Raw genomic sequence first — 72,089 nt, forward strand, 5'->3', positions numbered from 1 at the left:
TCAACTCAATTAAGAATATGCCAATATTGTTGCGATTTCTTCTTCATTTCATGCTTCTAAGTTATATATTTATGCAACCTAATATATCATTTACGTTAAGTGATTATTCATTATAAATTATTTAGTCCGTTTAGCGCATCTACCTAATTTTATGATTAGTTTCTGGGAAGACTCTATCATACATTTGCAGAAGAAAATAGAAGACTGTTTTAGTACCTCGTGTTATAAAACTCTAATCTCGAAAAAGTATTTTTGGTTGTTTCCCTAAAAATATTTACAAAATTTTCAATCCCAAAGCCATTTCAGGGAGAATTTTAGTCAAGGAGAAATTTAGTATTGTTTTTGGAAAAGTTGAATGCAACTAAAAGAAATTCTTCCCATTTGCTCAAAAGATTCCAACACCAAATATGTGTGAATTTACAGAACTAAAGATTTGGAAATAATTAAATTTCACTTCACTTTTCTAGGACCATATATGAGTGAATTCACAAAACCTGAGATTTGGATTCTGGAAACACTTTTAAGGATCTACTTTGCTTGTTTAAGGACAATGTTCAGTTTATAAATAGTGATACAAGAATCCTTGTATACATGCCTGACACAGTTCTTTGGTCACAGCTAATGAAACTGAACTCCATAAATACATAACAAACAAGGTAGAATGTAAGAGAGCATCTACTTTTCAACATATACTTTGACAAAAATAAACATCTATACAGTCATATAAATTGTCACCACACCAAAGAAGTTATTAAAAACCAAAATAAAAATAGGAACATGCTTGTATTGTTATGGTTACTCTAACAAAATGTTAAATAGGATCAATATGTTAATATGGAAAATAATGTAGCTGATTATGATTTATTGAGCCCAAGGGGTTAGCACAACCAAATGTCATTAATGTTACTGGGTATTTGGCTAGTTCTGTGCTAGCAGGTACCCTGTCTGAAATCCCTTGGGTGAGGTGCACTAGTCAATTCCAATGGGTTTACCAGGGATGAGATCCATGAATGTCAAGAAACATCCATTGGGATTCCCCAGAGAGTTTTTCTTGGAAAGAATAAAAATAAGATTTCCTAAAGAGAAATTTTGAGATGCATACAGTGTACACCCAATAAAATCAACTCTATAGAGACAAACCATAAAAGAAGGAAAAATACATATGCTTTTACCTATGTTTCCTCATTTTCCCTCATGCCCTGTGAAAAGTGAAAATATGCTACTCTTAAACTTAAAAGAAAGGATGAAAAAAATAGTGAATTTTGAACGAGTCCTCCTTGTGTGGAAAAATACTAAAAGTGGGGTAGAAATGCAACAAGGTTAGAAATGAAACATACCTAGGCACCATTAATGGATTGAAGAGGTAAAGCCTTAACTCACAACTCTCTTCAATCTCGTTTTCCCTCCCGCCCTGTGAAAAGTGAAAATATGATACTGGTAAACTTAAAATCAAGGATGAAAAAAATAGTGAATTTTGAACGAGAAATATGAGGTGTGTGTACTCCTCCCCGTGTGGAAGAAGACTAAAAGTGGGGTGTAAATGCAACGAGGTTAGAAATGAAACATACCTAGGTGCCATTAATGGATTGACGATCCAATGGTGGGGGGTCTGAGGTGTGTGTACTCCTCACTATGTGGAAGAAGACTACAAGTGGGGTGGAAATGCAGTGAGGTTAGAAATGAAACATACATGGGCGCCATTAATGGATTGAAATCCCAACGGTGGGGTTCGATATCAGTTTTCTACTGGTAAAACCTTAATTCACAACACTCTTCTTCCCGCCCTCCCTATGAAAAGTGAAAATATGCTACTCTTAAACTTAAAAGAAAGGATGAAAAAATAGTGATTTTTGAACCAGTCCTCATTGTGTGGAAGAAGACTAAAAGTGGGGTGGAAATGCAACGAGGTTAGAAATGAAACATACATGGGCACCATTAATGGATTGAAGATCCAATGGTGGGATTCAATATTAGTCTGCTACTGGTAAAACCTTAATTCACAACACTCTTCTTCCCTCCCTCCCTGTGAAAAGTGAAAATATGCTACTCTTAAACTTAAAAGAAAGGATGAAAAAACAGTGATTTTTGAACCAGTCCTCGTTGTGTGGAAGAAGACTAAAAGTGGGGTGGAAATGCGGCGAGGTTAAAAATGAAACATACATGGGCGCCATTAATGTATTGAAGATCCAATGGTGGGGTTCGATATGGGCACCATTAATGGATTGAAGATCCAATGGTGGGGTTTGATATTAGTCTACTACTGGTAAAAACTTAATTCACAACTCTCTTCAATATTGTTTTCCCTCCCGCCCTATGACAAGTGAAAATATGCTACTCGTAAACTTAAAAGAAAGGATGAAAAAAATAGGAATTTTGATCAAGAGATCTGAGGTGTCCTCACTATGTGGAAGAAGACTAAAAGTGGGGTGTAAATGTAGTGAGGTTAGAAATGAAACATACATTGGCGCCATTAACGGATTGAGGATCTAATGGTGGGGTTCGATATCAATCCGCTACTGGTAAAACCTTAATTCGCAACTCTCTTCAATCTTGTTTTCCCTCCCGCCCTGTGAAAAGTGAAAATATGCTACTAGTTTTCTCTCCCTCTGCCTTATGAAAAGTGAAAATTTAATTCACAACTGTCTTCAATCTCTTTTTCCCTCCCGCTTTGTGAAAAATAAAAATATCTACTAGTTTTCCCTCCGCCGTATTAAAAGTGAAAATATACTACTTGTTTTAGAAAGTAAATGAAGATTGGAATTAGGAGTGCTTTGTTACATCAAAATTAAGGCTGATTTTTTTCAAAAATGTTAAAATTTCTCTCCCTAAAAAACAATAAATACAATATTTATAGAGTATAGAGTAGATGTGTAGGTGTAATCTAAGTATGTAAACTATTCTAAATATGGGATTAGTTAAAGATAATAGTAATAATAATAATAAAATTCAAAAGTATGGGGATGAGTGCAAAAATCTAAATGTTGGCTCAATTAATAATAAAAATAATAAAATTCAATTTGTTATATTTTGATTTTGTTATTAACTTGTGAATAGGTTTTGTTGCAATACCATGAGCCAATACCATGGCTTATCAATACCTCAAACCCAAAAAGATAGCTTATTTCACAACCAAAATATTTTATAACAATATGATAAGATTCTTAACCATGGATATTCACCCCCCCACTTTACAGTGGATATTATTGACTTGTAAAAAATTGGTCTTGTTATAATACCATGGGCCAAAACTATGGCTTATCAATACTACATGCTCTAAAACCATAACTTATTTCACAATCAAAATATTTTATAACAATATGAAAATATTCTTAACCATGGATATTATTGACTTGGAAATAGACTTTGTTACAATACCATGGGCCAATACCATGGCTTATCAATATCACATGCCCAAAAAACATAAATTATTTCAAAATCAAAATATTTTATAAGAATATGACAGGATTCTTAATCATGGATATTCACCCCTGCTTTGTCATTGATATTATGAACTTGTGAATAGGCTTTGCTACAATAGCATGGGATAATACCATGGCTTATCAATACCACATGCCAAAAAATCATATCTTATTTCACAATCTAAATATTTTATAACAATATGACAAGATTCTTAACCATCGATATTCACCCCCACTTTACCATGGATATTATTAACTTGTAAATAGGATTTGTTACAATACCATGGGCCAATATCATGCCTTATCAATACCACATGCCCAAAAACCATAACTTATTTCACAATAAAAATATTTTAATTTAATTTTATTATATAACATTTTTTATTTGAAGCTAATAGGAAAAGGGTTGTAATTAGTTTTTAGATATATATAAACCCTCTATCCTCACGACTACTAAAATTATTCCCATATAAATTAAATTAAGGTTTTAATAAAATTAAAAATGATAATACTTTTGTATTTAAAGATGTGAAATTTATATAATACAAATATTAGTAAGAATCAACATAGATCTATCTCAACTAAGGATCCAAGTGATGATATCAAGCAAAGTGAAGAGAAGAGAGGGGGGTGGGGGTGATAGTGACAAAGATGGAGAGAGAGAGAGAGAGAGAGAGAGAGTGATGGGTGGAGACAGAGAGGAGGTAGGAAGAGAGAGAGGGGAGAGAGAGAAGAAGAGAGTGGGGAAGAGAGATATGGATTTGGAGGGGGAGAGAGAGGGAGGAAAGAACTAAGGCATAGGGAGAGAGAGGGAGGAAGGAACTAAGCCATAGGGAGATAGTGGGAGTGACAAGGGATAGATGGATAGAGAGAAAGGGAGAGAAGAGAGGAGGGGAGAGAGAGAATAGGTGGGGATAAAGATAGGGAGAGAAGGGAAAGAGAGAGAGAGGGAGGCACAAATATGGAGGGGGAGAGAGAGAGTGATGGGGGGGATAGAGGGAGGTGAGAGAGAAAGGGAGAGAGAGGACTAAGAGAGAGGAGAGAGAGATGAAGTTAGAGGGGGAGAGAGAGGGAAGGAAGAGGAAATACATAGAGGGAGAGATAAGGGAACAATGGAGAGAGGAGAGATAGAGGGAAGAGAGAGAGGTGGAGAGGAAGAGGGAGAGAGAGAGAGAGAGATAGATATGGAGAGAGAGTGTGTATGTTTGGGGGTGAGATAGAGAGAGGGAATAAGAAAGAGACACATAGATACAAATATAGATATTATATAGTATTATATAACCAGCCTAGATCCATCTTAACCTGGATCTATCAAGCACCAAAAAATAGGTTTGCACATCGAGAGATTGGATCCCTCTCGGTGCTTTATGGATCCAGGTTAAGATGGATCTAGGCTAGCTTAATAAGTTTGTAGTTGTATTTTATAAACTAACGCTTTTTTTATGGTTGTGTTTGAAAACAAATTTTCCATATTTGGTGTAATTATCATAATAATAATAATCTAATTTTAATTTAATTTTAAGCTTACCTTTTTTATGCAATGATTTTGTTGTCAGTTTATAGAGATAGACATGTTATACTTTGGGAATTTGAAAAGGAAACATGTGCTCTTAACTTGGTTGTATTGAAAACATTTAAGTGTAATAAATAAACATGCTCTCTTAACTTGGTTGTATTAAAAACATAAGTGTTCTTGTATACTAGGTGGGTGCAAACAAGAGAGAGTATATGGTAAGTGGATTGAATAGTTAAAAACAAATGTTAGTTAAGGAGAAAGTTACAAAAATATAACAAATAGGCTAGGGTTAGGATATTACTGTTTTAGGACATCTAAAGTTGAAGGTACATTTTATGGAGGTTTAATCTAAGACCTTTGGTGTAGGGCACATATTATGGGTATCTTGGACTTTTGGTGTGTGTTAGTGGTGTCAACTAGTGGTGGAGTGTCCAACCAATGAGTAGGAAAATTTTTTCAATTACAAGGTTGGCATCAATCAAGTATTCTCCCTCTCTACGCAACTCTAAGATGAGGAGTGAGCATAATGGACTTATTATTGTAACAAATTGAAAATATTTGATTATATTTAAGTTCAAGGGCTTGAAGTGGCTGCCTCAACCTACAAATATTTAAAGGAACTATGTGTTTTTCAATTAAACCCTTGTGGTCAAGGAGCTGCAAAAGATTATGGACTTATTATTGTAACAAATTGAAAATATTTGATTATCTTTAAGTTCAAGGGCTTGAAGTGGCTGCCTCAACCTACAAATATTTAAAGGAACTATGTGTTTTTCAGTTAAACCCTTGTAGTCAAGGAGTTGCAAAAGGGGAAGGCCTTATGGCTATTTTTAAGGGGTTGTAATGACCCTCATCTTGTGGTAAATATGTAGATATGATGCTAATGGTCCTGATCTTAGTACATTCACGTATATAATGTAAATATTTTCCTATCACCTTGCATTGTGTAAATATGATAAATATTTTGTGGTTACCCTGTTGTACATGTTGAAGTTCCACTTGCATGATTATGGGAAACACTTATCAGTTATCCTTGTGTACGTGGGGAAGATCATAATTACTCTATGTCATAAAAACACCTAGTAATATTTTCACACTGAACACTATACAATAAACTTAAGCCTAATGTCTTAGTGAAGAACAAGTAACTAGCTAGACTCTGGAAGGGTTTTTGGATTCGCTGTTAGTGAAACTCATTGCAGTTAGGTGTGCCAATGTGTGGTGAGCATTAGTGAGTTCTAGGGAAACACAAGGGAGCACTAGGTCAAAATGCATGGAAATGAATGAATAAGAGTGTGTGACAGGGAGTGTCAATGAGTTCCAGGTATGGTAAGAGGGGAGTGACATGGTATGCTAAGCAGCGCTAAGTCATTCTAGCGTGCCAGAGCGACATGTAGCCAATATGTGCTAGGTGCCAAGGTGTGCCAAATAGTGCTAGGAAGTGTTAGGGAGCATTAGGGAAACACAAGGGAGCACTAGGTGAAAATAATTCATGCAAATGAACGATTAAGAGTTTGTGGCAGGAAGTGTTAGTGATTTCAAGGTGTGCTAGGGAGGGAGTGACAAGGTATGCTAGGCAATGCTAAGGCATTCTAGAGACCGGGGAAACATGACAAGATGTGCTAGGTGCTAAGGTGTGCCAATGCATGCCAAGGAGAGTTATGGAGTGTTAGGGAAAAACAAGAGAGCACTAGTTTCAAATGCATGGAAATGAATGAATGAGAGTGTGTGACAGGGATTGTCAGTGAATTCTAGGTGTGCTAAGGAGGGAGTGACAAGGTATGCTAGGTATTTCCAAGGAATGCTAGAGTGCCAGGGCGACATGCCCAGATGTGCCAAGTCCTATGGTGTGCCAATGTGTGTCAGGGAGTGCCATGAGAACACAAGGGATAACTAGTTCAAATTGCATGGAAATGAATAGATAAGAGTGTGTGATAGGGAGTGTTAGCAAGTTCCAATTGTGTTAAGGAGGGAGTGACAAGGGTATATGCTAGGAAGTTCCAAGGCATGCTAGAGTGTCAGTGCATGTTAGGGAGTGGTAGGGTTTGTTAGGGAGTGGAAAAGCATGCCAAGGAATGTAGGGGATGACAATGTGTGCCATGTAGTGCCAATGGATTGTTATACGTGCCATATGTTATGGCATGTGAAGATGTAAACTATGTTGCTTAGTTGTTTTATGGGCACTGTTGGATGTGAGCCTTGACTTGGTAACTTGTTAAGTGGGATGAGTTAATATTGGACATGAGATGCCTAAGATGATTTATAGTCCATTAGGGGAACAAGGCATAGTATAGTTGTAGTAAATGTAACTTGGTAAAGTTTTTGTAGTTGAGGCAGGACTTGGTTGGGTTCCTAAGTCTAAAAGAAAATAAGGGTAGTTATGAGGGAATGATAATTAAGGAGTTCGAAGGCATGCCAAGGAATGAAAAGGTGTGCTGACATATGCCAAATAATGTTAATGCATGTCAAGGAGTGTTTGTGAGTGTCAGGGAATCATAAGGGAGAACAAGGTGAAAGTGCATGGAAATGAATGAATAAGAGATTATGCCGGGGAGTGTTAGTGAATTCTAGGTGTCCCATGGATGAAGTGTGTTAGGGGAATTTCATATTAGGAATTGTAGGAGGAAAACCTACAATTGTGATAAGATGATGGAAAAAGTAGTTTGAGACAAAGGGAGACTTTGGTCTAGGCACAACACTATTTTTTCAATGACTTGGTTAGGTTCCCAAGTCACAAGAAAAGTAAGTTTATCTATGAGAGCGTGAAAACTAGGGAGTGCCAAGGTGTGCAGGAAATTTCAGGAAGTACTAACACATGTTATAAAGCTCCAAGGAATGTTAGGCATGTCAAGACATGTCAAGTGCTAAGTCATGCCAATGTGTGCTAGGTTCTAGGATATGGCGCCAACACATGCTAGGGATTTCCAAGGAAACACAAGGGAGGACTCATTTCAATTACATGTAAATGAATGAATGTGCGTGTGTGATAGGGAGTGTTAACAAGTTATAGGTGTTCTAAGGAGGGAGTGATAACATATGATATGCAGTGTCAATAGACGATAGAGTGCTAGGAAATCCTACTAAGATGTGACAAGTGCCATGGTGTGCCAATGTGTGCCAAGGAGTGTTAGGGAGTGTTAGGGAAACACAAGGGAGCACTAGGTCATAATACATGGAAATGAAGGAACAAGAGTGTGTGGCATGGAGTGTTAGTGGGTTTTGAGTGTGTTAAGGAGGAGTTACAAGGCATGCTTGGCAATGCTAAGGAATGCTAGAGTTGTAGGGTGACATGCGGCCAAGATGTGCCAACGCCTGTAAGGAAGTGTTAGCTGGGAGTGCCAGGGAAACATAAGGGAGAAATATGTCAAAATGAATGGAAATGAAAAAATAAGAGTTTGTGATTAGAAGTTCCAGTGAGTTCTAGGTGTTCTAAGGACAAATTGACAAGGTATGCTAGGCAATGTTAAGGCATGCTAGAGGCTAGGGCGACATGCCAAGATGTCATAGGTGCTAGGGTGTAAGAACACGTGTCAAGGAGTGATAAGGAGTGCTAGGGAAACACAAGGGAGAATAAGAGTTTGTGACCAAGAGTGTCAGTGATGTCTAGGTGTGCTCAGGAGAGAGTGACAAGGTATACTATGTAGTGCCAAGGAATGCTAGAGTGTTAAGGTGGTAAGCCAAGATGTGTCAGGTGCTAGGGTGAGCTAGGGAGTGTTAGGGGGTGTCAAGGAAACATAAGGAAGCACTAGTTCAAAATGCATGGAAATTAATGAATAAGAGTGTGTGAGAGGGAGTTTCAATGAGTTCTAGGTGTGTTAAGGAGAGAGTGACAAGGTTATATGCTAGGCAATGCCAAGGTATGCTAAACTACCAAGGCATGTCGGGAAGTTCCACAGTGTGCTAGGGAGTGTCAAAGCATGCCAAGGATTGTAGGGGATGTTAACGCATGCCACATATTGCCAAGGCATTTTAAGACATGTTAGGTGATATGGCATGTCAAGATGTAAATTGTGTTTCTTAATTGTTTTAGACCAAGGTTGGATGTGATGAGCCTTGTCTTGGTAACATGTTAAGTGGGATGAGTGAGATTGTACATGAGTACCCTAAGATGAGTTACAAGTAGTTCTTAGGTGAACAAGGCATATGTTGAATTTCCATGACACATGAGAATCCCGATTTGGCCTTAGAATTTTTTATGCGAACACACTCAAGTGCCACAAAACATCTACTAAGCACAATGAAATCTGCCATGAAAGAAAAAGCAATGTATTGAATTCACATAGTTTAGGGTCTGCACACCATCATATGTTAATGCTTATTATTGTGATATACAATAGCCATTTATATGTCTGGTGTAAGTGTTAGGCCCCTATACTACTAGTGTAACCCCTTATTGTTATTAGTATAACCCACTTATTATATTGATGTACCCACGTAGTGCCCATATTGTTACTATTGTGCCCCATAGAAGCCCACTATTGTTATTATTGTGCCCTTACATTATTATTGTTATGTCGGCTCTGATTATGTTATAACCCCTTAGACTCCTATATATAGAAAGGAGGTCTTTTCATTTGTATCATCCAAGAATTGTTCATTTATGTAATGTAAAGGAGGTTGCCCCCTCGAAGAGGCTGAATTCTAAGGCATTGATCTATCTTTTCTATCTTTTCTTGAGCTGGTTCCATTACATTTGGTATCAGAGCTTTGGATTCTAGGGTTTCGCTGCTCCAAACAAGTCATCGTGGCATTTTCGCTATACTTTTTTTCTGTGATGTTTCAGAAGTCGCAAAAAAAACCCATTTGAGAATAAATCGCGCTGAACCTTGGGTCTGAATTTCAGAGCTTTTTGCGCGATATTTGCCGAGATATGATCTGAGGAAGTTGGTCTTTTTGCAGACTCCTGAATTACATTCAAAACAAGTGACTTGGGGAAAATAGTCATAAATTTCTCTCCGAGCATTGGATTGAAATTTCGTAAGATGGTACAGAAAGAGGACGGACTGTAGTTTCTTGTATGCATTTTTCAGATCCATAGGTCGAAAAATTGACACGTGGCACTTCATACAGGTTCACTCTTCTCGAAAGGTATATATTCAAGTCATCTTGGGAGATTGTGCATAACTCTTTTTTGGGGAATCCAATTTGGACTAGACTAGTGGCATTGGAAAGAGGACATAGAGGGCTACTACAGGTAGCAATTTCAGAACTTAAATATCCGCAAGTATAGAGTTACAGTCGTTTCAAGTTTGAGGTCCTAAAATCAAGAAAAAGCAAGATGAGGAAGTTTGATGGCAAGGATCCGGTAAATTGGATACTTCAGATGGAGCAATATTTTGATCTACATGGTGTACCACTGTTACAAAAGGTATGTATTGCATCTTCATATTTAGAACTAGATCAATTTTTATGGTATAAAGGGCTTTGTTCTCATAAAAAACTTGTTACGTGGTCAATTCTCATGGAGGAAATGATACCACATTATGAGGATACAAAGAGCAACACCTTCTTTAGAGCAACACCACAACAATTGGAAAGAGTAAAAGGGCTTTGTGACAAATTTGAAAGTAAAATTATGGCAACAAGGAAGTCTACCCCTCACAACTATAAAGATGGACATGTTGTTCCTCCTAGCCTTCCACAACCTACAAGGGTTACACCACAACAATTGGAAGAAAAAAGAGAAAAAGAGCTTTGTTACAATTGTGATAACAAATGCACTGAAGGTCATAAGTGTGCTGAGAAGAAATTATTTTACATAGAGTATGAAGAGGAGGAAGAAAAGGATCAAGAAACATCAAAAGAAGAGGATATATGCCAGGACCTGACCCCAGAGAAAGAAGAAATGAATCAGAACATATCTTGTAAACTATTGTCAAGAATGACCACTCCTCAAACTCTCAAGATAGAAGGAAATATCAAGAAGAAAAAGGTGCAAGAAGTGAAAGATCACATCAATAAAAAAGAAATGAATCCAACCATATCTTGTAATTCACTGGTTGGAATTAACACTCCTCAAACTAGCGAGACAGAAGGACATATCAAGAAGAAAAATGTTCAAGAAGTGAAATATCACATCGAGTGTCAAGAAATGAATCCGACCATATCTTGTAAAGGATTGGAAGAAATTAGCACTCCTCAAAATCTAAAGATAGAAGGACATATCAAGAAGAAAAAGGTTCAAGCAGTGAAAGATCACATCAAGCATCAACAACAAGTTCTCCAACTTTTAAAGGATAGCGCCACTTTAGTGCAAAATCAAATGAAACAACAGGTAGATCAACATCATAGTGAAAAATGTTTGATGTAGGTGATTGGGTATTTTCACTGCTACATCTAAATCAAGCTATTTATGAGAAGGAAACGTTGGCAATACTACATGCACTTAAAAAATGGCGACCTTACCGAATGGGAAGACTCTTCAAGGATGAGGATGTGGAAGTGTTATTTTGTGCTATTTATATTATCCAACCAAATTGGATAAACGAAGCAAGGGGTGAATGGAAGAAGGACAAAGAAGTATGGCCACTTATTCAAAAGTTGCAAAAGATCCCAATTCAAACAATATAGCCAGAAATTGAAGAGGAAGGAAAAATCATATTGGAACCTGGAGCAGTCATAGAAACAAGAACCCGACAACTACGAAATCGATCAATTTCAGAGTATCTCTCAAGTGGAATAACTTACCCGCTGAATATTCCACATGGGAGGACAAGAATTTTATACAGAAGCATCAAGAACTACTCAAGCGTTGAGGACCATGCTTTTTGAAGGAGAGGGGCATGTTAGGCCCCTATACTACTAGTGTAACCCCTTATTGTTATTAGTATAACCCACTTATTATATTGATGTACCCATGTAGTGCCCATATTGTTACTATTGTGCCCCATAGAAGCCCATTATTGTTATTATTCTGCCCTTACATTATTATTGTTATGTCGGCTCTGATTATGTTATAACCCCTTAGACTCCTATATATAGAAAGGAGGTCTTTTCATTTGTATCATCCAAGAATTGTTCATTTATGTAATGTAAAGGAGGTTGCCCCCTCGAAGAGGCTGAATTCTAAGGCATTGATCTATCTTTTCTATCTTTTCTTGAGCTGGTTTCATAATAGTAAGACTCCTCTAGAGATTTCTATCCAACAACAACATCTATGTGGTAAAAGGTGTATTGTGAGAGGTTTCTCCATCAAAGATAGCAACCAAAAGGGACCTTAGCGTGCACACAGATGAAGAATTAAGAATATTGTTATCTATGAGTGTTGATGTGGAGGTATGGGACAAATTACACAGGCAGCGAACCTTTTTGTTCAACCAATCAAGATCTAAAAAGGAGAATGTGTGATTATATATACATGTGTGATAGTATTTGGAGAAATGCCAACCTAACCCACAAATTTGTTGACATTTTGTTGGAGCTGATCTATAATTGTTTCTAAATTTAATAAACATGTAAAATAGGATTGACTTTTCAATACAAAATATAAATTGATAGGAACATGGCCAAATTGTGAAAGTGTAAAAATTGGTATGGTTTAAAGGGACCGATCCCTTTGCAAAGTTTTAAATGTGGTAATGAAGGTCGAGCCTTGTTCTAGAACCCCTTTGGGCATCCATCTTAGGAATTGGTGTAGGATGTAACACTTCAGAATAATTTTTGTAGCAGTGATGTCAACACTTGTATAGTGACATGGGGTTGGAGTTGGCCTATCAAAGCTCATTGGTCTACTTTGGAACTTCTCTAGGGTGATGCCTTAGATGATTTGGAGTACGAGGGCATGATTTGATATTTAGTTTTCATTGAAGAAGCTTTGGAGGCTAGATACTACAAAAAAACCCCTTGTTCTGAACAGGGAAGCACATGCCACTGAAGAAAGTAACAACAAGTACACAGATTTGAAACTCAAATCACATCACTATTTATTACTCTTTGAAACAAGAAATAACTAAAAATTTCAAACACTACTATTCACTTTTCCTTTAGTCTAGAAGGTACAATGAATCTGGAAATATGTTCAACAATGTCTCAACTTTCTTAACTCCTAATCCTAATGCACCTTCCTTGCATGGATCGCTAGTGAATATGATATGAGATATGCAAACATGCTTCCATAGCTAAGGCTGAGAATTAATAACTAGGGAAGTGCTCCCTTTAAATGTGCATGTAAAAACTAAATAAAGCAAAGAGTTTCACTACTCCAGGTGCCAGAAATGAATCCACTGTCTAAGGTAAGTGCTTTTCCCAGAACAAGATATTAAGGACTCATAAAATTTGTTGCTTCCTTCAAGAGAGGTGTATGCCAAAAAGAACTAAGCTATCATGCACTATCCTCCAAATCCATTCACCTTTAACAGAAATCTTGTGCCCAGAAAAAGACAAGAGACCAATATCCAACATAATTCGCTGACCAACCAAAGACCCTTGTGCTCAAACAAGGAGATAATAAGGGAATGTCAACTAGAGTGGAATATTTCATCACCAGAATTGACAAGATATAGAAGGGGTCAAAAACTATCAGACCTAATGCTCAAGAACAAATGAATTAATCCACACTTGGTGATCCAAAATGAATTCAATCCTTCTTTATTTTTAGATTTTCCATAGGGGTTTCATATTCTTGAGTGATTGAGTAAACCTTACTTCAAACCCAAAATTTGGGTTTTTTAAGCCCAATTTCCCCAAAAATTGCCCAATAATGGGTATTTGGGGTTTTTTCCCCTTTATGGAGGACTATAGTCTACAGTGATGGATAGGATATTACGTCTCATTCATCCTCAATTTGTAGAGGACGTTACATGGAACCTAATAAAAGAAACGGTGCTTTAGTTTAGAAGGTAATAACTAAATGCTTATTTCTTTCCACATAGGACATATATCTTGCAAAAATGATCATGGGGTACAAATACTACAAAAGGCCTAAATCATACTAGCATTGTCATAGTCCAAGAATAAAAACCCTTTCAGGTGAAACAAGGTCAATACCACATACTACAAGCACAAATGACAAATTCAAAAACAATATACTTATTCAACGAAAGAATGACGAATCATATTAGCGCACTTTAAATTTAATAGCGCTTGAGTTGAAGTGTCAATCAAAATTTCTCAGGTTGAATCATAATTAAGTACTCAATGTTGTTTTGGGTCCAATTTGGGGAAAAGGAGGAGCTCTTGGTGACAATGGGATGATCAGGCTTTTCAGAAGGAAGCTCTACTATACTTTTCAACATACAACCCATTCGATCTAGTGGAGGAGATATAGAGAAGCCTTTAATAAGGACCTTTCCAAGATCAATTTGGAGTAAAATCAATTTTCAAAGCTTAAACATAGTTCTAGCTTCAAACAAGAGTAGTCATTTTTCAAAACAATTATTAATTCCCAAGAAATTGGAGCCAAATTGACATGCTGACCATTTATTCTTCTACTGGACAAGGAAGAATTTATGAAAAGTCCTAGACCCTTTGATCCAATATTTGATGTAAATCTCTTGATTAGAAATGTAATAAGAGATGCAGTTTATATTAAGGAAAATGAAAAAGTAGAGGGCCAGTTAATAATTATCTCTAAAAAGCTCTCAATAGAATCCTAACATATTTGAAATGGAAAAGGATAACTCCATGGTTATTTTTTGCTTTAGAAACTTTGCTAATTTCCATGATCGAAGCATGTATTCATGCCTTGGAAGAAGCTCACAAATGCTTTTGATATTGGTTGAAGCAAAGAAAATGTGCAAAGTTACACTCACATAGAGGTATGGAAAAAAAGTATGTGGAGCTTGTTGTCCTAGACTCCAAACAAAGAATGGACAAAAGGTGAAAAAATCAAGTCAAAAGGTATGTGTAGCTTTTGTCATGCAGAGGTAGGTGTTAACTCCACACTCTAAGGTGAAGGCTTTGTGGTGCAAGTGACACAAAGGTTTGCATGCAGAAATTTGGAATAAAAGGAGTGGAGCTTGATGCTACATGTCCACTATTACCCCACTTTCTGTATGAGTTACAGGAGATAAAAATAAGAGATACAGGAGATATAGAGTAGATACTATTGTTATTCAAATTTAATAAAAAAATATTACTATGTCTTCCTCGACATAAAAGAAACATATTCCATAAAATAGTTTCTCCATGAACCTGATTTAAAATGAATATCTTCCGTTGATGTGCCCAACCTCAAATAGAAACGATGTCGATGGGCCAATTTCAGTTTAGAAAATTCACAATTAGTTTCAATTATAAGAACTCATATTTTCAGTTCAGATTTTAGTTACAAGCAGTGAAACATAACTCGCCAATCAATCACAATTAATCACGAGTCAGAATATGCTCACCCTCGAAACGATCCGATCTAAATATTTGTGAGTGAAACTCACGTTGACCAAGTTTAACTCATGGTCAATGCAAGTTTGACGTGATACTTGCTGATTAAAGCAAATTCCTACGATTGATTCCAATTTATTCGATTTTCAACCTTGACTCGACGAGCACGAGTTTTTCAAGTTTAGGTATGCCGCATTGCTGAAAATTAACGTTAGTCATTCCAAAATTTATTTCTCATTTCTTAGGCCCAAAAAGCATACGTCGAGACCTTCAGTAATCAATCACTACTCACTATTACACAGTCCAGACTTAGTATCGAGGAACCACCAAGGTGAGCCTAAGTCCAGACTCCATATCAGGCAGTCGCCAATGTGTGCTCTATCCATAATCCATATCGAGCCTCGGGCAATCACGTGTCACCTTTAGCGTGTGTTACCTTTAGGATTAGCTGCTTCACTATTTAAAAATTGAGGTACATTGGCACTTGGCTTAAATAATAGGTATATTACTATATTGAAGTTTCAATGTCATTTTCAATGGCAAGTTTCAAATTTCATTGTTCAGCAATCGAATGTTCGGCATATTCCTTTGGTTATGACTTTTCAACCCTATAAATGGAGCTTAAATAGATTTTAAAAATGCACTAAGAAATGGTTTCATACCAACCATCGACCAAGTCATCAAGCATTCCTTCCTTGGTCGATGTCTTGCCGACTTCAAAGGCTTTAACCATGCATTCACAACTTTGGGTATTTTTGTTCTTCCAGAATTTGTTATTGATGTATTGGTTCAGTTGTCTTATGCTAAACGAACTTGCAAATTCAAGATTACAATGCAACATATGTTGATAATATATACCTAATTGTGTTTCAAGTTCATAATGATATATTAGGTCGAAATATGCTTGTGTTGATGGATAGACTCCTCTTTGATCCTTAATAAAACCTCATATCCTTTAAAACCAACCCTATTTTTTGCGAAGTTATATATGGCATTTTTAATTTTATTTTTTTTTTGTATTTTACAGGAGCCAAATTAAATAGAAGGCACAACTCCAAATCTAAACAGAAGTCGCAATTTAAACACAAGTCCAAAACAACAACAATGCCGAGGGAGAAGGACTTTGCTTGGGCTTATTGTGACAAAATTATTGGAGACCCTAAGCTCCTTTGTAAATTTTGCAAATCGAAATGTAGTGGAGGAATTTATAGATTCAAGTACCACCTTGCACAAATATCCATCCATGATATAGGTCTCTGCATAAATGTTGACGAAAATGTCAAACACCAAGCAAACTTGGCCATTGATACATTGAGTCAACATAATGCAAAGAAAGAAAAGCAAAAAAAAGAAATACGAACTCCTGGAGTTGACAATTTTTCTTCCACTACCCCATTGTCATATCCCTTTGTTGAATCCTCAATGCAATTCCCAAGTTTCCCACACATGCCTCCAAGTCCAAGTCAAACTCAAGGCCAAATGAATCCTCCTGCATTCAACCTTGGAGGTGGAAACATAAACACCTTTTTTTCTCCCCGCACAAAACTCGGTTCCCAACCTACCTTGGATACAAGGAAGGCCATTACTAACTTTTGGTACTATTCTGACATACCTTTCCACTGTGCCATAAGTCCTTATTGGCAAGCTATGATTGATGCAGTTGTTGTTGCAGGTCCAGGGTTCAAAGCTCCTTCATTAGAGAGAATTAGGACAAATTTTCTATTAGAAAGTGTTGAAGATGCCATGCTTATGCTATCGAAGTTTCATTCATCATGGGTAGAAATAGGGTGCACGATCATAAGTGATGGATGGATAGATCAGAGGAATAGAACTTTAATAAATATCCTTGTATCTTATCCAGTAGATACAATGTTTCTCAAATTAGTGGATGCCTCAGACAAGGTTAAGACTGCACAACTTATTTGTGCAAAGATGGAGGAAGTAGTTCAAGAAGTGGGAGAAGAACATGTTGTACAAATTGTCACCGACAATGCAGCTAATTATATGGATGCTGGTAGACTTTTTGAGATTAGGCACCCCACTATTTTTTGGACCTATTGTGTTGCCCATTGTATATATTTAATTCTTGAGGACATTGGTAAGATTCATTGGATACATGAGGTTGTGGAGAAGGAAAAATCCATAACCAAATACCTATACAACCACATTATTGTCCTAAACACCATGAGAAAATACACTGAAGGTAAAGAAATTGTTCGACCTATAGTGACTAGATTTGCAACAAATTTCATATCTTTGCAATTTGTGGTTGAGCAAAAGATAAATCTGAAGAGGATGTACTTGGGACCTAAGTGAATGTCATCTAAACATTCCAAGACCCTTGAAGGCATTGAAGTTGTTGCACTTGTGTTTAATGAAGGTTTCTAGAAAGATGTCGAAGAGATTATTGCTATGATGGATTCCCTTGTTAGAGTTCTCAGGTACTTCAAGTCTTTTAACTTTTTCATGTTTTAAATTTCATTTCAAGCTTATTTTTATTTTCAATGTTTCATATTAATTTAAATTTGAAATCTTGAACTTTCAAGATGGTTGATGGTGATAAACGCGCTATGGGTTACATTTATGAGGCGATGGATCTCGCAAAGGAGGCCATCAAAAGAAGATATGGGGATGAGGAGGCAAAGTATATGCCTCTTTGGGACATTATTGATGCACATTGGGATAGGAAATTTCATTCCCCCTTACATGTTGCTAGGTACTTCTTAAACCACTAGTATTTTTATGATAAGAGAAAATTTAATGAGGATGGGAAGGTTCACAGAGGACTTATGACATGCATGGAAAGGTGCTTCCCTGATCCAGAATTTCAAAGTCGTGTCTTTTCCCAACTATAGGATTATAGAGCACCACCTAAATTATTTTCCTATACCAGTGTTATATGAGAAAGGTCTAAGGTGTTGCCAGGTACCGTTTGAGGCGTGAAGGCTTTATCAGTTCATTAAATTTGTTTAAACTTTATTTTGTATGTTAAATGTTTTATTAGATTTTGTTGTCTTTTTAAGTTTTTACTATTTAGTATTTAGTACGTCTACTCATGAACCCTTGCCACTTGCTAGGTCTTTGGTGGTGAAATTTTTGTAGTGATATGCCAGATTTGAAGATATTTTTCATTTAAATCTTAAACCAAGCATGCAGTGCTTCAGGTTGTGAGTGCAGCTGGAGCATGTTTGAGAAAATACATTCTAAGAAGTGCAACCAATTGACACAAAAGCACTTAAATGACCTTGTATTTTTCCATTACAATCTACAACTTCGCAACAAGAAAATACTAGGTGAGATCTTGAATATGAAGGTTCCATAATCTGTTTTGGAATTTAAAGTTTAAACTTTAAAGTTCAAAGTAAAACTTAAATTCACATTTCAATGTCTCATTATAATGATAGGTTTGGATCATTCACCAATAGACCTTGAAGAGATAGATTTTTAAACTAAAAATGCAGCAAATTGGGTCCAATTAGAGGAGGCTCCTCTTTTAAGCCTACATGACTTGAAGAACTTTGATATTCAAGCAAGCGGAGGAGTGGGAGGAATTGCTTCTAGTTCTCACTCTTAAGAATCTTAGACTCTTAGTTACTATTTTTTTCTAATTAGTATGCGGTTGTTTGTAAACTATTAGAAGCAGTTGCTTCTATTTCTATGTAGTTACTAGTTAGGAGTCATGACTCATTACTTTGGATCATGTTTTGACTCGTAACATATTGAGATGCTTATTCATTCATGATATTTTAGACATCTATTTATATTATGAATTGTTTGGACATGCCTTTACTGAATATCAATGAAAAATGTTTTTTTTTTTTTTTTTAATTCAAAATATGTCTATATTTTTATTTATTGAATTCACTGATTTTTTCCTGATTTTTTTCTGATTTTTCCCCAATCTGATTAAAGCTCTTAGCTCTTTTGCCTCACCAAATTATTGCCTATTCCAAGTCTAGTAACATTGGTTACAAGTTTCATTCTTCACTTATGAGTGTTAAGGTGTGCTAGAGAGTGCCAATGCATGCTGAGGAGTGTTAGGGTGTACTAGGACAACACAAGGGAGCACTAGGTCAAAATGCATGGAATCGAATGAATATGAGGGTGTGTTGGGGAGTGTCAATCAGTGCTAGTTGTCATGCTAAGGAGGGAGTGACAAGGTATGCTAAGAACAGGTAAGGCATGCCAGGGAATATCATGGAATGTCAAGAAGTGCTAGAGTGTGCTAGGTAGTTCTGGGGTGTGCTAACATATGCCAAATAGTGCCAAGGCATTCCAGATGCTAAGACATGCTAGGATGTGTAGGTTGCCAGAGTATGCCAATATGCGTCAAGGAGTTTTAGGGCAACAAAAGGAATAACCAAGCTAAAATGAAAGGAAATGAACACATAAGAGGGTTAATAAGTCAAGACTTTATCTTTTTCAAAATGGGCATGCTAGGCACACTAATAATATGTTCCAATACATGCAAAGTGCCAATATGTGCCAAGTGCTAATTTTTTTCAATGCAATATTATGCCAAGGAGTTCCAGGTCATGATAGGGACTACAGGGAATGCCAACACATTACAGGGGAGTTCTATGCTATGCTATGGCATGCCAACATGCACTTTGGTGTCCTACTCATGGCAAGTTGTTCTAGGTACAAAGATGTTCCAGGTACAAAGATGTTCCAAGACATGCGATGTGCTAAGGAATGTTATTGTATTGTTCCAAAGCATGTTAAGGTGTGTCATGAGTGTGGATGAGTGCTAGGTCTCTCTCATTAATAGAATTGACAGAGCTTGATTATGTCTTAAATAATATAATTCCTACACACACTAGTGGAACTTTATTTAAAGGAAATTTGCTAGATAATAAACATAATAGAGATGAATCATGTGTTGATTCATAGGACGACTCTATGCTTATGAATTGAGGGAAATGATACACACTAATTACTTCTTAACAAATTGACTAGCTATTATAACCACTATGACATTGGACACATAATGAAAAAGACTCCACAACAATGGTCTTAAATCATTATATTTTGACAAAAAATATAGTAATGGGTACATAGCATCATCAAAAACTCATTGGAATGATCAATGATGATGAATATTTTTTTACCGTCACAAAAAGTAACCAAAAATATCATTGGTGAGGGTCAATAAAAGATCGTCACTCGAAGTGTCACCAAAGAGAGAATTAGTGATGGGCCTTTAACGACCCTCACCAAAAGTTTCACCAAAGAGAGAATTAGTGATGGGCAATTAACGACCCTCATCAAAAGTGTCATTGGAAATGGCTTTGGTGACAAACCTTAAAGGACCATCACTATATACACTTACAACAACGATGTTTTAAAGACCGTCACCATTTACAACATTGGTGATGGACTTAAAGCTCTGTCACAGGCATGAAGCGTCATCAAAAACTCATTGGAATGATAAATGATGACTAACCTTTATTGACTATCACCAAAATTAACCAAAAAGATCATTGATGATGGTCAATAAAATATCGTCACTAGAAGTGTCACCAAAGAGAGAATTAGTGATGGGCCTTTAACAACCTCACCAAATGTGTCACCAAAGAGAGAATTAGTGATGAGTCTTTAACGACCCTCACCAAAAGTTTCATTGAAAATGGCTTTGGTGACAAACTGTAAAGGATCATCACTATTTACACTTACAAAAACTCTTTTTTAATACCGTCACCATATGCAGCATTGGTGACGGACCTTAAAGGTCCATCACAAGCATGACCCTCACCAATGACCTTTCTTTTTGTAGTGTGCACACTCAGCTACAGGGGTCCACGTACTTAGCTATATACTTACTAAGGCCTCCTGCACACTCAGCTATAGGAGCCTTCTCCTTCTCGCATAAGTACAGGAAGCAGAGCCTTCCTGCCTTAACACTCACCCAAAACAGTCTCTATCTTGATTCCTTGTTCTCAACTACTACTTCTAGACCCGTTATGACTCAAAATATATATCCTTCTCAATACCATACCATGGTCCACAGACCATTGGTGAGTCTCAAAACCGACTTATCTATCTATCCAAAAAAGGGACTAAGACCCCTTTGAATACTATCTATCTGCGCACTCCACATCCACATTTCACGGAGACTTTGCATCTTTTACAAAAACTTATACAAAATTTACGTTAAGTAACCCCAAAACTGACCCTAGGGACCCTATCCTGACAGAATTTCTAGGTGTATATGGAAAATTGCAGCTTTTCCATACATTAATTCAAAAGGAGATTTCCCGTTTGACCTCTTGGTAGTAACTCTATTTTCCCATAAAGCAAATTTCAGCTGAATCCCAGTTTTTCTGATTTTATGATATTTCCTTCTTAAGAATCCTTACGAAGGCTTTATTTGATGATCTAGCCAATCCATTTCCCTATGGATAGTAGCTAGTGGTGTGAACCACAATGATGTTATACTTCTGGAAGAAGCTAAGAAGCTTGGAAGATTTAAAATCTTGAGCATTATCAGTGATAATCTTAGTTGGGCAACCAAACAAAGCAAGGATATTTTCCTCCATGAATTTGATCACCACGACATCGGTTTCATTTCTAGCTAGGACTACTTCCACTCACTTAGTGAAGTAATCAGTGGTCATAAGAATCCACTTGTGCTGACCACTAGAGGGTGGGTGTATTTCCCCAAAGAATTATAACCCCCACTATCTGAAACATTCTTCAAAAAAAACAAGGACTAAAGGAAAAGGTGTTAATTTATGCTTTTTAGCAAACATTTGGCACTTCTCGTAAGACCGAACATATGCATGTACCTCACTAAATAGCTTGGGCCAATAGAAACCTACTTTATGAATTTTATGGGTTGTATCTCTCGAACTATAATGCCCTATGCACACAAAATTATGGAACAAACCCATTACTTTATGTATCTCTTCTTCAATCATACATAAAAGAAAAATCCCCACTCATTCCTTCCAATACAGTTGGCCATATGAAATGACCAACTTATTTGCTTGTAGCCTCAAAGCCCTGTATTTGACTTTATAAAAAATGACTAGACAAATCAGAAAAAGTAAAGAGTGGATTATATGTTTATATCAGTGATAAATGAGGTACTTCATTTGGATTCTCTGCATTTCTTGACCTTATTATGTTCCTCTTCTTTTATGGTTTCTCCTTCTTATGTCAGAAAATTTATGCCCAAGGTTTGGCAGTTCGATTCAAACATGATTTTAGCTGATCCCTCCCCCTTAATCAACTTCATGGGTTCGATCTTCGGGTTGTATTCTTGGATTTTAGCAATCAATTTACCCCTTTTTCGCTCATTATCCCCTTGTACTAGAATGTCTTTCACAACAGTTGTAGGAACACAAGATGTTGTGCTTGATTGTAGGACATATAGTCTGAAGATCTGTAGGTCCTTGACCAAGGCATAAGACTGCTTCTCCAGAATGTTACACTTTAGCTCAACATGCCATAACACCTGGCTGAAAAATGCTATTGGTTTCTCATGTTTTTCATTGTTTTTCTTCAATATGATAGCAGACACTATATAAGGAGAAGAAAAAGAGAAAATGAAAAATGGTTTTAGATAGTTAGGGTGTTGGGTTGTGTTATATTCTTTCCACGACTAGCCCACATAGTTACCCTGGGGTTGGGGGGGGTCACATGGGGTTTGAGGCATACCCGTAACCCCACTTTATGGGGTTCAGGGCAGTACCCTGGAAAATTTTGGTTTTGGACCCTATGTTAGGATGGGCAGACCCACCTATGGTTTTGTGCATGATTTTCGCACATGTTTTTGGACGCGATGGTTTTCGGTCCATGGTATTGGATGCGATGGTTTTCGGTCCATGGTATTGGATGCTTCGGCATGTATAAATATGTATTATAACATTGAAAGGAACATAATGAAAAAATCAAGTTGGTAGTCCCGGTTTTGGGATCCAAGGGAAAATCTCTATGTATATGTGTTTTATGTGTCATGCTCTCGCATTGTTTATTTTCTGTGTTTTAGAATTCGTATGCAGGTAATTTATGTACAGGGTTATAACCTACATTTGGTATCGACACTGTTTTGGCTTCAAGGGGATGCCTTTTTTGTTGAGGGGTTTCGCTCGGGCCTGTGACAAACCCTGTTCAGTGGGAGATCTGCAAGATCGACTCTAGTGGTGAAAGAAGATGGCGAGCAGTGGAAAGATAGAGATCGAGAAATTTAATGGTCAGAGTTTTGAGTTGTGGAAACTCAAGATGGAGGATCTGTTGGTGGATAAAGATCAGTGGATCGCGGTAGATCTAGGTAATAACCAATAGGATTGTCCGATGAAGAATGGAAGAAGTTGGATCGGAAGGAAAAGAGCACAATACGATTGTGTGTCTCATATTTAGTGTTGTTAAATGTATCAGGGGAAGCTACAACAAAGACTTTGTTGGAAAAGCTAGGGACTTTGTACCAATCTAAGTCTCTGGTGAATAAATTGTTCTTACGGAAAAAGTTGTATAACCTGAGGATGAAAGATGGAGACTCAGTGATAGAGCATATGAATGCATTTAATACTGTGGTAAGTCAATTAGCATCTATTGATATTAAAATTTCAGATGAAGATAAGTGCATCAGTTTGTTGTGTTCTCTACCAGATTCTTGGAATAGTCTAGTTATTGCAATAGGTAGGAATGCAACTGCCTTGCAGTTTGATGAAATAGTCTCATCCTTGCTGATGGAGGAGATGAGACAGAAAAATATGGAGAGCCAGAATGTTGATGCCTTGTTTGTATGAGGACGGTCCTAGAACAGAAACAAAAATAAGTCATCGAGTGGGAGATCTAAATCTAGAGGGAGATCTAAATCTCCAGGAAAACCTGTAAAGGTGGTGTGCTGGAAATACGAAAAGGAAGGGAACTACAAAAGGGACTGTCAATCCAAAGCTCCTGACAAAGGAAAGGGATCTGATGATGCTCCTTCTACAGAGACGAAAACCACCTCAGATGAAGGTGGGGATGTGTACTTGGCTTCTTCAAGTACACATGTAAATCATGAGGCATGGTTGATTGACTCAAGTGCATCATTTCACTTCACACCCCATAGAGAGTGGTTCTGCGCGTATGAGAAATACGATAGTGGTGATGTCTTCTTAGGGGATGATGGGAAAGCTAGAATCATTGGTCGTGGAAAAGTAAAATTGAAGTTGCAAGGTGGAATGCTTAGAACACTTCCAGGTGTTTTGCATATTCCTGCATTGGCCAGAAATTTGATTTCTATAAGCAAGGTGGATGATGCAGGTGTAAAAATAGTGTTCGAGAAGGATACCTACAAGATGGTTTGGGGAGCACTGGTATTGATGCGGGGAGTTCGGATTGGAACTCTGTACACGCTGCAAGGAAGCACTGTTGTTGATGGTTGCAACAGCTCTATGGTTCTTGAAAGTGGAGCAGAAAATCTAGTGGTCTCTGGAGAGAAGACCATGTTGTGGCATCAAAGGCTTGGACATATTGGAGAGAAAGGCCTTCGAATACTTCATGGTAAAGGTATGGTAGAAGGTACAAGTAATAGCTCTCTGGATTTTTATTTTTGTGAAAATTGTGTATATGGGAAGCAGAATCGGGTGAGTTTCCCCTCTGGTGGTAAGAGGGCAAAACAGATATTAGAGCTTGTGCACAGTGATGTGTTTGGACCTGTGAAGGTTCCATCACTAGGTAAGTATGTGTACTATGTATCATTTATTGACGACTTCTCAAGGAATACATGGATATATTTCCTTAAGAAGAAACCTGAAGTCTTTGACAGGTTTAAAGAATTTAAGGCTCCGGTGGAAAACCAGATAGAGAAGAAGATAAAGGTGCTGAGGATAGATAACGGTGGAGAGTTTTGCAGTAAGGAATTTGAAGAATTCTGCAAGAAGTGTGGTATAGCACGGTAGAAGACTACTCCATATGCACCTCAGCAAAATGGAGTTGCAGAAAGAATGAACAAGACATTGATGGAAAGGGCAAGAAGCATGCTCAGTGGTGTCAAGTTAGGACAGGAATTCTGGGTAGAGGCGATGGATACTGCATGTTACCTGGTCAACAGGTCACCTTCATCAGCGTTGGAGGATAAGACTCCACAAGAGGTATGGACTAGTAAGAAACCCTCTCTTTCACATCTAAGGGTATTTGGATGTGATGCATATGTACATGTTACAAAGGAGAAACGAACCAAGTTGGATAGTAAATCCGAAAAGTGCATCTTTATTGGGTATAAGGATGGTTTAAAGGGTTATAAGCTTTGGAACCCAGTAATAAGGAAGGTTGTGTACAGCTGAAATGTGGTGTTCATAGAGGTGAAAGATGTTATTAAACACAAATTCCAACGAAAGGAACCACAAAGATAGAGTTTGAGCTAAAGGGGGGAGAATTAGACTCTACAGCAGAGGAGGAATCAGAGGATGAAGAGCCACAAACTCTGGCTGTGAGAAGATCAGTTCAAGAAAGAAGTCATCTAGAAAGGTATAGTCCATCTGCTTTCTGTTCAAAATTTTCTTTGTCTGTTACCGATGATGATCCCAGAACTATGAAGGAAGCATTGTATTCAGAGGATGGAAAACTCTGGAAAGAGGCCATGGTTGATGAAATGGCATCTTTGCACAAAAATGAGGCTTGGGATCTGGTGGAGTTGCCGGCTGGAAGGAAACCCATTGGCAGCAAATGGGTGTTCAAAAAGAAGACAAATGCAGAAGGAAAAGTGGAGAAATACAAGGCGCAAATGGTAGAAAAAGGTTATTCCCAAGTGCCAGAAATTGATTTTGGTGATATTTTTTCTCCCGTTGCCAAGGAAACTTCTATTATATTACTTTTATCTATTGTTGTTGCTTTTGATTTTGAGGTAGAAGATGGATGCGAAGACAACATTTCTTCACGGGGATCTAGAAGAGGAGATCTACATGAAGCAACCTGAATGCTTTGCGGTGAAGGGTAAGAAGGAACTGGTATGCAAGTTAAAGAAGTCTTTGTATGGGTTAAAACAGTCACCAAGGATGTGGTATCAGAAATTTGATACATTTATATGGGGACTTGGCTTCACCAGAAGCAAAGCAGATCACTGTGTGTATTTTAAATTAATTGGTGACCGTGTTATTTATCTGGTCTTGTATGTGGATGAATGTTTCTGGTTGGAAATGACAAAGAAATTATCCATGATTTGAAGACCCAATTTTCCTCCAAATTCGACATGAAAGATCTTGGTGCTGCAAACTATATTTTGGGCATGGAAATTAAAAGAGATTGGGCAAAGAGGACGCTCTAGTTAAACCAGAGGAAGTATGTCGAGACAATACTGTAGAGGTTTAATATGCAAGATAGTAAACCGGTGAAGGTTCCTATTCCTGTAGGTGTGAGGTTATCTGCTGAACAGTGTCCCAAGACACAAGAAGAGGAAGAGGACATGTCCCGTGTTCCATATGCAAGTGCAGTCCGTAGCCTGATGTATGCAATGGTCTGTACTAGACTAGACATTGCACATGCAGTGGGAGTATTGAGCAGGTTTATGTCAAAACCACGGAAGGAGCACTGGACAGCAGTGAGGCGGGTTTTTAGGTATTTTCATGCCATTAGTGATTATGGTTTTTGCTACCAAGGAAGACCAGGATTGGACAGAATGTTAGGTATTCGTGGCTTTGTTGATGCAAACTGCGCTGGATATCTAGATCAGAGAATATCTTCAAGTGGGTATGTGTTTAACCTATTTGGAGGTGCAGTTAGTTGGATGAGTAAGAAACAATCTGTAGTGGCACTATCAACTACAGACGCAGAATACATGGCAGCCACTCGTGCAAGCTAGGAAGCAGTTTGGTTGCAGAGATTGTGTTCAAGTATGTGGTTAGTACAGGAAGCTATAAGGATAGACTGTGATAGCCAAAGTCCAATTTTCTTGGCAAAGAACCCTACATATCATTCAAAGACAAAGCACATTTATATTCAGTATCACTTTGTGAGGGATATGATAGAAGACAAAAAGGTGTTGCTGGTAAAGGTGGACACTTTGAATAATACTACAGATGCATTGACAAAATCTATGAGCTTTGAGAAGTTCTCTTGGTGTAGAGAAACAATGGGTGTTGCAGAGCTGGATAAATGACTAAGCTCTCTTGTGGACCCTAATGGAAAGAAAAAAACAAGTGGGAGAATGTTGGGTTGTGTTATATTCTTTCCACGACTAGCCCACATAGTTACCCGGGGGTTAGGGGGGTGGGGGTCACATGGGATTTGAGGCATACCCGTAACCCCACTTTATGGAGTTCGGGGCATCACCCTGGAAAATTTTGGTTTTGGACCCTATGTTAAGACGGGCAGACCCACCTATGGTTTTGTGCATGATTTTCGCACATGTTTTTTGACGCGATGGTTTTCGATCCATGGTATTGGACGCGATGGTTTTCGATCCATGGTATTGGACGCGATGGTTTTCGGTCCATGGTATTGGATGCTTCGGCATGTATAAATATGTATTATAACATTGAAAGGAACATAATGAAAAAAATCAAGCTGGTAGTCCCAGTTTTGTGATCCAGGGGAAAATCTTTGTGTATATGTGTTTTATGTGTTATGCTCTCACATTGTTTATTTTATGTGTTTTAGAATTCGTATGCAGGTAATTTCTGTATGGGGTTATAACCTACACAGGGTTGACTAATACATGGGCTTCTACAAAGGCCCTTTTGATCCTAGAGAATGACTCCCGAGCATCTTCAATCCATTTTACCTCCCTATCCTTCTTCAACATCTCTGTAATTTCTTTAATTATCTCAGCATAATTGGATATGAACCTCCTCAAAAGTTGATTATGCCCAAGAAAATCTAGATTTATTTCTTATTTCTTGATAATGGGATGATTTTTATGGATTCGACCCTCTTTGGATCTATCGTCACCCCCTCTTTTGCCACAATGTGTCCTAGAAACTCTCCCTCACTTAGAGAAAACTGGGACTTCTTAGGATTTAAGGACATGCCATATTTTCTACATTTCTCAAAATTGAGTCATAGATGTTCAATATTCTCCTCATCTGCTTTTAAAAGAATAGTAACGTCATCTAGGTAGATTACCACAAACTTATCTTGTTCTCCCACAAATGTTATATCCATTGCATCTGAAAATTCATTCTTGCATTAATGAGGTTGAAGGGCATTCTGACATACATAAATGTTCCCCAAGATGTGGTGAACGCAAATTTTTTTTTGATCCTCGGGAAGCACAACTACTTGACTGTATCTGGAAAAACCATCCATCATAGACATACGAGCAGAGCCCACCACCTTTTGCAAAATGTAGTCCATTTTAGGCACAAGATTATTATCTTTTAGTGAGGCCTTGTTCAGATTCCTAAAGTAAATACACAACCTTATTTCCCCATTCTTCTTTCCTCGTAAGAACTAAATTTACCACCCAATCTGAATACCTCAGAGGTATGATAATTTTATCTTGGAGCAACTTCCTCACCTCTTTCTCAATTGATAGAAACAACAGAGGTTTAATCTGTCAACAATTCTATTTGTATGGTTTCGCTCTACTCTTCAAAGGATTTATGTTGGATGACATTAGAATCAAATATTTTTAAATCATCATAAATCCAAGAAAACACATTAATATTTTTATTAAAAATGTCTAGGTACCTTTTTTTGTATTCCTTAGGATCTCCTTTGGCCAACTTAATTATTCAAGGGTCTTGATCAGAACCAATATTGCATTCTTTTACTTACTCTTCAAATTCTTGCTCAGCTAGCTTACAGCCATATCATTTGAGTTGAACAATTTTTCCTAGGGAACCAAATCTATGGGGATAATATTACCTTTCAATTGTAAAATCTTGTGCCCTACAATGGTTTCTTCCCACTTGGTCTTTTTTTCATCTATCACTTTCTCTTACTCCTGGTCTAAGCATGAGAATTCACCAACAACCTCCATGAAGCATTTGATATGTTCCTCATCTTCAAACACCTGCCAATACTTAACATTGTCTAGTATTGAAGGCCTATATCTAACTTCAATTTCATATCTAAGCAAGGGGTTTTGAGGAGGCTTGAAGTTAGTAGCAGTTACAGGATCAACCATATGATTTCCATCTCTGGGTAAAAATTGGATGTTAAAAGCTAACAAAAAGTTCTAAATCAAATCCCATACCTCATTTCAGTAGGCCTTTAGTCTTTGATGTTTGGTTTGGCATTGACTTTGGATTTGCTTAACAACCGGCTCTAAATCCCAAAACACTGCCAAGCACCCAATGTTGAGATTTCTGGCAGTTTGCAGACCTAGAAGAAAACCTTCATATTTAGCAACATTATTTGTGGCTTCAAACTCCAACTTGAAAGAGAGAGGGATCAAGTTTCCTTCTGTGGATACCAGTAACACACCTGCTCCATTTCCTTCCCTGGAATAAGCACCATCAAAGTATAGCTTCGATACTTTGTCACACTCTAGTGATTGTTGATCTATTCAAACAGAACATTCCAATTGTGTCTCATCCATGATTTGGTCATCTTCCTCTAATAGAAAACAAGAGAAATATTTCTCTTTACCATACACGGGGCATTATTCGAATAGTCAGTCCTCGCAACTTTCTTCACAAATCTTTCTTCTCTATATAATCGACGCTCTTCTCCATAAAAAACGGGAATGGTGGCATATATTAAATCCATTTTAATGGATCCTCCAATTTTATATCTCTATCATCTAGACAAGAGCATACAAAACCTCACAAGGATATCAACCACTACGATATCCATTACAACACTCTTCATAGGGATCTGAGCCAAATTAACCACTGGGTCTTTAATCAACCCTATAAATTTTACTCTCTTGGAGTTAAAATAATACATATATTTATATGGTCTTGTTATTTGCAACCCCAATTTCTCCATAACAGATAGTGGCATCAAATTGTGAGAAGCTCCTAAGTCAAGCATGCAGTTATGTAAGAGAAGTTCATGAATTACCAAAGTGACATAGAAAGGGGGAATAGAAGGGTCTTATTCCTCAACATGAGGTCCAAATACAACCATGGGTCTTTCTTCTTGGAGGTTTAGGTTGTCTTGTAGAGGAGCTATGGTGGATGGACACATAAACTAAGATACGTGAATATTGTAATTAAGGTGTTTCAATAATTCGGTTAATGGAACAAAGGTTTTTACCTTCTCTAGTTCTTTTTAAAGACTAAAGGAAGAAGATTTTCTATCAGCTATGAAACGATTAATAGTCTCTTTCTATTTCTCATAAAATAGTTTTGATGGTAAAGGTGACTCCTCTATTTTAGAGACCTCAAACTTGTGGAGAATGGAAATTGTAGGCTATTTCTTTTTGGGTGGGGCTTGGTATGGAGGATTCTTTCCTTTCTCTGCTAGTTCCAAAGGATTTGGGGGAGAGAACTCCTCATTTTGATCCTACATTCTAGATATTTTCTTGGGAGATCTAAGATCATATTTAGTGTGCAGTTGTGCTTACATGAAGTCAGAAAACTACCTACATTAATTGTCAATCTCATTGTCATCTAGTGGGGAATCCAAATCATCCCCTTCTACTTCATTGACTTCTATTTCATTTTCTCCCTTTGAAAGAGAAGAAAATTGATTTTCTTGTATTTCTATTGTTTCTTTGGTATTTTACCGTAGATCATCTTCTAAATTTAATGGAGGTTGAATTTGATCATGTTACTCCCTTCTCTCCCTTTGCAAGAGCTACAAAGGAGGTCTCTTATTCTGAGGATTGAAACTTTGATTTGGAGCTAGTTGGTTTTGTCAAGGAGGCTTTTTGTTTTCTAACTCCAGTTTCATACGCATGCTAGACAAGTTTCTTATCAGCTTGTTCATTTCCTCGATTTTCTGCTCTTGAGTTTCCTTTGCCTGGTTTGAGGAACCACCTTCCTATTTTCCCCTTCTCCTATCTCCATGATCAGTTCCCCCTCTCCACTTCCCAGTAGAGGTGAAATTTTCTTTAACTTCTAAAGCATTTATTTGAATCTAGTCTAAGGAGCAAGACTTCCTTTCTCTAGGAATGAAACTAAATTTTGGTTCAAAGGCCCTAGCAAAAACCACTTTAGCAGTAGCCTGTGGAGGTTTGATTTCAGTAGGGAGACTATTATACAGCTTTTTGAACCCTTTTATGAATTATGACACTTCTTCATTATATTTGTTCTTCATAGCATTGAATTCAGTGAGGATATACCCATGGTCTCTTTTCTCTCCCCATTTTTTCATGAAAGATTCATCCATCTCCTCCCAGGTAGTGATTGAAGAATTTGGTAGGGTCTTAAACCATTTCCTGGTTTCCCCATCAAGAGACTGGAGAAAAAGTATTAACACCACTTCTAGGTGTTCTACATTTAGATTTTATGCAAATGCACATAAATTTTTTATATGACTCTATGATGAAATGTGATATTCCCCTGTGAATCTTGGAAAAAGCTTGAGATAGTCTTGTGGCAAAGAATTCAAGGGTTGTGGAAAGTATAGTGGGGCATATTTGTTAAGGAGAAATCCTAAGATATCCATATTGAGCAAGGGAGGTGATAGAAGTTTATTACAGGTCCTTGTTGAGGAAGTATCCGAGTCACAGATGATTAGATCTAGGTTGGGAAGCTATTCACACTCTGCGTCGAACTATTTATAAGGATATTTTAAATTCTTCAGCTGCAAGAGGGATGAAATGAGAAAGAAGGTGAATTGACAAAAGCTTCTTCATTTTTACTCTAGAAGGAAATGAGCCAAACAATGCACAATGTTTTCAAGATATCCCAAGACTTTGGAGGTAGACTCAGGGTAGTTTATCACAACTTTTTGAGAGTTAGTTGATGATATTTTTAGAAAAGATCATGTGGAATCTGGAGAAACATGGGTCCCCTCCTTCCAAATTATCTGGGGTATGATTTTCTTAGGATTGGATATGGGAGGAGTTTTATGTTGGCTTGTTTCAAAGAGAGTATGAGGTCTCCAAAAAGTCAAGGTGCTCAAAATAAGATTCAGATAGTGGACTCACCAAGGTGAGAGGTCTTCAACCCACACTTCCCTTTCTCACCTAACAGATGGAATGTAAAAATTATCATACCCAGGGAAAAATATTATGATTCATTCCCTGGGAATGGTGCCAGAAGATGTTGTAGCTCCTAGAGACAACCACCGGGTTGAGGAAAGGATCAATGCCTAGGACATCTTTGAGTATTTCTTTGAGGATTTGCTAAGATTTGTGTTGCACTCCACATTTAATATAATTACAATTAGATTGATTCAGAACTTGGCTCAATCACCCTTCACCAAGGTAGAATTAAACATACATGTACACACATACATATATGGTAGATATCGCTCATCCCAAGGATAAATGTCCTGATATGGTGGCTGACACACAGTAAAATGTAGCTTAATATTTGTCGTTGTAGTAAAAATGGAGAGGGAGAAAGTAAGGAAGGAATTCAATGCAAAGGGTTGGATAACACAGAATCCTAAGCAATGAATCCCAACAGAATTATGAAAGAACAAGGAGATGAAATGTAGAATTTGTGTAGCGCATTTTAAGCTTTCTAGCTCTATATTTTCATGGGTACATCTTGTCACAAAATAACATTGGTAAATCTATGATCTCACAGGTATTGTTGGCTACAATATAACACTAGTAAATCTGTAATTGCATAGGTACCATTTCTACCTTATAACATATGTAAATACATAATTTCAAGGTGAAACCAACAACTTGTTTACACAATTTTAGAGGAAGATAAACATACATGAAATGAAAAATAGAGGTGAACACATACTACACATTAATTCCCTTGGAATCACCAAATCCACTTCATTAAAATTTGAAAATGTAACACCCTCCTCCCACATCTACCCAATCAACCGGACAGCTAGGGTAAACATGTGATGAAATACCACTATGATATGATTCAACCTCCTAAGTCACATTAAGGAAGTGGAACTGACAAAAGCACACCATACGGACATCCAATATCATTAACAGAACCCTCAAAGGACAAGTCAGCCACTCAAATAGCCTGTCCCTAGGTCCCACTGCAGTTTTAGGTCTCTTGGGCCATAGTCACTCTCATGCTATGGTCAAGGGAGTGAAAAGAAACCTAAAGTCACTCCCATAGGCTTGCTTGCCAACGAATGTGGACCAAAATTGTCAGTGTTGTGCCAACAACCCCGAGATTTAAGCCACTTTTTCAGGCTCAGAGCCTAGGACACTGCCTAGAACTAATACATCTCTTCAAATTAGTAAAGTAACATGGAAATGAAAGTACGAAAGAAATTACTTGTTCAATACCTTGATTGGATCACTACTATCCATGAAAAGAATTTCATCAAACATATCATTGACATGTAATCTACATGTGTAAATAACAGAGTTAAGTGTAGGGATTTCATACTTATCTCTAAATTGCGATGAACCATTGTTCCCTTATGCCATTTGTTGCATTACCATCTATTAGGTCATAGGCACATCATCCATTCACATACAAGTAAAAACATGTTGAGAGCCATACATAGATGTTGTCATAAAATGTCCATATAATCAATATAATATGAATAGAAATACAATAAGCGTACCATCCATCAAATCCATAAATACATCAGTGCCTTTACTCATTAAAATCAAGGGAATGCATATCTCATTAATGAATGCAATGAACCAACTAGAGATGGTACTACCACGTTCCACCCGACCATAGAATCGCTGAGACAAATCTCTCTTCATCCATTCACCCCCATTCCATATTCCAAGCATGAATGTGGGATCTCAAAGAACACATCAATCAAAACACATCCATGGATTTTAGAGGCCATCCACCTCAACCCATCAAATAGTGATTCCACCTCACTATCAGACATCACCAAAAATATCATCAGATTGGTTTCCATCCAAGCCTTCCAGGGCTTCCAGAGCGTTTTTCCAACCAAGACTTCTAGAACTAGTAACTCAACCCACATCTTATACAGGGCTTCCAGAGCATCTGTCCAACCAAGGCTTCCAGGAATAGTAACTCAACCCACCAAGGGCTTCTAGAGTGTTTTTCCAACCATGGATTCCAGGACTAGTAACTCATCCCAAGCTATTACAGGGCTTCCAGAGCGTTTTTTCAACCAAGGTTTCCAAGACTAATAACTCAACCCAAGCTAAGGAAACATGAGAACCAACCAAAACAAATCATGAACGTAAACCCACAATCACCATGGTTATCTAGGAAATGGAAAGGGTAGGCAATCCATTTTTGATCCAGGCAATCCTCCATGCCAATGACATATCACAACCATGAAACCACATGCATATGTCATGCATGCCAAAACTAGTGAAGAAAGTATACATGCAACTCCGTACCTGCAAGAAAATATGATGTAGCTGCTAATGCTGATGCCTTATTATGCTTTCCTACTCTTCCTTTCCCTTATTTCTCTAAGAATACAAGTGTGGCACACCCTCCAAGAGTGCTCCAAGAAATCTCTATGTATCCAAGAGTATGATAGAGAAAGATAAAATGAGAGAGCTCCAAAGCTAAACTGAAAAAAAATGTAATCAATTGATCCTCAAAAGCCTTTTTATGAATGAGGCTTCTATTTTCTTCATTTCCCATTATTTACCTTCATTTTCCTCCTCACATGAAACTTGTGACCTTTCACCTCCCTTTTATCCTAATTTCCATTATTTCCATAAATAAATGTGCCAAAATGCCTTTTAATGCCTTGGCCATTGCCTTTGCCAATTTTCTTAGCCATAAACAACCAAATGAACACCCCCCAGGATGTCTTGCCCTGTTGGGTTGTGTTATATTCTTTCCATGACTAGCCCACGTAGTTAACCAAGGAGTTAAAGGGGGCACAGAGCCCCCCTTCATTGCCCCGATTGTGTAGCGGGAGGGCAGGGGGGATCACACAGGGTTTGAGGCATACCCGTAACCCCACTTTATGGGGTTCAAGGTAGCGCCTTGGAAAATTTTGGTTTTGGACCCTATGTTAGGATGGGCAGACCCACCTATGGTTTTGTGCATGATTTTCGCACATGTTTTTGGACACGATGGTTTTCGGTCCATGGTATTGGACGCGATGTTTTCGATCCATGGTATTGGATGCTTCAGCATGTATAAATATGTATTATAACATCGAAAGGAACATAATGAAAAATCAAGTTGGTAGTCCCAGTTTTGGATCCAGGGGAAAATCTTTATGTATATGTGTTTTATGTGTTATGCTCTCGCATTATTTATTTTCTTTTTTTTAGAATTCGTATGCAGGTAATTTCTGTACGGGGATAAAACCTACATTTGGTATCAGAGCTGTTTTGCCTTTAAGGGGACGCCTTTGTTGCTGAGGGGTTTCACTCGGGCCTGTGGTAGACCCTGTTCAGTGGGAGATCTACGAGATCGATTCTGGTGGTGAAAGAAGATGGGGAGCAGTGGAAAGATAGAGATCGAGAAATTTAATGGTTAGAGTTTTGAGTTGTGGAAACTCAAGATGGAGGATCTGTTGGTGGATAAAGATCATTGGATCGCGGTAGATCTAGGTACTAAACCAATGGGAGTGTCCGATGAAGAATGGAAGAAGTTGGATCGGAAGCCAAGGAGCACAATACGCTTGTGTGTCTTAGATTTAGTATCGTTGAATGTATCAGGGGAAGCTACGACGAAGGCTTTGTGGGACAAGTTAAGGACTTTGTACCAATCTAAGTCTCTAGTGAATAAACTGTTCCTCCAGAAAAAGCCGTATAACCAGAGGATGAAAGATGGAGACTCGGTGACAGAGCATCTAAACACATTTAATATTGTGGTAAGTCAGTTAGCATATGTTGATATTAAAATTTCAGATGGAGATAAGTACATCAATTTTTTGTGTTCTCTACCAGATCTGTGGGATACTCTAGTTATTGCAATAGGTAGCAATGCAACTGCCTTGCAGTTTGATGAAATAGTCTCATCCTTGCTGACGGAGGAGATGCAACGGAAAAATATGGAGAGCCAGAATGGTGATGCCTTGTCTGTACAAGGACGGTCCCAGAAGATAAACAAAAATAAGTCATCGAGTGGGAGATCTAAATCTAGAGGGAGATCTAAATCTCCAGGAAAACCTATAAAGGTGGTGTGCTGGAAATGCGGAAAGGAAGGGCACTACAAAAGGGACTGTAAATCTAAAGCTCGTGATAAAGGAAAGGGATCTAATGATGCTCCTTCTACAGAGGCAAAAATTACCTCAGATGAAGGTGGGGATGTGTACTTGGCTTCTTCAAGTACACATGTAGATCATGAGGCGTGGTTGATTGACTCAGGTGCATCCTTTCACTTCACTCCCCATAGAGAGTGGTTTTGCGAGTATGAGAAATACGATGGTGGTGATGTCTTCTTGGGGGATGATAGGAAGGCTAGAATCATTGGTCGTGAAAAAGTAAAGTTGAAGTTACAAGGTCGAAGGGTTAGAACACTTCCGGGTGTTCTGCATATTCCTACATTAGCCAGAAGTCTGATTTCTGTAAGCAAGTTGGATGATGCAAGTGTAAAAACAGTGTTTGAGAAGGATACTTGCAAGATGTTTCAGGGAGCACTGGTATCGATGCGGGGAGTTTGGATTGGAACTCTATACAAGCTACAAGGTAGCACTGTTATTAATGGGTGCAACAGTTTTGTGGTTCCTGAATGTGGAGCAAAAAATCTAGTGGTCTCTGGAGAGAAGACCATGTTGTGGCATCAAAGGCTTGGTCATATTGGATAGAAAGGCCTTCGAATACTTCATGGTAAAGGTATCGTAGAAGGTATGAGTAAGAGCTCTCTGGATTTTGATTTCTGTGAAAATTGTGTATATGGGAAGTAGAATCGGGTGAGTTTCCCCTCTGGTGGTAAGAGGGCGAAACAGATATTAGAACTTGTGCACAATGATGTGTTTGGACCTATGAAGGTTCCATCACTGGGTAAGTCTATGTACTATGTATCATTTATAGATGACTTCTCAAGGAATACATGGATATATTTCCTTAAGAAGAAATATGAAGCCTTTGACAGGTTTAAAGAATTTAAGGCTCTCATGGAAAATCAGACAGAGAAGAAGATAAAGGTGCTAAGGACAGATAATGGTGGAGAGTTTTGCAGCAAGGAATTTGAAGAATTCTGTAAGAAGTGTGGTATAGCACGATAGAAGACTACTCCATATACACCTCAGCAAAATGGAGTTGCAGAAAGAATGAATAAGACGTTGATGGAAAGGGCAAGAAGCATGCTTAGTGGTGCCAAGTTAGGACAGGAATTATGGGCAGAGGCAGTAGATATTGCATGTTACCTGGTCAACAGGTCACCTTCATCAGCGTTGGAGGATAAGACTCCACAAGATGTATGGACTAGTAAGAAACCCTCTCTTTCACATCTGAGGGTATTTGGATGTGATGCATATGTACATGCTCCAAAGGAGAAAAGAACCAAGTTGGATAGTAAATCTGAAAAGTGCATCTTTATTCGGTATAAGGATGGTTTAAAGGGCTATAAGCTTTGGAACCCAGTCACACGGAAGGTTTTGTACAACCGAGATGTGGTGTTCAAAGAGGTAAAAGATGTTATTAAACATGAAGTCCAACCAAAAGAACCTGAGAAGATAGAGTTTGAGCTTAAGGAGGAAGAATCAGACTCTACAGCGGAGGAGGAATCAGAAGATAAAGAGCCACAAACTCCGGGTGTGAGAACATCAATTCAAGAAAGAAGGTAGCCAGAAAGGTATAGTCCATCTACTTTTTGTTCAATTTTTTCTTTATCTATTACTGACGATGATCCCAGAACTGTGAAGGAAGCAGTAGATTCAGAGAATGGAAAACTCTGGAAAGAGGCCATGGTTGATGAAATGGCATCTTTGCACAAAAATGAGGCTTGGGATCTAGTGGAGTTGCCGGCTGGAAGGAAACACATTGGCAGCAAATGGGTGTTCAAGAAGAAGACAAATGCAGAAGGAAAGGTGGAGAAATACAAAGCTCGGTTGGTAGCAAAAGGTTATTCCGAGGTGCTGGGAATTGATTTTGGTGATATTCTTTATCCTATTGCCAAGGTGACTTCTATTAGATTACTTTTATATGTTGCTGCTGCTTTTGATTTTGAGGTAGAACAGATGGATTTGAAGACAACATTTCCTCATGGGGATCTGGAAGAGGAAATCTACATGAAGCAACCTGAAGGCTTTGCGGTGAAGGGTAAGAAAGAACTAGTATGCAAGTTAAAGAAGTCTTTGTATGGGTTAAAACAGTCACCAAGGAAGTGGTATCAGAAATTTCATACGTTTATACGGGGGCTTGGCTTCACTAGAAGCAAAGAAGATCACTGTGTATATTTTAAATTAATTGGTGACCGTGTTATTTATCTAGTCTTGTACGTAGATGATATGTTGTTGGTTGGAAATGACAAAGAAATTATCCAGGATTTGAAGACCCACTTGTCCTCCAACTTCAACATGAAAGATCTTGGTGCTGCAAACTATATTTTGGGCATGGAAATTAAAAGAGATTAGGCAAAGAGGACGCTCTGGTTAAACCAGAGGAAGTATGTCGAGACAATACTGCAGAGGTTTAATATGCAGGTTAGTAAATTGATGAAGGTTCCTATTCCTGTAGGTGTGAGGTTATCTGTTGAACAGTGTCCCAAGACACAAGAAGAGGAAGAGGACATGTCCCGTGTTCCATATGCAAGTGCAGTCAGTAGCCTGATGTATGCAATGGTCTGTACTAGACCAAACATTGCACATGCAGTATTGAGCAGGTTTATGTCAAAACCAGGGAAGGAGCACTGGACAACAATGAAGCGGGTTTTCAGGTATTTGCGTGGCACTAGTGATTATGGTTTGTTCTACCAAGGAAGATCAGGATTGGACAGAATGTTGGATATTCATGGCTTTGTTGATGCAGACTGGGCTGGAGATCTAGATCAGAGAAGATCTACAAGTGGGTATGTGTTTAGCCTATTTGGAGGTGCAATCAGTTGGATGAGTAAGAAACAATATGTGGTGGCACTATCAACTACAGAGGCAGAATACATGGTAGCCACTCATGCAAGCAAGGAAGCAGTTTGGTTGCAGAGATTGTGTTCAAGTATGGGGTTAGTACAGGCAGCTATAAGGATAGACTGTGATAGGCAAAGTGCAATTTTCTTGGCAAAGAACCCTGCATATCATTCAAAGACAAAGCACATTGATGTTCAGTATCACTTTGTGAGGGATATGATAGAAGAAAAAAAGGTGTTACTGGTAAAGGTGGACACTTTGAAGAATACTGCAGATGCATTGACAAAATTTGTGAGCTCTGAGAAGTTCTCTTGGTGTAGAGAGACAATGGGCATTTCAGGGCTGGAAAAGTGACTAAGCTCTCTTGTGGCCCCCTGTGGAAAGAAAACAACAAGTGGGAGAATGTTGGGTTGTGTTATATTCTTTCCACGACTAGCCCACATAGTTAACCGGGGGGTTTAGAGGGGAGGCAGAGCCCCCCTTCGTGCGCCAATTGTGTTGCGGGGGGGGGTCACAGGGGGTTTGAGGTGTACCCATAACCCCACTTTAGGATGGATGGACCCACCTATGGTTTTGTGCATGATTTTCTCACATGTTTTTGGATGCGATGGTTTTCGGTCCATGGTATTGGATGTGATGGTTTTCGGTCCATGGTATTGGATTCTTCAGCATGTATAAATATGTATTATAACATTGAAAGGAACATAATGAAAAATCAAGCTGGTAGTCCCGGTTTTGGGATCCAGGGGAAAATCTCTATGTATATGTGTTTTATGTGTTATGCTCTCGCATTGTTATTGTCTTTGTTTTAGAATTCGTATGCAGATAATTTGTGTACGGGGTTAAAACCTACATGCCCAACACTAAGCTTGGAATAAGTGTCCCATTCATCCATTTTTATTGTTTTTAACTTTATTACATGATATTTTCACCATGGCTATTACAGAACCCTCCCCCTTGGGGGACACCGTCCTCGGTATTAAATCACACATATACCTCAGCAACCTTCTGAAAGAATATATACTGCTTATGGAGCTTTATAACACAGCTCGATGCAGTTTTTATAATGAACAATCTACTCAAAATGGAACATTATGACAACATGATAACATATCACATAGTGGAGCTTTATATCACAACTGATTCTGATATTTACACTGATCATCCTGCTGAGTGCCAAATCATATGACATCATAACATCATGATAACACAACCACGTGATAGCATAATAACATAACACCCATACCGCATAGTGGATCTTTACAACACAACTCGTTACGATATTTACATCCATACACCAGTGTACATATAGCAACATCATCGAAATATATATACCAAACATATGCCACATCCTATATCAAACATATACTAACATCATATCTAAGCATATATATCAAAACATCATATACCATATATCAACTATCATAAGCATATATCAATCACCATAAAGCATATACTAAACCAACATAAGAAAATACTAAACCACCATGTAGCATATACCAAGACATCATAAGCAAATACTAAACCACCATAAGTGATCCAAAATGGATTGTGGATAAATTCCTAAGTCAAGGTGTTCCTCACAGAGGAAAAATGAAAGTCTAGGGAAGTTCCTCAAAATAGCCCCATTGCAGAGATCTTCTCCTCCTGAATCTACTGCAACTTGAATGGGAAAAAATGGACTTAGGATGCAGAAGTTATCACTTAAGGAAGATGCCCTTTTTTGCTTAGAAAAAGAGGCAAAATCCTTTTAAAAAGGCAAAAAACCCTTCAAAAGGGGAAATCACAACGGAACAGGGAAAGAGAGCGGATTAAGTGGAAAAGGGCCACCCTCGATCATCGATCCCCAACATATCGGGTCAGAGGAAGGCACATGTGATATAACATAGGGATCGGGCCGAGCGATATGCCGATCGCCGATATCGGTGGATCGCAATCGGTGTCGGCATTGGTCATGCCACATGGGAAACCCCAGGCCCATGCAATACATGATTGCGATATCGCAATATCACGTCGAAGTCATGTGACGGAGCAGGCCACATATATATGCACCGATGCGATGTGACGAACCCGAAAGGGTTTTGTAAATTCTACTTTATAATATTTCAAATCCGCCATTAGCCATTTTTACGGGATTTTTCAGTGTTTAACGTATTTTTTAATACAAAGGGAAATCACGGTATAAGCGGGATTTCGGGAGGCCCAAAGGCGGTAAGTGGTTTGGGCCGGGCTCCACCCGAGCCCATATAATGGCTACCACGTGTCCAAGCCGAGGAGAGAGAAAACCACCCTTATCGAGCGGTTAACCCCCATACGAAAGAGTTGCCCGAAATGAACCACCATTGTTGGATCTAGATCTCCTAGATCAACAGTGGGGATGTGATACATGATTTGAAAGGTGGACTCAAAGGAATAGAAGGTGGAGTTCATATTTTTGAAGTCCAATAGGCCCGTTTGGGCAGATTTTACAAGATTTCTGTGTATTTTCCTGTGTAAGCCGAGAATGGCTATTTCAGGGATTTCAAAGGCCCGATGCACTCATCCATTGCAGAACAGGTGGCCACCTCCCCAAAAGGTGTTATGCCATGATTGCTAACACTTAGAAGAGGGGATTTGAGTGGACAAAGGCTGGAAGATAGAGAGCCTGAAAGGGAAAATGAACAGGCAGCGCCAATTTGGCTTAAAAGCCATGAATGTCAGAAACAGCTGGGGGTTGTTGGTTGCTGAGGTTGTTGTTGGAGGTTGTTGCTAAAAACGAATCCAAGGCACGAGGCTAAGGTGAAAGAGAGCAACGCAAAAAGGCAGCAGAAAAAAGAGAGCACAGAAAGCAAAAGAAGAAGCGCACACAGCCAAGGGAGTCACTTGGGGTTCAAGTGAAAAGCCAAGAGGGTTGTAAATTGATATAGAGCAGAAAGGAGCCAAAGCCGAAGAGCAAGAGCCAAAGCCAGAGCCAAAGAGCCAGAGTCAGAGCCAAGAGCCAGAGCTTCAAGAGCCAGGGGATAAAATGGTGTTTGAACCCACTGTTTCTGTGTAAAATAGCAAGAGTTGAGCCAAGATCTTGTAAAAAGGACTTATACCATAATCCCAGAGAGCCTAGTTGAGTTTATTATAGCTCATGGAGATATAGCCCAAGAGTTGTGGGTGAAATCCTAATTAAATTGTTGTTTTTGTGTGATTGTTTATTGCTGCATTGTTTATTGTTATATGCATTTATATACCAGTTTAAGCACATCAACTTAGAGCACAACAATATAAATTAAAGCATGTAATTAGTTAAAAACAAATACTAGCATACACCTATATTTTCAAGCATTTCTTAATTCCACATTAGTTAATCAATAAGACTTGGGAATATTTAAGCTTTGAAAGTGGGAGAGGATCTTGTAAGTTGGACAAGAAGCCTAAGTGCTCCATTTTCAGATCAGGTGGTATCAGAGCCTAAGTTTGGTTAACCACACCTTTAAGAAGGTTATATGAGAATGCTTATATTGGTTCTTTTGAAAAACATACTAGATGCATAGGTTCCAAGCTAATGTCCAAGATGGGCTATGAAGGAAAGGGATTGGGAAAGAATGCACAAGGTATTGTTGAACCAATAATAATTAAGGAAAGGCCTAAGTATTTAGGTCTTGGCTATGGACAATCTTATGGAGAGAGTTCCAAAGCTACCATGAAGGCCATTGAAATAGTTCCCAGAAAGAGTTACATTGCAGAGTGTGAAGATTGTGTTCAAGAGGAATGCAATAGCTTGAAACATCACTTGCAGGATGCAGGTGTTCAGAAGCACACACTTGAACCAGAGAGTTGGGGAGACTCTAACAGCGTTGAAGATATTGATGGTTTTCCAAAGGGATCCACTTCTTCATTTGCTTCACCTCCTCATGAAGGCAATAAAGGTGAAAGAGGAAGGTATAAATTTGAATCTAATCATATTCCTTTTGATTTTGTAAAGCATGGAAAATTTCCACATAAGCATGGGAAAAGAGTTGCATGTTCCTTTTGTGGTTTGGATAACCATAATGTTTCTAGATTTTGGAAGAGAATGGCCACATACAGGAAAATTTTGAAGGAAAAGAAGCAAAGAGACAAAGGTCCATTGGACAAGGCAAATCATGCTGTCAAGAGGATGCACATGTGCTGCACTTACTGCAATAAACAAGGGCATCTTGCTAAAAGGTGTTGGACTCTGAATCCAACAATGCTTCCATGAAAGCTGAAGAAAGGTGAAAGAGAAGATGACATAAATGGAAAGGAAGTTTCCATGAATGATGTGTTTCAAAATGATTCACATGTTGATGCTGATGTGCAGACAAAGGCAAGTCCTTTGAAATGGATTGGTAAGAAATGTTTAGAGTTCTTTTCAAATTAAAGATTGCATGTCTATTGATGCATCTATTTGCATTTCGTGTTGATGAGATGCAAGTTGTATTTCTACCAAGATGGTGAATGAAAAAAGGATGAGTAGGAGACTCACCTTGTTACTACAACATTATATTTCATTTTAGCTTCGAAATTATAGTGTGCTTAAGTGAAAGTTGAAGGATGAAATGCATGCATAAGCATGATGTGCATGAACACAGGGATGTTGATGTTTTCGTTGTATTTGAACATGTGTGTGTAATTAACTTGAAGGGCTGATTGCTTTAAACATACATGTAATATTGACTTAAGAAAAAATTATTTGGTCTCCAAGATGGAGATAGCGATGAAATTTTCATCTTTTGAAAAGAGTCCTAATGCTCTTTTTCTACATGCCTGACTTGAAGGGTCATTTGTTTTAAAGGCATGTTTTGCAGGCTTGTTATCTATTCCATCATTTGTATGCAGATGTAAGACATGGAGGTGTTCACAAGATGTGAAATTTGTTTCTTTTGTTGAAGCAAGAGTTTAGGTCATTCAGTTGTTGTCTGTATGCCTATTGTTGTTAACAGTTGTTATTGGCAGCTTCTCAAACAGGTACAAATGAAATTTTTGTGGACCAGGTGTACCTCACATTTGTTTGAGCCACCTTGGATCAATGATCAAGAGGTAGAGAGTTCAAACTACCTTTAGTGACCGTCTAAGCATAAGTTCTATAGCAGGGCAAGGAGGAAGATAGTTCTTCCGAAGATGGCCAGCCCATCCAAGAAGGGAAGTGGTTAGAAACTTTGATTCAGAGGCACTATGCAAAGGCAAGTGTAGGGAGGCTGAAAGAAGAAGGTAAGTCACTCTCATTTACTGTTCAGACAGTATACCAGTCTTTTGGTGACCAAAAGTTCTTTTAGTGGGAAGGCATGATTCAAAATGGATTTTGGATAAATTCCTAAGTCAAGGTGTTCCTCACAAAGGAAAAATGGATGATCTGAATTTGAAACTACTTGTAAATTGTTTGCAAGGTATTCAATTCAGAAATATACATGTTTAAAAGATTTCCATGTCTTGCAGAAATAAAACAAATGAAATTTTCAGCTGTTCATGACCCATTGAAGCATAGCAGATTTATTTCCTTTTACTGTTTAACACACTAAAACGAATTTGTTCTGCAAAATAAATCAACCACAGATGCAAAAGAAGTTGATAAAGCAGTTCACCCCTCCTGGGCTACGTCTACTGGGTCCAAAGCCCCCAAATGGGCCTGTCCTTGTTTTAATTAAATGCTCAAATTGAATATACAGCTGAATAGAAGCATCTAAAGGTGGAATAGATGGTAAAAACGGATTCAGAACACTTGAATCCTTCAGGATTGACTACTGGATCACCTCCAATGGATACCTGCAACCCTATACAGTCTTCACAATCCTAGGCCCTAGTTGCTCCTAGAACTTTCACGGCTCCAAAACATCTACAAATGACCTTAGATGGCTGTAAGACCTCAACCAATGGCTTCAGAAGGTCGAAAATACCCAAAATCAAAAAAAAAATTCGTCCAAAACCGCCTTTCCTAGCCAAAGTTATGGCCAATTAAAGTTTTCCTCCAGTTATGCCTAGAAACACTCCAGCTAAATTTAGTTGGAGTCCAGTTAGGCCCGCCAATTTTGGCGCTCCTTCCAGAATCTCCGCCAAATGAATTATAGTTACATTAAATGCTGGGGTTTATCTCGGAGTTCGTGCTGGTGGTTAGTGCTGGCGGTTGGGGCTTAAGCCCTTGGTTCTAGGCCCGCGGTCATATGGTATGGGGGGATGGCCCCCTTTGGTTTCCGCCCAACTGAAGTTTAGACTTCATATAAAATTCTGCCGCCATCCAAACAAGAACCATCATGTGGTGCAATGGTAAGGCGTGGGGCTTGTTGTCAAGAGGTCGTGGGTTCGATCCTCCATCCTACCAAAATTTTAATATGCACCCAACACTTGCTGACGTCATCATGGACCAAGTGGCGGCCTCTGGGCCTGCCACATGGCATCCTGTGATTGGCTGTGCAAAGGGAATATTCCCTGGAATATTCTGTGGAATATTCCTTTTTAATTTTTTTTTGAAAAATTAAAATTTCCAATGTTATTGACAAATTCTTCTTTTTGCCATAACTTCCTCATACGGCGACCGTTTTTCGAACCATTTGCGGCGTCGGAATCAAGAGGACAAGAACTTTCCATTCGTTCAACTTTGAACTAGTTCTGAGTATTTTAAATTTTGAGCATTTTACGACACTTAGGACATGAGCACCTGATCACGCCTCCCCATTGGGAAGCTTTTGGACCCCAAAAGCCTTCAACTACCTATTAAAGAGGTGAGGGTACAGCTCCCTCACTCTGTCCACCTCCATCCACTTTGCCTTGTTCGGTTTGCTGCATTTGAAACCAACCCGAACATAATCTACACTGCCCCTCCTTGAAGTGCGTGTCCTTCTGTCAAGGATTATATCTTCTTTCAGCTCATCTAAGAATTCTGGCAAGAAATATTCTATAGATGGCAGCTGAACAACACTTTCATGATCAGCAATTAAAGGAGGTTCATATAGACGTAAGTTCTCCACATTGACAACAGAATACATTTGCATGTAGGAAGGCAAATCTAATTGAAAAGCATTATTTCCAACCTTCTTGAGGATTTTGAATGGACCATAACGAATAGGCTTCAGCTTTTTACCTTCTCCTTGCATCCTTTCCTTACTAATGTACAGCCATACCTCATCCCCTTCTTGAAACTTGTGATCGACTCGATGCTTGTCGTGTCTTTCCTTGTACTTGCCTTGACTCTTCTCAAGCTGTTCTTGAATTCTTTCAATGAATGAATGAGCTTTGTCAATATCACTATGTCCCTCAATGGCAACATCTTTCTCAAGAATGAAATCAAGAGGTGATTTTGGCAAGTAACCAAAACAAGCTTCAAATGGTGAAGTGTTTGTGGAAGAGTGCTTAGCACGATTGTAAGCATGTTGTACATAGTGCAAATGTTCATCCCACATCTTGGGATGCTTGCTGCAATATCCTCTCAAGAGGTGCACAATGGTTTTGTTCACAACTTCGGTTTGTCCATCTGTTTGCGGATGGAAAGCAGTACTTTTCTTCAACTTTGTGTCCATCATCTCCCATAGGTTGGACCAAAAATTCCCCACAAATCTGGAAACCCTGTCACTAATAGTGGAAGTAGGCAAACCAAAGTGAATCCATACATGATGAAAAAATAATTCAGAAGTTATAGTTTTCTTACAAGGCATAATTATACACATTTTGCTGAAACGATCAACTACTACATATAAATAATCATGCTGCTTTCTAGATTTTGGCAAACCTCCTACAAAATCCACAGAGATGCTCTCCCATGGTCTAGAAGGTACCGGCAAAGGAGTATACAAACCAAGCTTCCTATTGCTAGGCTTGCTTGTAGCGCATAATGAACATCCTCTTATGAACCTTGAAACAAAATCTACCATGCAAGGCCAATAGCAATACCTCTGTAGATGTGCAACTGTTTTGCTCACACCAAAATGGCCAGCAATAAGAGAAGAATGAGCTTCCCTTACAACATTTATCCTCTCCCCCTGTGGTATACACAACTTGCCCAAATGAAACAGCAAATTGTTATGCATGTGATAGTCATTTTCCTCTACATGATTCCCTTTGCTCAAGTTAGCATACACATCTTTAAAGTCATCATCAGATGCATATTGTTCTATGTAACTATCATGTACAATGGAATCATTCTTAAGTAAAGTAACAACACCAATAATATGCCTTGAAAGCATATCAGCAACCTTATTCAAACTACCTTTCTTGTACCTTATTACCAAATGGAACTGTTGCAAGAAGCCCATCCATCTGAAATGTCGTGACTGTTGTAACTTGCTTTGTGATTGCAAGTACTGTAAGGGCTGATGGTCAGTATGTATAAAAGTTTATTTGCCCATCAAATAGTGTTTCCACTTTTTGACGCTTTGCACCAATGCATACAACTCCTTATCATATGTAGGATAATTTACAACAGCACCATTAAAAGTTTCAGAATGAAAAGCAATAGGCTTACCATGTTGTAGAAGAACTGCACCCATGGCATAATCACTAGCATCGGTTTGTATCTCAAATGGCTGTCTCAAATCCGGTAATGCAAGGACTGGAGTTGAACTAATCTTCTCTTTCAAAGATTTGAAAGCTTTTTGCTGCTTGCCTCCCCATTGGAAAGCATGCTTCATGTGGAGCACTTGAAAGGTATGTCTTTGACAAACAATTTAGTGACTTTTCAGTAACAATTGTGACCTTTTCTGCATCATGAACTCAAAGAAATAAAGAATTCTAATAAAACGTGTGAGAATCAGTATGGAAAGCTTAATCGCTGATAATTGTCATTTTTCTATGCAGGGAAAAGTGGAAACGAAGAGCTGCCGTTCAAAAGGGAAAGACAAAGGAGGAATAACTGTTGTCCCTCTAGAAGGGAACCGGATGCAAACGAGATCGAACAAATCGAAGCAGAATGACACAGGAAAGGAAGAAGGGATACCAATTCGGCGGAAAAGGGAAAGAAAAGTAAAGGATTAACAGCTTGGCGAATCCCTCAGGATCTTTGATCCTGAGGGATCGTTGTTTTACTTATTTTGTTACCTAGATATCTCCGCCGTTACTTTTATAAAAAGGAACAGCATCGTTAAGCAAAGGAACTTTTTATGTAATTTTCAGTTTTAGACTAAACTTTGATCATCGACTCTCACTGAGACTTGGTTTACTGTACATTTGTTGATGTGTTAATATAAAAGACTTGGTGTTTATTTCATCTTTGCGTCTGGAGTAATCTAAGGCAGTGTACCATTGGAAGCTAAGGGCCCAGCTCCAAAGGACACTTGCTTTTGTATCATTATAACTTGATTTCTGCGTGGTTTGCTTATCTTTATTGCTCGGTAATCTGATATGCTTTTCATGTGCTATTCCATGCTCTGCTACGATTAATTCATTAATGGTTCCTTCAAGAAATTCATGTAGTGACTCTGCATTGTATGAGTGAATCTTTTCAGAGTTGATTGCATGTTATTAGTCTAAACCAGCTATTTCTGTTACAGAGCGTTTGTACTGAATATTACTGTTATTGGATTCATTTGAAATCCCGATTATTGGAATCCGAAAGTAATGTTATTCTATTTGGAAACATAGTCGTATTCTCCTTAACCGTCAGATTACTATACTAGCGTGTTGTGTGTATATATGATTGATTCCTGCTGTTCTATAATTCATCAATGAGTGTTGTTCCATAAAGTACATTCCATCCAATTTGCCTTAAGAGAGAAGATTGTTATTTTATTGCAGAGTGTGAGTTTGGTTCAATAGAGTAAGTTTGGTTCTGACTCGCGAGACTTAGTTCATTTAATTGCTGTTCCATTTACTGCTGTGCCATTTCTTATTTGCTGTTCCATTTTACTTTCTGCTGTTCCATTTACTTGCATTTGCTGCTTTGGTGTGAGAGAAGGTATAAGGCTATAGTGAGCCTCAGCAGTCGCTGCCTAGCTCCCAGACCTATGGTCCATGCTCTAATTTCCTTTCCATCAGTTTCTAGAGGGATGGGTTATCGCTTCCGCACCCTTGACTGATAAGCTGTCTTGTGTGATTTTATCCTTTTGAAGTAATTTAGTCATAGTCTAGCATCCGTTTACTCTTGTATTTTTTGAACACTGTACTACTAAGCATTACTCTGACAAATAGCCTCGGAATGAAATACTCTTTGCAATAACAAAGCGTTCCCGGATTGACTTGTTAATGTGGGATAACTAGAGGTGAAAGAGACCCTTGTTACAGCTCTACATTTTGGCGCCGTTGTCGGGGAAAGAGTATAGCCATTTGTCTTTTACAGAGTAGTGTACAAATCTGCTAGGGGAGAGTTGGATTTTAAAAACGAAAGGTAAGAACCTGCGTACGGAGCATGTAAAAGCCCTGCTCCACCGTCCGCTTTCCTAGCAGAATTGTTGGTTGAATAGGATCTAGTAGTTTATTAGAGTGCATGACTAAGCAGAAAAAGCCAGAAAAGAATATCAAACCTCCATTCAAACCCGAAAAAGCCAAAGGGCCGGTGACCCTTGGCCGAACAACCTTCATAGACGAAATCTATAAGAAAACTGAATCTCAGCCATCAGTAGGCCCCAGGAAAATCAATTCTAAATAGCCTACTAGCTCCCTTCAGGCCACAGGATCACCATCTGTAGCCTTCGCTGAGGTGCATAGTCAGACTGATGAACAGGACTTTCAAGAAATTGAAAATTCTATTCCAGAACGACTGCAGGAAGGGAATCTAAGCAATCTTTATGAAGGAGAAGGGGAAACAGGGGAAGTTGGGGAGCCAAGATCTCCTCCTAGGATAATTCAGCCATTAAATAGCCCAGATAAAGGGAGTGCTGCAAAAATCATTATTGGGGGAATTCAATCTCCTCAAACAACAGGGACTTTCATTATTCCAAACAAAGGAAGTGCTATTAAAACAATCCCTGTCAAGGTCGTTCCTTCTCAGCCTAGGAATACCCTCCTAGAAATCCCGGAAGTTTATTGGCATATATTCAATCCCATGGCGCAGAATCAGCCAAATACTCAAACTTCTACATTACAATATCCCATAGTGGATTCCGCAGCAAATGCTCCTATGAAAGCAATCCCCCTTCAACACATTCCTACATTTCACAGACTTACATCTGAAGACCCCGATGCATTCTTATTTGAATTTGATGTGCTATGCAGGGGATATGATTACACCACTGACCCCCAGAAATTAAAATTTTTCCCCTCCACTTTGAAAGGGGCGGCTTTAAGATGGTTTATGGGTTTAGGTGGTGGAGTTATAAATAATTGGGAACAAATGAAAGAATCTTTCCTAAAGAAATATCAAGATTACTGTAGGTCTAGAGAACTGAAAGATGAAATATTTCAGATGATAGCTAGACCAAATGTAACATTAGAAGAATACGTAGAACGTTTTCAGTACAATTTACAAAGATCTCCCTATGCATCACTACCTCTGCCTGATAATGTGTTAAAAACTGCATTGATCAGAAGCATGAAGGAACAGTGGATTGAAACATTAAATATCATGGGAAAAGGGGATATTTATCAAGAGAATTTTGCTGACATCATTGATTTATGTATCAGGAGTTCGAGAGGCAGCACAAGGATAAAACCAGCAGAATATGATCGGTTTGTCAGAGATAACAAAATATCAACAGAAGGAGTAACACGTGTAGAAGTTGGAAATTTATTAGAAAATTTTAAAACTGATATTCTGGGGACATTAACTACACAACTTGATATTGTGCAGGCTAAACAGAAGTAGATGGAGGCAGAACAGAATTTGGCGATCTTCTTCCCCCGATGTAGAAGAAAACATAGCCACAAGGAATGTCCACTGGATGCAGTTCAAACATGTGCTATCTGTACAAAAGATCACCTTACTGAGAGCTGCCCCTCCCTTCCTGGATTGAAGGCAGTATATAAGGAAGCGGAAGAAGAGCCAGAATCAGCATACTTCATTAACCAGCGTCGCCAATGGCAACCAAGGCAATTTGGTATGTTTTCAGACCCAACTTCTTCTTTCCAGCCTCCGTAGTATAATGCTCAGCAATATAGTATGTGGCAAAACCAATCTCAACCCCCATTTTCGAACTGGTCATCACAACCGTTTCCTTCTCCAAATTCGTGGATGAATCAGACAAGCCAATTTGGTTGGCCGAATTTTCCTTACGCCCCACCATATTGGCAGAATAACCCATATCCTCCACAATGGACTCCCCCTACTTCACAAGGTTCACCCTAGCAGACAAACTAGCCAAAATCGATATATTAGCCAGCAGGAACTATTCCGCTCCCTCAACCGACTCTGCCAGCTTTACAACAAAACCCCCAATCTAATCTGAGACTGCAACTCCCAGCCCAACCCAATCCCAATCCAAATAATAGACCGGTCCAATCCCTCCAAATCATGGAATCATCAAAAATTGGACCTGACCTGAGGGAGTGCAATGATCTTTAGTTAAGATCTGGACGTATAATAGAAACGGAGGGAGATAAAACAGTTCACATTGAAGATCAATTACCAACAAAACAGCCGTTACAACAAGAGGGTGTAAATAAGGAGCAGACTCATCATCAAGTAAGTACATCCTCTCCTCCCTTCCCAGAACGATTAGTCATACCACGACCTATACAATATCCAGACTTTGACATTCTGGGAGAGTTACAAAACCTGTACATAAGAATTCCATTCCTCCAAGCCATTCAAGACATCCCTATATACGCAAAAACTATAAAAGAATTGTGCATAAAGAAATCAAGGAGGAATGCAACCACTAACCCAAGAGTCCAAGTAGTCGGTACTTTATCTGACCTGTTATCAGGAACACCCATTAAATATGAAGATCCGGGAAATCCAATCGTAACTGTTCAAATCTATGGTCAGACACTGACTAATGCTTTAGTTGATCTAGGAGTTGCAATTAATATTTTGACAACTACTACTTGCCAAAAGCTTGGCATTACATCAGTAGAACCTACTTCTACTTTGTTAGAATTGGCCGACCGATCTGTAGTTCGACCAGAAGGTACTCTATACGATGTCATGGTCTCTGTAGATTCCTGGGAATACCCAACCGATTTCCTGATAATTAATCCAAAAACCCGACTGGATGGACACCCGCTAATTTTAGGTAGACCTTGGCTTGCTACCGCCGATGCTTACATTGGTTGCCGGCAGGGAAATATGACTATAACCAGAGGACCAGATATTAAAAATCTAGTTCTATACCCTCCAGCACAGCCAAGTCTTACAATGATAAAAACTAACCAGCACCCTGTGTCATACCTTACTGACAATATCAGATCCCCATTGACTGTACAGAAGGCTCTAGACTTTAAAGACCAAACAAAAGACGATGCCATCAATAATTTCATTAGTCAAATTGAATCTAGATCTCACACACAGTGTTTCATGATAGAAGCTGCATTCGATAGCGAACTAGAAGAAGATCCTTTGAAAGATGCGCATGACCAAACAATACCTGTGACTTCTGTTGCCAATAACAAAGTAGTGGAAATTGAACCGGTAAAGACTCTAAATATCAATGCCAACCTTACACTGGACCAATAAATAAAGCTCATTCATCTGTTACGAAAGTATCAAGAAGCATTTGCATGGGATTACCCTGATTGAAAGGGATTGATCCCCGATTGTGCACCCACCATATTTATATAGAAAAAGATGCAAGACCTGTTTGTCAACCGCAAAGAAGACTCAACCCTCATCTAAAAGATGTTGTAAAAGCTGAACTTCAGAAACTTTTAGATGTTAATTTTATCTATCCTATTTCTGATAGTAAATGGGTCTCTCCACTTGTGGTCGTACCCAAGAAGAATGGGAAATGGAGGATTTGTGTGGATTATAGGGAGTTAAACAAAGCCACACAAAAAGATCACTTCCCTCTCCCATTCATAGACCAAGTATTGGACACTTTAACAGGAAAGAAATTCTTTTCTTTCCTGGAGGGCTTCAGTGGATACAATCAGATTCAGATTGCCCCTGAAGACCAGGATAAAACTACTTTTACTTGTCCTTGGGGAACGTTTGCCTATCGAGTTCTACCCTTTGGCCTATGTAATGCTCCTGCTACATTCCAAAGGGCTGTCCTTAGCATCTTTGCAGATTTAATAAATGATGGACTTGAAGTGTACATGGATGACTTTACACCATATGGAGATGATTTTGATCCAGCTTTAGACACTCTAGAAAAAGTCCTACAACGTTGCATTGCTACCAGACTTTGCTTAAGCCACGAAAAATGTTATATGATGATGACTGAAGGGCTCATTCTAGGACACTATGTTTCAGCAGCTGGCATTCAGGTAGACCCGGCCAAAATTCAAATACTTTTGCTTATCCCCACCCCCACTACTCAAACAGAGGTACGCAGCTTTCTTGGATTTTCTGGGTATTATAGACGATTTATAGAACATTATTCACACATTGCCGCACCTCTATATGCACTAACTGGTAATGTTGATTTCTTGTGGACAGAAAAATGCGACCGTGCTTTCAAGGAATTAAAGAAGCTTGTATCAACAGCTCCAGTCCTTCGACGACCAAACTAGAGTTTACCATTCCAAATCTCATCTGATGCCTCAGATACAGCAATCGGTGTAGTCCTTGGGCAGGAAGAGGATAAAAAACCATATGCTATCTATTATATCAGCAAAAATTTATCCCCTGCTGAATTAAATTACACTGTCACTGAAAAAGAATTCCTGGCTGTAATACATGCTGTCAATAAGTTTAGACATTATATCACAGGCTATCCCGTTATTTTATATACAGATCATTCTGCTATCAAATATTTAGCAAATAAGCCTGTCACAAATGCTAGAATAACTAGATGGTTGATTTTATTGCAGGAGTTCGATATCACAATCAAGGATCGACCTGGCAAGGAAAACTCTGTCGCTGATTTTCTCTCACGAATACCAAAATCAATTGAAGCAGCAGCAGTGGAAGATCAATTTCCGGATGAGCACCTGTTTGTTGTTGCTGTTCAAACACCCTGGTATGCTGATGTTGCCAATTACCTTGCAGTAGGTAAGCTACCAAAACACTTAACCCCTAATGAACGTAAGCAGATTGTTCAGAAGAGTACTCGATTTTCGTGGATTGGGGGCTATTTGTTCCACACAGGGGCAGACATGCAAATTAGGAGATGTATTCGAGAAGATGAAATTTTCGACATCTTAAAAGCCTGTCATGACGGACCATGTGGGGGACACTTTGCTGAAAAAAGAACAGCACATAAAGTATTGCAGATAGGATACTACTGGCCTACAATTTTCAAGGATGCGAAGAAATTTGTCCAAGCCTGTGACAGCTGCCAGCGAGCAGGACGACCTGGTCAAGCCGACGAAATGCCTCTGAGGCCACAATTAGTCATTGAACCATTTGAACGATGGGCTCTTGATTTCGTTGGACCCATCAACCCATCATCAAATCAGAAAACATATATCTTGGTGGCAACAGAATATGTCACCAAATGGGTTGAGGTCGAAGCGTTGCCTAGAGCTACAGAAGATTCTGTAATACAGTTCCTGTTCCATTTGTTTGTAAGTTATGTCCTTCCGAGAGAAATAATTACAGATGGAGGACCACAATTTGCCGGAAACAAATTAGCTGCAACACTTAACAATTATCATGTCCAGCATAAAATTACTACCCCATATCACTCGCAGGCGAATGGGCAAGTAGAAAGTAGCAATAAGGTAATAGAATCAATTTTAACAAAAACCATTGCTTCACATAGGCGTGATTGAGCCGCCCGCTTACCTGAAGCACTGTGGGCTTATAGAACCACATGGAGAAGTACCATCGGTTATTCACCCTATCAATTAGTGTTTGGAAAACAACCTATTTTCCCCATAGAATTCGAAATCCAAACGTTACGAACTGCACAGGAAGTTGGCCTAGATCTAAGTGAGGCACAAATTAATCAATTACAGCAGATTAATGAATTGGATGAAATCAGGCTCTCTGCATTACAGAATACAGCACTTATTCAACAACAGCGAGCTAAATGGAATGATGCACTCATCAAGAACAAAGTCTTTCACGAAGGAGACTGGGCTCTGTTATATGACTCTCGGTTTCAGGACTTCCCGGGGAAACTTCAGACTCGTTGGTTGGGGCCATACGAAATCCAGAAAGTACATGATAATGGGACCCTCACTCTGATCACAATCGACAGTTCTGGATATGCATTCAAGGTAAATGGCCACCGAGTTTGTCTCTATCGCAAGCCACTCACTCAGGAATCCTTCTGTCAGCAGCTACGTTGAGACACTGAAATCGAAATTTTAGGAGAGGAAGCAAAATCTTCCTCACCTATAATTCAGTAAGGAATTCATTTTTTTTCTATAACTTGTACATAGGTTTTTTTGTATAGACGCTTCCTTAACATTTTCATTGATCTTTCTCTTTTTTTCAAAATTTTGATTTTTGCATTCTGCGTGTCTTTGTTGTTCCTTTTCAAAAAGAACAGCATTTGTGATTTTCTACTATTCCTTTTCAAAAGGAATAGCATTTGTGATTTTCTGCTGTTCCTTTTCAAAAAGGAACAGCATTTGTGATTTTCCGTTGTTCCTTTTCAAAAGGAACAACATTTGTGATTTTCTGCTGTTCCTTTTCAAAAGGAACAACATTTGTGATTTTCCGCTGTTCCTTTTCAAAAGGAACAACATTTGAGAGTTTATGTTGTTCCTTTTCAAAAGGAACAACATTTGTGAGTTTCTGCTGTTCCTTTTCAAAAGGAACAGCATTTGTGAGTTTCTGTTGTTCCTTTTCAAAAGGAACAGCATTTGTGATTTTCTGCTGTGATTTTCTTTTGTTCCTTTTCAAAAGGAACAGCAATTGTGATTTTCCGCTGTTCCTTTTCAAAAGGAACAGCATTTGTGATTTTCTGCTGTTTCTTTTCAAAATGAACAACATTTGTGATTTTCCGTTGTTCCTTTTCAAAAGGAACAGCATTTGAGAGTTTCTGCTGTTCCTTTTCAAAAGGAACATCATTTGTGAGTTTCTGCTGTTCCTTTTCAAAAGGAATAGCATTTGTGATTTTCTGCTGTTCCTTTTCAAAAGGAACAGCATTCGTGATTTTCTGTTGTTCCTTTTCAAAAGGGACAGCATTCGTGATTTTCTACTGTTCCTTTTCCAAAGGAACAACATTCTTTTTGTTGATTATTTTTGCTGTTCCTTTTAAAGAAACGACATCTCAAGTATTTGTTTGCATGGATTCTTCTCTGTTGTTCCTTTTTCAAAAGGAACACCATCGCCATGTTTTTGCTCTCTGTGATGATTTATATTGAGGATGCTTTTCGCCCATGTTCTCTCCAGTCTTTAAGATACAGCTATGCACTTATGCAATGAACATAAATCACGACATACCGAAGTCAGCAGATCATAGATCGCTATCTTTATAAGGCCTAGTATTGATAAGAGGACAAGAGGAGGGACACACTTACTTCTCATCTTCGTTGTCATTGTCTTATTACCGTTGCTCTGGTTGGTTATCTTTATCATGACGATTTCCCTAAAAATTTTCTTTGATTATTACTTAGGGATAAGAGCAGAGGATTTATATCTTCCTGTTGGGATGATAAGACTTCTTCCACCATTCCCACTCTTAAGGAGTGCTGAACCACCCTTATGTGTAAATAAATAAGAAAAGTGCTTTGCAAAAAGAAAAAAAAAGTAAATATGGATTATCAATTGTCAAATGCAGGATAGGGGGTCTCATCAAGAGCCAGCCTACCATGATCATAAGGATGGAAGCGAAGTGGCATTCCCATTATGGCCACCACACCAGGGATATGGTCCAAAAGGTACACTAAATAAACATACCTTGGAACAGGGGGTCTCACCACGAGCCGGCCTGCCCACGTTTCGCACCTTCCCTGTGAATGGCATTATGGCTACCTGGTTACCAAGCCAGCATAATGGCCTACATTTTGACAAAATACTCTTCAAAATACACACAAAGGATCATGGTTCCGGGGGTGAAATAAACAACTCTGCCAAGGTTATGAACACCTGTCGGCAGCAGAGCTCTGTTAATGGTATCGAAGTCGTAATGGTTACACCAATAGGTATGATATCAATACTTCTTTGTCTCTTATATCCTATGAATAAGTCATATTTTATGTCCCGATGTATACATCGCATGAACACTCATTACCACCAATCATGGCAAAGGAACTGACAATGACCTCTGGAGATTTCGTACGATTGACAGACGTCCCATCCCCCGGCCTCGCATCATATCACGCAGGCTCTTATGTAAAACGCGATCCACCTTTTTGCCTCGATTTCGGTATTTCGTTGTCCATCTAAAACATGGCATAATTTCATATGTTGTTCCTTTATGACTTGGTTACAGAATGGCTGCTGCTCCTCTATTTGACGGCTGGGACAGCCTATCATATCGCGGGGGGGAAGGTAACCTCATTACTCCACGAATTACGTGTCAGCACACCATTCGGGGAAGATAGTGTACGAAGGTATGGCATGGTTTAACGGTATGATAATTCTATTTTTACGAAAGTTGCCATCCACAATCCATTTTTGTTGCATACTCTGTTTTTTTCTTGCGACGATCACCCTCTCTGCGTCTCAAACACCACAGGCAGTTGCTGTTCCATTGGAAATTCTTAGTGGAACCATGGGGGGAAAGGCAATCCGAAGCGAACCTCAGGAGTTGACAGTCTCCACTGCTGCCTGGGAGATCCTGGAAAAGGCAGGACAGCTGAATTATTTCAGTCGCCTACAAGAATCAAACGAAACAGTGGCATTGGAGTTTCTGCAAAACCTGCAGGAGAACTACTCCATAGTAGGAGAGAGGCGGATAGCGGTCACTGATGCAGAAGTCTCGAGACTACCAGCCGCCGGACCTGTATGGACGCTGAAGAAAGAAAGATTACAAAAGATTATGGAGATTTTCCAGGATGAAGGCCAAAGCTTGACAGTTAAGGGGAAGGGAGTTCTACCAGCAACGTTAGGAGAACCCTGGACCGAATTAGCAAAGATAGTGCAGAGCTACATCACTTGTGAAGGAAGGAAAGACGTGGTAAGACCACGTCATCTTAACCTCTTAGCTGTTTTGAAAGAAAAATGTTCTGTAAATCTGCCTGCACTTTTAAATTCATTATTGCATGATGCGGCTCGAAGCCTGAAAAAGGCACAGCACGTAGAAACAGTTGTTAGCCACCATGGATTGATTCGATTGATAGTGAGCCATAGTCTCACTCAACAGCAGAGCAGCTGGGAGGAGCTCATTGCAATGATCGAGGGGGGATTGGCTGCACCATCCCCAAAACCTAAACATTCCTCTAGCACACCAGAACGATCAGAAAAACGCAGAGAATTGGCAGCAGAAAAACATGTTGCTCCAAAACGAAAACATTCTTCAAGTACACCGAAACGACCAGAAAAACCCAGAGAATTGGTAGCAAAAAAACCTGTTGCTAGTACACCCGAACAACCTGAGAGACCAAGAAAATCAGCCCGGCTAACCCGGATACGAGGGAGGTTGGAAAAGATCCAGGAGAGCACCAGCCAGCCAATCGAGATTACGGACAAACCTCCAGAACCAGAAGGAGGACCTTCCGAAGAAAATGCTGAACAATCTGGGGGCAAGGCTGAGCAAGCCGGAGAAGGAGTCGAGGAGGGAGACGAGCACTCCGAAACAGAAACAGAAGCTGAACACTCCAAGGCAGTCACTGAGCAGGCCAATCAAGAGGAGGAAGTAGTACAGCCGGAGGGCAGCCCGCCGCGGGACCCTGTGGGTGAAGACGAATTGGCCGCAATCCTGGCCAATATGGGGGAGTATGGCCAACCCTCCAGCCCAGCAGGCCTCCCTGACGGACCTTCGGAGGAAGACATACCTGAGAAATCACATGCAGAAAAGGCAGGAGAAGAAAACCTGCCCGTTTATGATGAGGAAATAAGAGACACCAATCGGGAACAATCTGTTCCCAAGACACCAGAAGAAATTCTAGACGGAGTAGGAGCAGATTTAAGGGCCAGTCATGAGCCCTCTGCTGAGGCAATAGAAATCAAGAAATTAAGGAGGAAACAGCAGAGGTTGCTGAACACTATAGCCCAGCTCCGACAGCAAATTCGGATTCTGAAAGCCAACCTGAGGATACGAAGGACCACAAGGAAAAGAAAAAGGGCCACTGCAGCAAAATCCCGTAGGACAAGAAGACGAAGGACTTATAGCCGCCCTGTTGGTCAAAACCCCGTTGGAAGACCTACTGCCATTCCAAATGACATTGAAGAACAGACTGCTGTTCCAAATGACATTGAAGAACAGACTACTGTTCCAAATGACGTTGAAGAACAGACTGTTGTTCCAATTGACACTGAAGAACGGACTGCCATTCCAATTGAGGTAGAGGAACAGGATGATGTTCCATTAATAGGGGGACCACAACAACCTTTCATTCGTGTTAAGAAAGAAAAGGAGAATAAGGAGATCCAAACAGAGGCACCACCCTCAGGGGTAATTCGGGTTCTGAACTCCAAACAGCATAACAAAAAGGTTCAGGTAAAACTCCCAGCCTCTACGGCTCTATGGAAAAAGGATCCGAAAACAAGAACCTTGCACAAGATGATGAAGCAAGCTTAGCAAGAAGTTGAACAACTGAGAGAACAAACAGTCCCCCAGGAGAAATATGAAGAGTTACAACAGCAACTTCGGAATATTAGTCAGTCCAAGAGCCAGGCCTTCAAAGGATGGCAAAAGGAGCAAGAAAAGGTTGCCAAGGTAACTCGTCAATTAGATATTGTTGTTAGGCAGATGGACACTGTGTGTTCTTTGTATAATGACGTTCTGACCTGTAGGGCCCCTGCTAAAAACTATGCTTTATTTTTGCTTGAACGATATTTACGATTAAAGATAAAAGTTGTTAGGGCGGGTGCCCCTATACAAATCAATATTGTTAATGATTTCATAGATTGTTGCAAGCATTATGGAATTAAGGTTCAAATATTATTGTGTGAATTTTACTTGCATAACCTCGTGCTAGACCAGGAAACTGATTTAAATCCTGGCCCTTTTGTTGGGGACATACAATTGCAAGCCTTCGTTTCATTCGGGGTTAATCAGCTGAAATGGCTCAGAGCTTATAACACTTTTCAGAGACAGGAGAATAGCCTAGACTTGTGGGTGAGAGCCGAGCCTAGAGACCCAGTGCTGTTATGGAGAGCACATAGGAACCTTATGAGAACCCCGGGTGTTATGGAGACATTAGGACCCATGCACGAGGACCTAATCCGACACAGTCTGGAATATTTTCTGACTATTAAAGACCTCGCCATCGATGCTGCAAAATTCCGATACCGGATTTCTAACCCAAACATCCAGCTCAGGGAACCATTCAAATACGAAAATTTTGAGCTGGCTGCCAGCTGATTGAACCTTTATGGCGAGCGTATTTTGCAAGCAGGGCCATCCTGGTTAGGGTATCGATTTCGTAGTCCAATCATTTGGCACCCTGCACCTGGATATCAGGCCTTGTATGAAATGCCTGAAGGTCAAACAAATCAGTTCTTTGATGATCTAGTTGCTCATCACGGTTGTAGGCCTCCACACGAGGTTCCCTCTCCGGCCTATTCTCTTACCGCCTTGCATGTCAACTATAATGTTTTCATGAGGGCATGAAACAGGGTAAGCAGGGGGGTGTGTGGAGCACTTGAAAGGTATGTTTTTGACAAACAATTTAGTGACTTTTCAGTAACAATTGTAACCTTTTCTGCATCATGAACTCAAAGAAATAAAGAATTCTAATAAAACGTGTGAGAATTAGTATGGAAAGCTTAATCGCTAATAATTGTCATTTTTCTATGCAGGGAAAGGTGGAAACGAAGAGCTGCCGTTCAAAAGGGAAAGACAAAGGAGGAATAACTGCTGTCCCTCTAGAAGGGAACCGGATGCAAACGAGATCGAACAGATCGAAGCAGAACGACCCAGGAAAGGAAGAAGGGATACCAATTCGGCGGAAAAGGGAAAGAAAAGTAAAGGATTAACAGCTTGGCGAATCCCTCAGGATCTTTGATCCTGAGGGATCGCTGTTTTACTTATTTTGTTACCTAGATATCTCCGCCGTTACTTTTATAAAAAGGAACAACATCGTTAAGCAAAGGAACTTTTTATGTAATTTTCAGTTTTAAACTAAACTTTGATCATCGACTCTCACTGAGACTTGGTTTACTGTACATTTGTTGATGCGTTAATATAAAAGACTTGGTGTTTATTTCATCTTTGCGTCTGGAGTAATCTAAGGCGGTGTACCATTGGAAGCTAAGGGCCCGGCTCCGAAGGACACTTGCTTTTGTATCATTATAACTTGATTTCTGCGTGGTTTGCTTATCTTTATTGCTCGATAATCTGATATGCTTTTCATGTGTTATTCCATGCTCTGCTACGATTAATTCATTAATGGTTCCTTCAGGAAATTCATGTAGTGACTCTGCATTGTATGAGTGAATCTTTTCAGAGTTGATTGCATGTTATTAGTCTAAACCAGCTATTTCTGTTACAGAGCGTTTGTACTGAATATTACTATTATTGGATTCATTTGAAATCCCGATTATTTGAATCCGAAAGTAATGTTATTCTATTTGGAAACATAGTCATATTCTCCTTAACCGTCAGATTACTATACTAGCATGTTGTGTGTATATATGATTGATTCCTGCTATTCTATAATTCATCAATGAGTGTTGTTCCATAAAGTACATTCCATCCAATTTGCCTTAAGAGAGAAGATTGTTATTTTATTGCAGAGTGTGAGTTTGGTTCAATAGAGTAAGTTTGGTTCTGACTCGCGAGACTTAGTTCATTTGATTGTTGTTCCATTTACTGCTGTATCATTTCTTATTTGCTGTTCCATTTTACTTTTTGCCGTTCCATTTACTTGCATTTGCTGCTTTGGTGTGAGAGAAGGTCTAAGGCTGTAGTGAGCCTCAGCAGTCACTGCCTAGCTCCCAGACCTATGGTCCATGCTCTAATTTCCTTTCCATCAGTTTCTAGAGGGATGGGTTATCGCTTCCGCACCCTTGACTGATAAGCTGTCTTGTGTGATTTTATCCTTTTGAAGTAATTTAGTCATAGTCTAGCATCCGTTTACTCTTGTATTTTCTTAGCACTGTACTACTAAGCATTACTCTGACAAATAGCCTCAGAATGAGATACTCTTTGCAATAACAAAATGTTCCCGGATTGACTTGTTAATGTGGGATAACTAGAGGTGAAAGAGACCCTTGTTACAGCTCTACACTTCACACTTGTCACTGCATGCATAGGAGCTGCTATAGAAGAGAAGTTAGAGATAAACTTCCTCCAATATTGAGCTGCACCCAAAAAACTTCTTACCTCTGTTATGGATTTGGGAGTAGGCCACTTCACAATAGCCTCAATCTTAGTAGGATCAATTCTCAAAGCACCTCCTCCTACTATGTGTCCCAAATAAACCAAAGAAGTCTTTCCAAATTCACACTTTGACATTTTAAGAAATAACTGATTCTTCTTCAAAACATCAAGTACTTTCCTAACATGCATGACATGATCTTCTCTAGACTTGCTGAAAATTAAGATGTCACCTAAGTAGTCAATAACAAAATCATCAAGAAAAGGACACAAGACATCATCCATTACCTGCATGAAAGTTGCAGGTGCATTGCACAAACCAAACGACATCACAAGCCACTCAAAGAGTCCTTGTTTGGTTTTAAAGGTTGTCTTCCAAATGTCACTTTCTTCAATTCTTACTTGATGATATCCACTGTGCAAGTCTAGCTTAGTGAAATATCGAGCATCTTTCTACTGGTCTAGCAAATCGTCTATTCTTGGGAGTGGGTAACGATTCTTTACCGTTATCTTGTTCAAGGCCTTGAAATCAACACACATATGCCAAGTGCCATCTTTCTTTGGAATCAACACAATCGGTGACCCACATGGCGAAGTACTTGGCCTTATGAAACCCTTGTCCAACAAGTCCTTGATTTGCTTCTTTATTTCAGCATTCTCCATAATATACATGTGGTACATGCCTATGTTTGGAAGAGTACAATCTGGATGCAAATGGATTTCATGTTGAATCTCCCTCTTAGGAGGCAAACCTATTGGCTCCTGAAACATCTCATGATATGCATCAACTACATCATACAGTTCTGACTTAAGTTTTGGATCACAATTGTCAAATGACTCATGATTCACATCAACCTTGGGCTTAATCATAAGAAGAACAAAATTCTTACATGAATTGACCAGCCTTTTTACCTGTCCTGCATTCACCATCGCTATATTTGTCTTCTTGCAATGAGCTCTAACAACGAACTCCTTGCCATCTTTGAAAAGATGATATTTGTTTTCATGGCAATGAAAGATAGCTTTCCTGTCAAACAAGTAAGGACTTCCCAAAACAATTCCTACTATATCAAAAGGTACCACATCAAGTTCAACTATGTCAATAAAATGTGCATTAATTGCAAAGTGCAATGTGCACTTTCTTGAAACTTGCAAATTTGCATCCTTGCAAATCCATCCAAGTGGATATGGCTTCGGATGTGGAACGGTCTCAAGTTTAAGCTACTTGACCAAGTCCTCTGATATAAGGTTTGCTTGTGACCCACTATCAAAAAGTGTGTCAATTTTAGTATGTTTTGAAATCACCCTCACATGAAACAGTTCAATTCTTTCTTCCTCATTAGGAGCTTGTACATGGCAGTTTGAGGTACTAGTGCTGGCTTGAGTTTCAATTTCTTCTCCCTTCAAGTTTTTCAAACCCATGGCTGCAATTTTGGTTTCATCACCTGAATCATCCCCTAAATCCTGTGGTGTAGATGTAGTAGCAGCAGTTTTCTGTTTCCCTTTGGATTTGTTAGATTGAGGTATTTTTTTAGGATGTAATTTCCAACAGTTTTTCTCCTCATGGCCTGGTTTAGAACAGTGTTTACAGATCACTTTCTCACTCTCTTGTTTGACAGATGCATTCTTTTTGCCCTTTCCCTTGGAGGTTTTCTCTTTGTTTTTCCCCTTGGGGGGCTTGTTTCTACCCTCTTCAAATGTGTTTTTTCCCCTTGCCTCTAAATGGGTAGCTTGGACACAAACCTCGTCCAGGCTAGTATTGTTAAACATCAAGATGGTGTGTCTAAGGTAGCTATGCAAGCCACCAATGTATTTCAGCAAGGTTTCCTGGGTCTGTAAATCTACCCCTAACAAGAGAGCTCTTCTCCTGAATTCTTGGGTGTAGTCTTGGACACTCTGACCCTTAAGTTGTCTGAAATTTTGCCAATTCATAATGCCTTTCTGCATGTGACCAAGAGGATAAAACTGTTTTTTAATGGCTAACAGAAATTCAGGCCATGTTAAGGTAACCTTACCAAATTTCTTGATCTCCTCTTTAGTCTTGGCCTCCCACCAGACCAATGTTGCTCCATCCATTCTCAAAGAAGCTAACTGAATCTTTGTGGCATCATCGTGCATATTCTGGATCCTCAAGTAAACTTCCAACTGCCTAATCCAGTTGTCAAGCTTTTCTGCATTCACTTCACCATTAAACATAGATAATTCGAATTTTACATCAAGCTTCAAAAAAGGACTTTTTCCAGAGGATCTATGCTTATGCATAGAAGAAGAAGACGAGGATGAAGAGGAAGAAGGTGACGATGGGGGTGGTGGATCACCATTTCCTCCATGTCCTTTCTTGGAATGATCATCATCCTTCTTACCTCCTGAAGAGCCCTCTCCTTCATGTGGATGTTTGGACCCTTCTCTAGCCAATTTCTCATTTCTTTCTTGGTACAATATCCTCACCATTTCAGTGAGGTCCAAGAAAGCCTTTCTGAAGACTCTTTCTTCTTCTTTTGGATCCATGTCTGCAGGAATTTCTCCTTCATGTGCAGACATTCTTGAAGCTTCTGCTGAGACTCTTGAGGATGAAATTGAAGGTGGAGGTGATGGCTCTCTGGCCTTCCTTGACTGAGGATTCTCTTGTTCTCTAGTCAACTGCCCTTTCCCTCTTTTAAGTTTCAACCTGGTAAGCATCAATACTTGCAACACAGTTAGAAGATCTTTGCACAAAACCCTGAGCTCTGATACCAGCTTGATCTGAATTTGAAACTACTTGTAAATTGTTTGCAAGGTATTCAATTCAGAAATATACATGTTTAAAAGATTTCCATGTCTTGCAGAAATAAAACAAATGAAATTTTCAGCTATTCATGACCCATTGAAGCATAGAAGATTTATTTCCTTTTACTATTTAACACACTAAAACGAATTTGTTCTACAAAATAAATCAACCACAGATGCAAAAGAAGTTGATAAAGCAGTTCACCCCTCCTGGGCTACGTCTGCTGAGTCCAAAGCCCCCAAATGGGCCTGTCCTTGTCTTAATTAAATGCTCAAATTGAATATACAGCTGAATATAAGCATCTACAGGTGGAATAGATGGTAAAAACGGATTCAGAACACTTGAATCCTTCAGGATTGACTACTGGATCACCTCCAATGGATACCTGCAACCCTATACAGTCTTCACAATCCTGGGCCCTAGTGGCTCCTAGAACTTTCACAGCTCCATAACCTCTGCAAATGACCTCAGATGGCTGTAAGACCTCTACCAATGGCTTCAAAAGGTCGAGAATACCCAAAATAAATAAAAAACATCGTCCAAAACCGCCTTTCCTAGCCAAATTTATGGCCAATTAAAGTTTTCCTCCAGTTATGCCTAGAAACACTCCAGCTAACTTTACTTGGAGTCCAGTTAGGGCCGCCAATTTTGGCGCTCCTACCAGAATCTCCGCCAAATGAACTGCAGTTACATTAAATGCTGGGGTTTATCTCGGAGTTCGTGCTGGTGGTTAGTGCTGGTGGTTGGGGCTTAAGCCCTTGGTTCTGGGCCCGCGGTCATATGGTATGGGGGGCTGGCCCTTAGGGGATAGCCCCATTTGGTTTCCGCCCAACTGAAGTTTAGACTTCATATAAAATTCTGCCGCCATCCAAACAAGAACTGTCATGTGGTGCAATGTTAAGGCATGGGGCTTGTTGTCAAGAGGTTGCAGGTTCAATCCTCCATTCGACCAAAATTTTAATATGCACCCAACACTTGCTGAAATCATCATGGGCCATGTGGCAGCCTCCGGGCCTGCCACGTGGCATCCTGTGATTGGCTGTGCAAAGGGAATATTCCAAGGAATATTCTACGAAATATTCCTTTTTTAATTTTTTTTGAAAAATTAAAATTTCCAATGTTATTGACAAATTCTTCTTTTTGCCATAACTTCCTCATACGACGACCGTTTTTCGAACCGTTTGCGGCACCGGAATCAGGAGGACGAGCACTTTCCAATTGTTCAACTTTGACCAGTTCTAAGCATTTTAAATTTTGAGCATTTTACGACACTTAGGACATGAGCACCTGATCAATGGAAGTCTAGGGAAGTTCTTGGAAATAGCCCCATTGCAGAGATCTTCTCCTACTGAATCTACTGCAACTTGAATGGGAAAAAATGGACTTAGTATGGAGAATTTATCGCTTAAGGAAGATGCCCTTTGTTCCTTAGAAAAAGAGGCAAAATCCTTTTAAAAAGGCAAAAAACCCTTCAAAAGGGGAAATTACAGTGGACCAGGGAAAAAGAGCAGATTAAGTGGAAAAGGGAAGCCACCCCTGATCGTCGATCCCCGACATATCGGGTTGGAGGAAGGTACATGTGATATAACATAGGGATCGAGCTAAGCGATATGCCCATCGCTGATATCAGCGGATCGCAATCGATGTTGACATCGTTCATGCCACATGGGAAAACCTGGGCCCATGCGATACGCAATTGTGATATCGCAATATCGCGTCAAGATCATGCAACGGACCAGGCCACATATATATGCGTCGATGCGATGCAACAAACCTGAAAGGGTTTTGTAAACGCCACTTCATAATATTTCAAATCCATCGATAGCCATTTTTATTGGATTTTTCAGTGTTTAACATATTTTTTAATACAAAGGGAAATCACAGTATAAGCGGGATTTCGGGAGGCCCAAAGGTGGTAAGTGGTTTGGGTCGAGCTCTACCTGAGCCCATACAATGGTTGCCACGTGTCTAGGCTGAGGAGAGAGAAAACCAACCTTATTGGGCGGTTAACCCCCGTACGAAAGGGCCGCCTGAAATGAACCACCACCGTTGGATCTAGATCTCCCAGATCAATGGTGGGGATGTGATACACGATTTGAAAGGCAGACCCGAAGGAATATATGGTGGATTTCATAGTTTTGAAGTCCAATAGATGTGTTTGGGCATATTTTACAAGCTTTCTGTGTATTTTCCTGTGTAAGCTGAGAATGGTCATTTCAGTGATTTCAAAAGCCTGATGCTCTCATCCATTGTAGAACAGGTGTCCACCTCCCCAAAAGGCATTATGCCATGATTGCTAACACTTAGAAGAGGGTATTTGAGTGGACAAAGGCTGGAAGACAGAGAGCCCGAAAGGGAAAATGAACAGGCAGCGCTGATTTGGCTTAAAAGCCATGAATGTCAAAAATAGTTGGGGGTTATTGGTTGCTGAGGTTGTTGTCAGAGGTTGTTGCTGAAAGCAAAGCCAAAATAGGAGGCTAAGGTGAAAGATAGCAACACCAAAAGGCAGCAGAAAAAAGAGAGCATAGAAAGCAAAAGCAGAAGTGCATGCAACCAAGGTAGTCACTTGGGGTTCAAGTAAAAAGCCAAGAGGATTGTAAACTGATAGAGAGAAGAAAGGAGCTAGAGCTGAAGAGCAAGAGCTAGAGCCAAAGCCGAAGAGCCAGAGTCAAAGCCAAGAGACAAAACTAAGAGCCAAGAGCCAGAGCTTCAAGAGCCAGGGAATAAAATGGTGTCTGAATCCATTGTTTCTGTGTAAAACAACAGGAGTTGAGCCAAGAGCTTGTAAAAAGGACTTATACCATAATCCCAGAGAGCCTATTTGATTTTATTAGAGCTCATGGAGATGTAGCCCGAGAGTTATGGGTGAACTCCTAGTTAAATTGTTGTTTCTGTGTGATTGTTTATTGCTGCATTGTTTACTGTTATATGCATTTATATATCAGTTTAAGCGCATCAACTTATAGTACAACAACAGAAATTAAAGCATGTAATCAGTTAAAAACAAATACTCGCATACACCTATATTTTCAAGCATTTCTTAACTCTGCATTGGTTAATCAATAAGACTTGGGAATATTTAAGCTTTGAAAGTGGGAGAGGATCTTATAAGTTGGACAAGAAGCCTAAGTGCTCCATTTTTAGATCAATAAGCAATCACCAAACCATCATATAAAATATGCTTTACCTCAACCGGAAAACAAGGAAGGATACATAGCTCATGTCTGATCTACCATCTCCCATGTAGATTCATAAGGTTCAATGTGCTTCCGTTTCACTTTAACTTGCTCTATTGCTCGGTTCTAGAGCATGAGCACCTTTTTCTACAATATACATTGAGGCTCCAGCTGGAATTCTCCATTTGGTTCCACCCATAATACAAACCAGTCAATTACATGATTGGCATCTTTAACATACTTCTTAAGCACTTAGACATGGAAAAAATCATGGACTTTCATTATCAGAGGCACTGCAAGTCAATAGGCTACTGGCCTAATCCGCTCAATAACACTAAAGGGTCCATAAAACCGTGGTGCCAACTTGGCACATGATCCAATCTGTAATGATATCTTGCTCGGTTTGATGCGCAAGTACACCTATTCCCCAACATGAAACTCCTTGAGCAACATGTTCCTATCTGCATAACTCTTCTGCCTACCTTGTGTTGCCTTAACATTATTCTTGATCACCTGCATCTCCTATTCCATGTCTGCCAACATATCTGGTCCAAGCAATACCCTGCTAACCAGATCACTCCAACTAATGGGAGTGTTACAACTTTGCCCATACAATTCCTCAAAAGGACTCATCCTCAGTGACTCCTAATAATATTTGTTGTATGAAAACTTGACCAAAGGGAGATAGTCTTCCCACTTTCACTGTCAATGCATCACATACATCCTCAACATGTCCTCTAATATCCTATTGACCCTCTTTGTCTGTCCATCTTTCTGTAGATGATAAGTTGTGTTGAAGGCCAAATCTATGACCAAATTTGCAAATAACTCCTTCCAAAACATGGAAGTGAACTTTGCATCCCTATTTAACATAATATTCTTTGGAACACCATGTAGTCTAACCATGCCTCCGATGAATACCTGTGCGACATCACTAGTTGAGAATGTAGACTTCACTGGAATGAAGTGTGCAACCTTTGTTAACTTATCCACAATGACCATGATTGAGTCATTCTACTTCATTGTCTTCAGAAACCATATGATAAAATCCATGGAAATGACCTCCCATTTCCACTTGGGAATAGTGATCAACTGTAGCAGTCCACCTGGATGTTTGCATTCTTCCTTCACTGATTGACAATAGAAACATCTCACCAAAAACTTTGCTACATCCCTTTTCAGATTCGGCCAATAGTAATATATCTTCACTATTGTGAGTGTCTTCTGATAACCTAGGTGACATGAATATGGTTTCGCATGAAACTCCCTCAAGATCACCTTCTTGAGCTCACTTCTATCTGGTACATATATCCTGTATGAGAACCTAACCAATCCATCTATTGTAAGACAATCGTCCAAGTCCTGTGCACCTACACCTGTACGTGTACCACTACTTGTACTTTTACCCTGCTACAACGTGTGCACAATATCCATATATCTGACATCCTGTTGTCCTACCTACAAGATCATGTCCTATAAATTTGTCCCATAAGAGCTCATAGCTACTAAGTGATCAACTTGTACCCACCTGCTAAGAGCATCTGCCACTCGGTTCTCCTTGTCGAAAGCAAGATATCCTTGTAGAAAGAAAGTGTGTGACCTTGTAGTGAGTCAAGAGAGATGCATGGGGAGGTTCTAACACATGAAGGGAAAATGAAGTGTGCCCCTTAGAAGTTTTTAAGAGTACACCGCCTGAAAGGAACGCACGAGATGAATGACATCACAAACTGGAAAGAAGAATAGTCAATAATCAAAAGTGATGAGTTAAATAAACAACACACTTCAATGAGATTCATGCAATCACATACGGATGGATGGTAGAGAAGTTGTATGGTACCACAACCTTCCTATCAACTCCATTCAGAACTAGGGGATGTTCAAGATAATTTTCCTTGAGAAATTTGTTGATGACAAAACCCCCACCATGTTGTTGAAATAATTGGGTATTCTTAAGATGGAGCTTAAAGAGAAAGTGAAAGACTTTAACTACAGGTTTAACCACATTTTGAACAAGTTCACTACAGACACTAAACCTCATGACTCCATCCAAGTTAAATACTACACTCCTGCACTGTCGACCAACGTTGAGTAGTTCATTAAGTGAGCTATGAAACCAACAATTTCAAAAAATAGCTAAGAAGAAATTGATGTGGAGAAAGACCTGCACGTAATCGGATTCATTGTAGATTATGAACCAGCTAGAGACTCCAAAGACGCGGGCACGATGTATCAGGCTACCATGAGTAAGGTAAAGGAAAAAAAAACAAGTTAAATTGAGACCTTTACTCGTATCCTCAAGTCCTTGACAATTAAAGTTGCAAAACTCAAGCAATGGACAACTGAGACAGCAGTGAGCAACAGACCTCCCGATTTTATGCGCAGGAAGAATGTGACATCAAGTAGCAACAGTAGCCACCCAGATAAATCTGCGAAGAGTTCAAATGTTGTGTTCCAAACGAACTTGATTGCAAAGGATAGCTTCAGTGAGTTCCACCAAGCATGGCATTCATAGAATACCTATCCAAATTGGAACCAAGTTATGGGCATTGTGGCTTCAAGGGTGAATGATAATTTTATAACGAGTGAGAAGGTTAAGCAAGCATGCATTACACATGTTTAAATAATAGCCTTACAAACAGATACAAAACATGTGTGAAAATGCGATGGCCTGAGACAGGCTTCTGAATTAATCAAAAGTTCCAAGACACATCTGTACACCATACATCACTAGCCCCAAAAGTGGGACATTGGAGCCACTCCTCTCTCCTCAAAGAACATACTACAAACTCTCAAGGCTATGTGGGAGGAGCTAAGGTGAAAAGTCCTTTGCTCATTCAATGAGGGGTATATATAGCCGAGGTGGGGTAACTTCCCTTGTGACTCTTTGACTTCCCTCATGACTATTTGACTTCCTATGAATTTTCGACTTTACATGACTCTTAAAATTCATATGTGGGTCTCTTGGACTTCCACTTTACATTACATTGATTACAACAAGTGCGGCCCATAGTAGTGATGTGGCAGAGAAAACTCATGACACAACTCGACATGACACTGCTGACATATACTGGTTGACTTTCATGTCTGTGTTGAGTTGCTGTGTTGCTGAGTGATGGTATGCTCTCAGTGTAACATATCTTCACCTCTACATGGCAAAGTGTGCAGGGTCTTCGATGGTCTTGGTATTTTCTTGATGGTGCATGTGTATGTGTCCCTTTCTCTCACTACTTGTTGTGCTTCGCGCACTCAATCAACTACGAGCAAGTCTTCTAGCATGCGGTCCTTCTCCATCTCGTTTGTTGTCGTGCCACGTTTCATCAATGTACCTGTTACAATAATCACTCATGACAAGACAACATCAAATCCAAAAATATCCTAGTCTAACATGATGCATTGTTTTCTGTTTTAGTGCAGGTGATGGGAGAGGGACAAGGCACTTAAACTAAGCAGACCATAGCTCAAGCCGAGACACAAGGCTCCAGAGCATTGTCATGAAAATTGTGCAGATGTCATTGGGAGGTAGATTTGCGCAATAAGAGACAATGGTGATAGATGTAGGGTAAAACCCACATGGGAGGCATAATTCATCAGTTTCCGTGAGGAATACCAGGC

The sequence above is a fragment of the Pinus tabuliformis genome, chromosome 1_1 (assembly GCF_031772625.1).
Source record: "Pinus tabuliformis cultivar Carrire ecotype Pingquan chromosome 1_1, CPIR1, whole genome shotgun sequence".
Lineage (NCBI taxonomy): Eukaryota > Viridiplantae > Streptophyta > Pinopsida > Pinales > Pinaceae > Pinus > Pinus tabuliformis.